Source organism: Hordeum vulgare, chromosome 6H (assembly GCF_904849725.1).
Source record: "Hordeum vulgare subsp. vulgare chromosome 6H, MorexV3_pseudomolecules_assembly, whole genome shotgun sequence".
Classification (NCBI taxonomy): Eukaryota; Viridiplantae; Streptophyta; class Magnoliopsida; order Poales; family Poaceae; genus Hordeum; species Hordeum vulgare.
In genome coordinates, this window is record NC_058523.1 from 163,186,058 (window position 1) to 163,258,146 (window position 72,089).

The window sequence follows — 72,089 nt, forward strand, 5'->3', positions numbered from 1 at the left end:
GTTCTCAAACTGAGGGAAATACTTACTTCTACTATGCTGCATCACCCTTTCCTCTTCAAGGGAAAAAAATCAACGCAATCTCAAGAGGTAGCACTCAGAGAATAGTACTAGGCCTCCCCGGCAACGGCGCCCGAAAATAGTCTTGATAACCCACAAGTATAGGGGATCGCAACAGTTTTCGAGGGTAGAGTATTCAACTCAAATTTGTTGACTCGACAAAAGGGGAAGCAAAAGAATATCCTCGAGTATTAGCAGTTGAGTTGTAAATTCAACCACACCTGAAAGACTTAGTATCTGCAGCAAAGTTTCAGTAGCAAAGTAGTGTGATAGTGTGACAGCCCGGTGCCAATGTTCTAGAAGATTCCCCTTCTATTCCGTTTTCGTCGTGTGGTTATTTTTATTTGTTGCATCATCATCGCATCATGCGCATCATCAGCATTGCATCGGCATCTCCGTTGCCGCCAGTTTTCAAAAGTTGCATCCGTTGTTAGTTCCCGGTTCTCGTCGTTGTCCGTTCTGAGCCCGACCACACACGCACGCACCTGCGGCATCGTCTAAATCCTTGTTTTTAAAATTGTGTATAAAACTTTCTCTGATAGGGTCGAAACTTGGTGTGCGGTCTTATTTTAATATAGGTAGGCCGTATGACAATTTTCATCGCTATCGGAGTTCGACGGTACCCGAACGATCGCGCTGTAGCGGCACCGTATTCGGTTACCGTCGGACGTTTTCGTTGTTTTAAACCCCGATCTCGGGCTGCCCGTTTCCCTCTCATCTCCGCCTGGCCCCTCTGCACAATGCACCGACCTGCGCACGGCCGAGTCCGAAAACCTCTCGGGACCCGAACCAGGCGGTCGTGACCGTTGGATCCGGATCAACCCCGTTTTACCGCAAATCGTCATTGATTTGTCCACTGGACTCCCTAACCTGCCTATTTCCGACCGTCTAATTAAATCGAAGGGTCGTGAGCTAGTTTAATTAGACGGTCGGAAATAGGCAGGTTAGGGAGTCCAGTGGACAAATCAATGACGATTTGCGGTAAAATTTAGGGACAACCGTGCCAACCCTAAAATTTAGGGATAAACTCCCCTGTCCCATCCGCCGCCGCCGCACACCACTTGGTCTCCTCCTCTATCAATTTCCTCAACGAGCCAATACCCTCCATCTCGCATCAGCACCGCGCCGCCACCTGCTGTCCTCTACCTCGGGATCCCCAGATGCAGCCGAGCCATCCTCCATGCCGAGCCATCGGAGCCATGCCCCGCGCCCGGCAGCACCCATGCGCCCGAGCCTCGCTTGAGCCACGATGCTGGATCCCCGCCTTCGCCCGCATCCGGCGAGCTCTGTCGGAGCGCACCGGCCTCCTTCGTCCTCGCCATGGTCGGTTCCAGATCGATCCCTACCCCGCGTACGAGGAGATCCTCCAGCTGCAGCGCCGTCTCAAGCATGGAGGAGGAGCAGCAGCATCCGGCGCCCATGGAAGCCGCACCGCAGGACCATGCCATGCCCGGTCTTCTCCTTCCTCTGTTTATTTCCTCTCTTCTCTCCCTAATCCCTCTCTCTCTAGGGAACTAGCTGCGCTAAGAGCCTCTCCTTCCCCACCGCCGCGGAGGCCTCGCCGGCCTGCCTGCGGGGTCTTCTTCTCGTCGGCTTGCAGCCTGACGCGAGCACCCGCCATGGCCTCGCCAGACCAGGAGGCGACGGGAGGGGTGACGAGGCATCCCCTCCTCCAGGCATTGACCGCAGCCCAGCAGCCCCGCCAGCCTCCCTGGCCGGCCTGGAGTTCGTGCATTTTTTTTCTTCCTAGATCCGTCCTGGAGTTTGCAATATTTAGTAGACCCACAAAGTTCGTTCGTAAACACTCTCTAGTTGAGTTGGTCGTTGCACACGTTGTTAATTTGGGTGGTCTGGGTTCGAATCCCAGCTGCGCCTATTTTCTTTAGCCATATTCCTCTTGTTTCCAGTCAGGTTCGGTCGAGCTGTAGTTTTAGTTAAGTCTGAACTGGTATTTGATCAGATTAGCTTCTTATTCTAATGGTTAGCACGTGTGGGTTGCATCCAAGGGATCTTGGGTTCAAATCCCAGAATTCCCTTTACTAATTTTTTGCACAGCCATGGCTAGCCCCGTTTCAGGTTTAGTGTGTGTGTATGCTCATCTAGTAGAGGAACTTAGTTGTATCACCAGCGCCCCACCTAGCCCAGTTGGTCAACCGAGTGAGCTAGCACGATTAGGTCTCTGGTTCTAATCACATGCACCGCACATTTTGTTTCACTGATTCCTTTTTATTTTTATTTTGCATTCACATCTGCACTACGCCATTTAGCTAGTTCTTCTAAACTGACTGATTTATATTGTCAGTAACACATGTGGTAGCCCAACTGGTCTGTTTGCTTGCTTATCACCTAGACGTTGTGGGCTCGATTCCCAGGCTACCCAATTTCTTTGCCATATTGTTTTTCCTTTTGTTAGGCTCATACACACACTCAACCCCTCCGGTTTGATTTAATTCTGGGCGCTTCACAATGTTGCAATTCAGCCCATGCATATTCATGTCTTATTTTTCCTGTTGTGATTTTTTTCGAGGCATGCTTTGTTGTATGTCTTGCGAGTTGCTCATCTCGTAGATGCCATGCTAGTTGCACATTGCCCTTTTTTCCGTGCCTGACACATGGGAACCCGGTAACCGAGATCACCCCATCATTCTTGGCATGACACGCACACGCTCTCAAATCGTTGGCACCGATACCTCATCGAGTTATCGGGACCGAAACGTTGCCGTGGCATCGTTTCCGTTTTGCCGCCATGGTTCCCTTTTGTTCGCCATGGCAACACATGCTTCATAACCTTCTTGCCAGCGTTTTCATAATTTCATCCATGTTGCATTCATGGCATAATATCTTGTGTCGCACGTATGTTTTAACCGTAGCTCCGTTAGCGATGACCTATATGTGTTAACCGACTGGGATGACATGTAGAATCACCTGCTTCACCTCTTGCCATGTTTAACCACATTTAATATTTCCATGTACCTAATTGAGATAGAACTAAATAATTCATACGTGGAGTTTTGTCAATATGCAACTCGTTGCATATTGAACTTCACTTAATGTGTAGTGTTTGGTTGTTGTGAATTAACATGCTGTGACTTGCATGTGTTTAGCTGCTCATGCATCATATGTGTTGTGCATCGTGTGGTGAATTCTCTATGTTGATTCTTGTTTCCGGTTTGCTTCGTCTCGATAGAGTTCCGCAAGCGTGTCGGATGTGAGGACCCGTTCGACTACGTCGGTTCGTGTGCTTCACGGAGTCATTCTTCTTCCAAGCGGGATCTCAGGCAAGATGACCATTTCCCTAGATACCATTACTATCATTGCCATGCTAGTTATTTCGATGCTATCGATTATGTCTCGTTGCCTACCACATGTTAAATATTAGCCTCTCAACAATGCCATGAAAACCCTCAACCTGCTCAACCTAGCAAACCGCTGATTGGCTATGTTACTGCTTGCTTAACCCTGTTGTTAGAGTTGCTAGTTGCAGGTGCATTGCTTCCATGTGAAAGCATGGGTTCCTTGTTATATCACTATATTAATTGCTATTTAATTTAATGCACCTATATACTTGGTAAAAGGTGGAAGACTCGGCCTTTCTAGCCTGGTGTTTTGTTCCACCTTTGCCCCCTTTGTTTCCGGCTACCGGTGTTATGTTCCATAAATGAGCGCTCCTAACACGATCGGGGTTGTTATGGAGACCCCCTTGATAATTCGTTTTAGACTAAAGCTGGTCTGGCAAGGCCCAACTTTGGAACTACATTTGCCTAATAACCTAATAATAATGCATAGGGACCCGCCGACACCCGCGGACTATTTTAATCAACCCCCGGGCCAGTGCTCCTCATGAGTGTTGGTCCCACCTGAGCGATGTCCGGCGCCCCTCTGGTCACCCGGAGGTTTAGCGATCCCGACGTCTAGCTCATCCGTCGTGTCCTGAGAACGAGGTACGCGACTCCTATCTGGATCGTCGACACGTCGGCCGGCCTTGCTGGATTAGTTTTACCTTTGACGAGATATCTTGTGCATCAGGATTCCAGTGATGCTTTGGCTAATCTCAGAGTTGAGGTTTTCCACTAGGGAATCCGACGAGATCGCGAGCCTCGTGATTGAGGATTTCTATGCGGCTTGTGGTAATTTGTGATGGACTAGTTGGAGCACCCCTGCAGGGTTAAATCTTTCGGAAAGCCGTGCCCGTGGTTATGTGGCAACGTGGAAACTTTGTTTAACACTGGTTCTAGATAACTTGAAGTTAACTTAATTAAAATATGCCAACTGTGTGCGTAACCATGATTGTCTCTTTCGTGAGTTCTTTCTCCGATCGAGGACACGGTGGGGTAATGTCTGACGTAGGTAGGTGTTCAGGATCATTCATTTGATCATCAGTAGTCACGTCCGATATGCGTAGATCTTCCTCCTCTTTAATCTTGTACTCGTAAGTTAGCCACCAAATATATGCTTAGCCGCTGCTGCAACCTCACCACTTAACCATACCTCACCCATTAAGCTTTGCTTGTCTTGATACCTTTGGAAATGAGATTGCTGAGTCCCCTGTGGCTCACAGATTACTACAACACCAGTTGCAGGTACAGGTAAAGGTTACTTGACACGAGCGCGTTGATTGTACATTTGGAGTTGATTTTCCTTCTTCTTCTTCATCGATCTAGGATGGGCTCCAGGCCGGCAGCCTGGGATAGCAAGGATGGACGTCGTTCTTCTTTTCTCGTTTGTTTTCGTCCGTAGTCGGACCCTGCTCTTACTCTTGATGTTTATGTAATGTACTGTTGTGACTCTGATGTAGCTTGTGGCGAGTGTAATCCAACTCTCTATGTATATCTCTTCTTTTCAATACATGTACTTGTAACGATATTCACTCTTGCGACACGACGAGATGTGCTTTTATCCCTGACCAGGCCTTCGTGCCAAATTGAGGATAGGGTCGCATCTTGGGCGTGACAAGTTGGTATCAGAGCAGTACCGACCTAGGAGCCCCCTTGATTGATCGAACTTGGCTGAGTCGAGTCTAGTGAAAAACTGCTTTGAGTCTAGTTATATATCGGAGAGTAGGATTCTTTTTTCTCCTCTTCTATGCTCTGGTGAGGAATCTTGACGTAATAATTTAATTCTACTCCTCTTCTCACTCAAATTTTTTTTAGGATTACGCGGATATTTTTGGAATCTATATGATGCCGATGTGACGGAGTTCTGTCTTGGTGCCTCCTATCTGCTCTAAGTCTCAGGGGAGTTGAGCTGCAGGGGATTCTTGAGCACATCATTATCATTCAGATTTCTTAGTATCTCAGAACGAAGGATGTTCGTAATTGCTTCAATACTAGTAGTGGCGAGATAACCCCGATGTCCCCAGTACTGGTGCAGATTGCTCGGGAGTACTCCCATACTTTGTATCATTGTGATCACGAGGGTCTGTAGTAGATGAAGGTCCGAGATTCTGGTTGTGTGTTGACGGATGTGATACATGTGACGGGTTAGTATAGGAGTTGTGTGATTATTACTCCTTGTATCCGTGTAGCAGATTGCATGACCAGATATTTCGGGAATTCATAGGTGGGAATTCAAGTAGTTGCTTATAGGATAATCTTCCAACAAATTCTTGATGTTAGGTTGGGGTTCGACATCTAGTGGATTCGTTTGTTCACGGTCGACTTACAGCAGTACACGTTGTGTCTTAAAGAGTCCTTGTAGCTTGCTATGACTCGGGGACGCTTCGTATGTCGGGTGCACTGCCTTGCACTTGATGGCTACTGTAAAATCGTGCCCGTGCGATCCTGTCCACGAAAATATCGGACGAAATCTTTCTCATGAGTTTGTTCTGGCTTGATTCATTAGCCTTTCCCTTTGTCTTGTTGATTATGGTAATGCGAGTTACTTCGATGTCAATGGTGACTTCAGATCTTTCCTAATCTGTGCTCTCATATTTTTATGTGAATGCAATTCTTTGCTCAATCAATTGTCATATCAATTTTTGTCAACCGGAGTCGTCATATCAATTCTTTTCCAACCGGTGTGATTCTCTTCACTGAATTCAATCCTCTCCAATTTTGCAAGATCATTCTCTCATTTTATTCCGGAGTTCATCTCATCTAGCCCAAGTTGTCTTTGTTTTTCCCCTCCCTCCCGCCCTTTTCTTCAGTGTTTGGATTTCATCCAAGTGCCTTCTTATTCAGTGATGCTTTCGCTATCTCTTCTTCCTTTTTGTAGCCAGTGATTCATTGTGAAGATTCTCATGAGTCGAGTTCATCATTTCTTCATCTTGTTCCTTTCCGGTGAATTCAGTTCAGTTATCCATGGTCATCATATCCTTTTCAATCATTAAATTTTTTCCGACGTTGGAAATTCTTTCAGCCTATCTTGTTTGTTTAATTCCCCTCTCTTTCTATCCGGAGTGTTAAAGATATTTCAGAAGTTCTGGTTTTCAACCCTTCAGTTATTTCGAGGTGCTAACCTCATCTAGTTTTCTTGTACCGGTGCAATATCTCCCGTTCTAGTAATCTTTTCAATGGTGATTTCTTTGAGTGGGCCCATAACCCACAGGTTTTCCCAGGATCTTTCCTGGCTTTTTTTAATCTTTTCCCGGAGATCATTAATTCTTTTCAACTATGACATAAGTATGAATTTCATCAGTCATATCCCTTCTTCAAGATCAATTTGAATTAATTCTCTTATTTTTCTCAACCTTGCATCCTTCTTTATTCCGGAGTGTCTCATTAATTCTTGGTGGTGTTCTCCTCCTCATTCTCAGCTTGCTATCCGAAGGAGTGTTTCTCTCAATCTTAGTTCATTCTCTTGGAAATTCATCATTTCAACTTGGTGTGGTCATCTTACTTGCTCCAATCATGATTGATCCCTTCTTGCTATCCGGTGCTTCTGTGAGTTGTTTTTATTTCTCGATCCTCCGAAGGCCATCATTTCAGAAGACTTCTTCGTTCTCAGCTTTCAGCTTTCATCCTCAATTCTTCTCCATTGTTGTCTCTTCGTCGTCTCTCGTTTATCCGGTGCCTTGTTCAAGTTTTCTCTCAGGTGGCTTATGATCTCTTCGTTCTCATATATCTACATTCATGCATGATTTCCTCTTTCGTCTCAATTCTTGTTGGTGGTTGTTTCAAGACTTCTTAAGTTTGGCTTTATCTATCTCTCTTTAATCATTTCTAGAAGAATAAGTTGTATGCTAAATTCATTGCTTGTCATCAATATAACTTGATGAAGGATAAGCATAACATAATTCTTATTCTTGTTCGTAGTGATCTTGATTCTTCTTCCGGAGTGGCTCACATTATCAGTTCTTTCCTTTTTTTCTCAAGCGTTCTTATCTTTTCTTTTCCGGAGTTCCAAGTTTTACCAAGTATCTCTTTGTGAAGCTTCATCTAAATCTTGGCAAGGTCATAATCTTATACTTTTCTACCTTCATATCGTTGCATCATTCATTTGTATACGGAGGTCCTTCATGGTACTTCGTCAAGGTTTCAATCCCTTCTCAAAGTGTTCTTCAAGATTCTTATTGGAGAACCTAAAGTTTTTTTCCCTTGCATTTCCAATGCGTTTGTTCTCCTTCATCCTTTGAGATGGTATTATAGCATTCTTGTTAGTGTAGGAGCCTCGAAGAGTTTTTCCTTTCAAGAATGAGATAATTAAATCCACCAATTCTATGATCATGAGATATTTGCAACCCATGATTTCTTCATTGAGCTATCTTGATTTGGATTTCACCTAAAGCTTTTCCTATGGATGGTTGCTATCATGGTGTTTGTCATTAATCCAAGTTCTCAATGTATCCTCTTGGTCTAAGAAGTGTTCATATCTTGTTGCTCCCAATCTATCCTTGTTTCTTTTAGTGGTTGGTGGACACCTCTTAAATGTTGAGATGATCTTCATAAACCCACTTCCACCTTGTTATTTTCGTTCTAGGTTTTACAACTACTACGTCATTTCTATGTCCATGGACTCTTCAATTCTATTGTGATGATAGTTGTCATTCTTTTCTTCATTCTCTTCTTCCGCTTGAGCTAGTTCCTATTCTCTTCTTCCGGAGGCATTGTGATGTTGCTCTTTTGGGTCTATCATCTTGTTCTATCAAGATCATGGTGTTCCCTTGTTCTATTTAGTTGTTGGTTGTGTATATTGTCTATTTCTTCCATCTTATCGAATTTTTTGTCCCATTTTCCTACCGAAGTGCTGCCGAATTGTTTCCTGAATTCTTGCTTCTTTCCCATATCATTCCTCATCTCTTTGAAACTTTCAAGGATCATTGGTTTCACTCGTTTGTCAAAGAAGCGACCAAGTTTTTACCTCTTGTTCTTTCTCTTCCTCTCCCCCTTTTCATTCTTGGATATCGGGGCGAGATCCTCTTGTAGTGTAGGAGAGTTGTGACAGCCCGATGCCGATGTTCCAGAAGATTCCCCTTCTATTCCGTTTTCGTCGTGTGGTTATTTTTATTTGTTGCATCATCATCGCATCATGCGCATCATCAGCATTGCATCGGCATCTCCTTTGCCGCCAGTTTTCAAAAGTTGCATCCGTTGTTAGTTCCCGGTTCTCGTCGTTGTCCGTTCTGAGCCCGACCACACATGCATGCGCCCGCGGCATCGTCTAAATCCTTGTTTTTAAAATTGTGTATAAAACTTTCTCTAATAGGGTTGAAACTTGGTGTGCGGTCTTATTTCAATATAGGTAGGCCGTATGCCAATTTTCATCGCTATCGGAGTTCGACAGTACCCGAACGGTCGCGCCGTAGCGGCACCGTATTCGGTTACCGTCGGACGTTTTCGTTGTTTTAAACCCCGATGTCGGGCTGCCCGTTTCCCCTCTCATCTCCGCCTGGCCCCTCTGCACAATGCACCGACCTGCGCGCGGCCTAGTCCGAAAACCTCTCGGGACCCGAACCGGGCGGTCGTGACCGTTGGATCCGGATCAACCCCATTTTACCGGAAATCGTCATCGATTTGTCCATTGGACTCCCTAACCTGCCTATTTCCGACCGTCTAATTAAATCGAAGGGTCCTGAGCTAGTTTATATATATATATATAGATCAACCGTGCCAACCCTAAAATTTAGGGACAAATTCCCCTGTCCCATCCGCCGCTGCCGCACACCACTTGGTCTCCTCCTCTCTCAATTTCCTAACCGAGCCAATCCCCTCCATCTCGCATCAGCGTCGCGCCGCCACCTGCTGTCTTCTACCTCGAGATCCCCAGATGCAGCCAAGCCATCCTCCATGCAGAGCCATCGGAGCCATGCCCCGCGCCCGGCAGCACCCATGCGCCTGAGCCTCGCTCGAGCCACGATGCTGGAGCCCCGCCTTCGCCCGCATCCGGCGAGCTCTGTCGGAGCGCCCCGGCCTCATTCGTCCTCGCCATGGTCGGTTCCAGATCGAACCCTACCCCGCGTATGAGGAGCTCCTCCAGCTGCAGCGCCGTCTCAAGCATGGAGCAGGAGCAGCAGCATCCGACGCCCATGGAAGCCGCGCCGCAGGACCATGCCATGCCCAGTCTTCCCCTTCCTCTATTTATTTCCTCTCTTCTCTCCCTAATCCCTCTCTCTGCAGGGAACCAGCTGCGCTAACAGCCTCTCCTTCCCCACCGCCGCGGAGGCCTCGCCGGCCTGCCTGCGGGGTCTTCTTCCCGTCGGCCTGCAGCCTGACGCGAGCAGCCACCATGGCCTCGCCAGACCAGGAGGCGACGAGAGGGATGACGAGGCATCCCCTTCTCCAGGCGTTGAACGCGGCCCAGCAGCCCCGCCAGCCTCCCTGGCCGGCCTTCTCCCGTCAGAGCCCTCCTCTGCTTCTTCTCGCCATGGGCGCGACCTGCTATTCCCCTGTGTAAGCAGCCCCTCCGATCTGAAGTTCGTGCATTTTTTTTCTTCCGAGATCCGTCCTGGAGTTTGCAATATTTATAGAGCCATAAAGTTCGTTCGTAAACACTCTCTAGTTGAGCTGGTCGTTGCACACGTTGTTAATCTGGGTGGTCTGGGTTCGAATCCCAGCTGCTCCTATTTTCTTTTGCCATATTCCTCTTGTTTTCAGTCAGGTTCGGTCGAGCTGTAGTTTTAGTTAAGTCTGAACTGGTATTTGATCAGATTAGCTTCTTATTCTAATGGTTAGCACGTGTGGGTTGCATCCAAGGGATCTTGGGTTCAAATCCCAGAATTCCCTTTACTAATTTTTTGCACAGCCATGGCTAGCCCCGTTTTAGGTTTGGCGTGTGTGTATGCTCATCTAGCAGAGGAACTTAGTTGTATCACCAGGGCCCCACCTAGCCCAGTTGGTCAACCGAGTGAGCTAGCACGATTAGGTCTCTGGTTCTAATCACATGCACCGCACGTTTTGTTTCACTGTTTCCTTTTTATTTTTATTTTGCAATCACATCTGCACTACGCCATTTAGCTAGTTCTTCTAAACTGACTGATTTATATTGTCAGTAACACATGTGGTAGCCCAACTGGTCTGTTTTCTTGCTTATCACCTAAACGTTGTGGGCTCGATTCCCAGGCTACCCAATTTCTTTGCCATATTGTTTTTTCCTTTTGTTAGGCTCATACACACACTCAACCCCTCCGGTTTGATTTAATTCTGGGCGCTTCACAATGTTGCAAGTCAGACCATGCATATTCATATCTTATTTTTCCTGTTGTGATTTTTTTTCGAGGCATGCTTTGTTGTATGTCTTGCGATTGCTCATCTCGTAGATGCCATGCTAGTTGCACATTGTCCTTTTTTTCCGTGCCTGACACATGGGAACCCGGTAACCGAGATCACCCCATCATTCTTGGCATGACACGCACACGCTCTCAATTCGTTGACACCGATACCTCATCGAGTTATCGGGACCGAAACGTTGCCGTGGCATCATTTCCGTTTTGCCGCCATGGTTCCCTTTCGTTCGCCATGGCAACACAGGCTTCATAACCTTCTTGCCAGCGTTTTCATAATTGCATGCATGTTGCATTCATGGCATAATATCTTGTGTCGCACGTATGTTTTAACCGTAGCTCCGTTAGCGATGACCTATATGTGTTAATCGACTGGGATGACATGTAGAATCACCTGCTTCACCTCTTGCCATGTTTAACCACATTTAATATTTCCGTGTACCTAATCGAGATAGAACTAAATAATTCGTACGTGGAGTTTCGTCAATATGCAACTCGTTGCATATTGAACTTCACTTAATGTGTAGTGTTTGGTTGTTGTGAATTAACATGTTGTCACTTGCATGTGTTCAGCTGCTCATGCATCATATGTGTTGTCCATCGTGTGGTGAATTCTCTGTGTTGATTCTTGTTTCCGGTTTGCTTCGTCTCGATAGAGTTCCACAAGCGTGTCGGATGTGAGGACCCGTTCGACTATGTCGGTTCGTCTGCTTCATGGAGTCATTCTTCTTCCAAGCGGGATCTCATGCAAGATGACCATTTCCCTAGATACCATTACTATCATTGCCATGCTAGTTATTTCGATGCTATCGATTATGTCTTGTTGCCTACCACGTGTTAAATATTAGCCTCTCAACAATGCCATGAAAACCCTCAACCTGCTCAACCTAGCAAACCACCGATTGGCTATGTTACTGCTTGCTTAACCCTGTTGTTAGCGTTGCTAGTTGCAGGTGCATTGCTTCCATGTGAAAGCATGGGTTCCTTGTTATATCACTATATTAATTGCTATTTAATTTAATGCACCTATATACTTGGTAAAAGGTGGAAGACTCGGCCTTTCTAGCCTGGTGTTTTGTTCCACCTTTGCCCCCTTAGTTTCCGGCTACCGGTGTTATGTTCCATAAATGAGCGCTCCTAACACGATCGGGGTTGTTATGGGGACCCCCTTGATAATTCGTTTTAGATTAAAGCTGGTCTCGCAAGGCCCAACTTTGGAACTACATTTGCCTAATAACCTAATAATAATGCATAGGGACCCGCCGGCACCCGCGGACTATTTTAATCAACCCCCGGGCCAGTGCTCCTCATGAGTGTTGGTCCCACCTGAGCGATGTCCGGCACCCCTCTGGTCACCCGGAGGTTTAGCGATCCCGACGTCTAGCTCATCCGTCGTGTCCTCAGAACGAGGTACGCGACTCCTATCGGGATCATCGACACGTCGGGCGGCCTTGCTGGATTAGTTTTACCTTTGACGAGATATCTTGTGCATCGGGATTCCAGTGATGCTTTGGGTAATCTCAGAGTTGAGGTTTTCCACTAGGGAATCCGACGAGATCGCGAGCCTCGTGATTGAGGATTTCTATGCGGCTTGTGGTAATCCCACAGGTTTTCCCAGGATCTTTCCTGGCTTTTTTTAATCTTTTCCCGGAGACCATTAATTCTTTTCAACTATGACATAAGTATGAATTTCATCAGTCATATCCCTTCTTCAAGATCAATTTTAATTAATTCTCTTATTTTGCTCAACCTTGCATCCTTCTTTATTCCGGAGTGTCTCATTAATTCTTGGTGGTGTTCTCCTCCTCATTCTTAGCTTGCTATCCGAAGGAGTGTTTCTCCGATCGAGGACACGGTGGGGTTATGTCTGACGTAGGTAGGTGTTCGGGATCATTCATTTGATCATCAGTAGTCACGTCCGATATGCGTTGATCTTCCTCCTCTTTAATCTTGTACTCGTAAGTTAGCCACCAAATATATGCTTAGCCGCTGCTGCAACCTCACCACTTAACCATACCTCACCCATTAAGCTTTGCTAGTCTTGATACCTTTGGAAATGAGATTGTTGAGTCCCCTGTGGCTCACATATTACTACAACACCAGTTGGAGGTACATGTACAGGTTACTTGACACGAGCGCGTTGATTGTACATTTGGAGTTGATTTTTCTTCTTCTTCTTCATCGATCTAGGATGGGTTCCAGGCCGGCAGCCTGGGATAGCAAGGATGGACGTCGTTCTTCTTTTCTCGTTTGTTTTCGTCCGTAGTCGGACCCTGCTCTTACTCTTGATGTTTATGTAATGTACTGTTGTGACTCTGATGTAGCTTGTGGCGAGTGTAAGCCAACTCTCTATGTATATCTCTTCTTTTCAGTACATGTACTTGTAACGATATTCACTCTTGCGACACGACGAGATGCGCTTCTATCCCTGACGAGGCCTTCGTGCCAAATTGAGGATAGGGTCGCATCTTGGGCATGACAGATAGCAACAGTAGCAGCGGTAAAAGTAGCAGCAGTGACAACAGTAGCGGTAAGAGTAGCAGCAGGGACAACAGTAGCAGCAAAGTAACATAGCAAGAACCAGTAGGAAAAGACTAGTAGGCATTGGATCGGTGATGGATAATTATGCCGGATGACATTCATCATGTAACAATTATAACATGGAGAGATATGTAACTAGCTCGAGTTCGTCAATGTAATGTAGGCATGTATTCCGTATATAGTCATACGTGCTTATGAAAATAACTTGCATGACATCTATTGCCCATCCCTCCCGTGGTAGCGGGGTCCTAATGGAAACTACGGGATATTAAGGTTCTCCTTTTAATAGAGATCTGAAAAAAAGCATTAGCACTTAGTGAATACATGAACTCCTCATACTATGGTCATCTCATCAAGAACACACATATATTGACGAGAACATAATAGGTTCAGATCTGAAATCATGGCACCCGGGCCCTAGTGACAAGCATTAAGCATGGCAAAGTAGTAGCAACATCAATCTCAGAACATAGTGGATACTAGGGATTAGTCCCCATCAAAACTAACTCGATTAAATGATAGATCTCATCCAACCCATCACCGTCCAGCAAGCCTACGATGATATTACTCACAAACGGTGAAGAGCATCATGGAATTGGCGATGAAGGAAGGTTGGTGATGACGATGGCGACGATCTCCCCTCTCCGGAGCCCAGAACGGACTCCAGATCTGCCCTCTAGAGGAAGAACAGGTGGTGGCGGCGCCTCCGTATCGTAAAACGCAATGAACTCTTCTCCTTTATTTTTCCGGATAAAAGGGACTAGATAGAGCTGGAGTTGGAGGCGGAGGAACCCAGAGGGCCTCAGAAGCCTGCTAGGCGCGACGAGGGGGGCCTTCGCCTCCTGGGCTTGTGGGCTCCTCGCTCCACGTCTCCTGTTGATTCTTGTGCCAGTATTTTTTAGATATTCCACAAAATATCCTCGTAAATTTCCACGTCATTCCGAGAACTTTTATTTCTGTGCAAAAACAACACCATGGCAATTCTGCTGAAAACAGCGTTAGTCCGGGTTAGTTCCATTCAAATCATGCAAATTAGAGTGCAAAACAAGGGAAAAAGAGTTTGGAAAAGTAGATACGATGGCGACGTATCAGACCCCCACAACAACAATCGGCATTCTTCTTCTCTCATATATTGTGGACACTCCCTCACCTAATTTTTCGACCGTTGATGATCGTCGCTATTCCTTCTTCCCCTAGTGCATAACAAATATCTAGCACAAGGAAAAGAAGGAAGAGCGACCCCCACAACAACACTCGGCATTCTTCTTCTCTCATATATGGTGGACACTCCCTCACTTGATTTTTTGACCATTGATGATGGTCGCTACTCCTTTCCCTAGTGTATAACAAATATCTAGCACAAGGAGAAGAAGGAGAAGCGACCCCCACAACAACAGTCGACATTCTTCTTCTCTCATATATGGTGGACACTCCCTCACCTCATTTTTCGACTGTCGATGATGGTCGCTACTCCTACTTCCCCTAGTGCATAACAAATATCTAGCAGAAGGAGAAGGAGAAGCGACCCCCACAACAATAGTCGGCATTCTTCTTCTCTCATATATGGTGGATACTCCCTCACCTGATTTTTCGACCGTCGATGATGGTCTCTATTCCTTCTTCCCCTAGTGCATAACAAATATCTAGCACAAGGAGAAGAAGGAAGAGCGACTCCCACAACAACAGTCGGCATTCTTTATCTTTCATATATGGTGGACACTCCCTCACCTAATTTTTTGACTGTCGATCATGATCGCTACTCCTTCTTACCCTAGTGCATAACAAATATCTAGCACAAGGAGAAGAAGGAGAAGCGACCCCCACAACAACAGTCGGCATTCTTTTTCTCTCATATATGGTGGACACCCCCTCACCTGATTTTTCGACCGTCGATGATGGTCGCTACTCCTACTTCCCCTAGTGCATAACAAATATCTAGCAGAAGGAGAAGAAGGATAAGCGACCCCCACAACAACAGTCAGCATTCTTCTTCTCTCATATATGGTGGAGACTCCCTCCCCTAATGTTTCGACCGTCGATGATGGTCGCTACTCCAACTTCCCCTAGTGCATAACAAATATCTAGCACAAGCAGAAGAAGGAAAAGCGACCCCCACAACAACAGTTGGCATTCTTCTTCTCTCATATATGGTGACACTCCCTCACCTGATTTTTCGACCGTCAATGATGGTCGCTACTCACTACTGGAATTCAGTTATTTGCCGTCAGCTTCTTCTTTGCAGTCTGCTGGCTGATGGCAAAGACCCTATTTGCCGTCAGTCACCAAAAAACGGACGGCAAAGAGCACACTGATGGCAAAGATCCTTTTTGCCATCAGTCGGCTCTTTGCCGTCTGCTGGCGCACGACAAAGAGCAGGAGGGCAGATGGCAAAGAGCGCGGGGCGGCCCACCACACACCCCTTCCACCCCATAACGAGCGCTCTCTTTGTCGTCTGCCCTCCTGCTCTTTGCCGTTGGGGGCGAACGATAAAGAGAGGGCCCCCCTAACAGATGTCTCCCCCACCCCACGTTCCCGTGTCTCCGACAGGCCGGCCGGTTCCTTGCCCCCTCTCTCTATCTCTCTCACCCCCTCTCTCTGCCACCCCCCGCCCACCTAGCGTCGCCTCCCTTCATCTCGCCCCAGCACCGTTGCCACCCCTCCTCCCCGCCCCCTCCGCCTGCCCCAACGTCGCCTCCCCTCCGCTCGCCCCAGCGCCGCCTACCCTCCGCCCGCCCCAGCGCCGCCTCCCCTAGTCCGCCCGAGCACCGTCGCCACCCCTCCTCCCCACCCCAGTGCTGCCTCCCCTCTGCCCGCCCCTCCTCCGGCTTCCCCTCCTCCCCGCGCCCCTCCTCCGGCATCCCACCGCCCCGGCCCCTCCACCGGCCTCCCCTCCTCCCCTCCCCCTCCTCCGGCTTACCCTCCTCCCCATCCCTCCTCCGGCCTCCCCTCCTCCAGCTTCCCCTCCTCCCCGACTGCCCACCGCCCCGGCTGCCCCTCCTCCCCGGTTGCCCCTCCTCCCCGGCTGCCCAGTACCCTCCTATACTAGAGGTGAGTTTGTTTTTTGTTTTTTGTTATTTGATTAGATTTAGTTAGTTGAGTTAGTTGATTGATTTAGTTGATTAGCTAGGTTATTTGTTATTTGTTAATTTACAGGTAGATTCTATTTTCTTAATTAGTGCTAGGTAGAATAAAAGAAGAAGTAGATAAGGGAAGAAGAATAAGGAGAAGAGGAGGAGGAGGAGGATAAAAAGAAGAAGAAGAAGAAGAATAAGAGGAGAGAGGAGAAGAAGAAAGAAGACGAAAAAGGAAAACAAGGAAGAAGAAGAAGAAGAAAAGGAAGGAAGAAGAAGAAGAACAAGAAGAAGAAAATGAAGAGGGGGGGAAAGAAGATGAAGAAGAAGAAAATGACACCCCGACACCCCGACACGATGCTCGAAACCCCGACACGACATTCTAACGACACCCTGGCAGAAAACTCCGCACATCTGTCAATACGCTGCCCCCGACGCCACTGACCCCCAACCCCCGACCTCCGACACCTCTTCGGCCTCTTATTGACGGAAAAGTCCCCGACCACCGACCCCTGACGGCACTAACCCTGGACCCCGACGACATTGACCCCCGACCACCGAGGCCACTAACCCCCGAACTCCAATGTCACCGACACCCGACACCACCGACCCTCGACGACACCGACTCCCGACGCAACTAACCCCCGACCCCCGACAACTCTTCTTACTCCGGTTGAACGAGAAGGTGCTTTTCGGCCTTACACAACCGACGGGGGTCATAGTTTTGTAAATTATGAGTTAGGCCACATATTTTCCGATTATGTTAATTATAAAAACATCATATTTGTGTTGATCGTGTGAATTTCAATGTGCAGTTGTTCGACGACCTCCACGTGCATTGGACGAGCTACGCCCCTGCATTTGTTGGTGAGCACAAATGACTTCTCCTCCTACCCCCTTAATTTGCTCTCTTCCGGTCTTCGTGCCGATGAAACTTGTTAGATATAGGTTTCTTCAATCATGAGTATGCGTGACCAGTATGCGTCTCCCATTCGAAAGGGCGACATCTATAAATATGCATGTCTTTGCATATTTATAACCGCCATCCTTTCGAATTGTCCAACGTTATCCATGGAGAGCCTGAGTATGTGTACATTGGGTTCGTTTTCCCGTATGTGTGCTCCGGATTCGATGTGGAATTTTGTCAATGCCTCCCTATTGTTCTCCGGGTACACATCCTCTCTGCTTATTGCTGAGGCGTGTATCAGAAGAACAGCGGGGAGGTGCTGCCGAAATTCTGCATTGCATCTGGAGTAGAGCATGGGAAAACGAACCCAATCTACACATACTCGGGTGGGATTAGGACCTATCTTTACCTATTAGCGTGTTGGTTGCATGGACATAATAAAACTGACAAACTTGATTAGCGGATGAATATAGATGATGAATTATATATTTATTTCTTGTGCGCCCATAGGTAGCTAGGCAACATGAGTGATCGTGCTTGGATGTACATTGGTCACCCTAGTCAGAAAGACATGACCAATGAATGGTTAACAAAAACCAGGGGTTTGTGAGAGCCGCATTTGCAAATGGCCAGCAAAAAACATGGTGCCCCTGTCCCAACTGCAAGAACTGGAAAAAGCAGACAGAGTTTGAAATGGGTAAACATCTGCAGAAGTGGGGTTTTACGCCTAATTATACGGTGTGGACTTTTCATGGTGAGTCTGACCAACGTGCCAGAGCTGAGGTGATTCATCGTCGCACCGACGAGCATGGTACCGGGATCGAAGACATGGTGCAAGACTTTGATGATCCCCGGGATTCGGACGATGAGATGGAGGAATCTGCAAAGGCCTTCTATGAAATGTTGGAGTCTTCAAAACGTCCTCTCCACGAGCAGACCAAGCTTTGTCAGCTGGATGCCATCGCGCAGGTAATGGCTCTGAAGACTCAATTCAACCTAGGCACAGAATGCTAGGACGCGATGATGACGATATTTGGACGCTTTCTACCCAAAGGCCATGTACTGCCTGCAAACATGTACCAGTCAGAGAAAATCCTCCGTGTACTTAAGATGCCCTATGAGAAGATACATGCCTGTGAGAATGGATGTGCCTTATTTAGGCTTGAGTATTCGGCCTTGAACTATTGCCCCATTTGCAATTCTTCCAGGTATATTGTGGTAGACAATGGTATGGGTGAAAAGAATCAGACCAAAATACCCGTTAGTGTTCTTCGGTATCTGCCAATCGTACCAAGACTTCAACGTCCTTTCATGGTCGAAGAGATGGCCTACATTACATAAGGATAAATCGGAAGATCCTGGTACACACTTCAGATGGTTTTGCGTGGAGGCACTTCGATGCATTACATAAGGATAAATCGGAAGATCCAAGGCATCCTAGAGTTGCCATCAGCACGGATGGGTTCAATGTGTATGGTATGACGGCAGCACAATATAGTCGTTGGCATGTATTTGTCATTCCACTCAATTTTCCATCCGGAGAGATTATGAAAAGAAAGAACATTTTCCTGACGATGATAATTCCAGGGCCCAACTATCCGGGGAAGAATATGAATGTGTACATGCAACCGCTTAAGGATGAGTTGCAAGAAGCCTGGGATAATGGGATCAAGACCTACGACGCGGCTACCAAAACAAATTTCAAAATGCATGTGTGGTACATGTACTGGACGCATGATTATCCGGCTTTTGCGCTATTCGCTGGCTGGTGTGTGCATGGAAGGTTCCCGTGCACCACATGCAAGGCAACTCTTCAGTTCCGTTGGCTGCAGGTTGGTCTCAAGTTTTCTTGCTTCGACATGCATAGACAATTCTTGGTTCCTGACCATAAGTTAAGAAAAGACAAGAAGAATTTCATCAAAGGTATAGTTGTCAAAAACACTTCACCAGCTGCGTTGATAGGCCAACAGACCCTTGATCAGTTAAACGCTCTTGAGCCTGATCCTTTGCGTCCAGGATACTTCAAAGGGTATAATACGGAACACGCCTTGACTCACAAGTCATGCTTATGGGATCTGCCTTACTTCAAAGACCTCCTTTGCCCACACAACATCGACGTGATGCACAATGAAAAGAACATTGATGAGGACATTTTTGGTACATTATTTGGCATAGAGGGGAAATCAAAAGATAATCCTAAGGCTAGAATCGACCTGGAGGCTCTATGTGATAGACCGTTGCAAAACTTGCGACAACGGAAAGGAAAGCAAAGCATAGCGAAGCCAAAGGCATGGTTCAATCTTGAAAGGCCAGCTATGAGGGAAATGCTATTGTGGGTGAAAATGCGGTTGATGTTCCCCGATGGGTATGCTGTGAATCTAAAGAGGGGAGCGAGTCTTGAGAAATTGAAAATGTTTGGTCTCAAGAGTCATGATTGGCACATATGGATTGAGAGGGTAATGCCGGTGATGTTGCGTGGCTTTATCCCTGAGGATGAATGGCTAGTACTGGCAGAGCTGAGCTATTTCTTCCATTCTCTTTGTGTGAAAGAACTATCGCCTGGCATGCTAGATGAAATGGAAGAGCTGGCGGCGGAGTTGATCTGCAAATTAGAAAAGATCTTTCCACCGGGCTTCTTTAATCTAATGCAGCATTTGATTTTGCATCTCCCGACCGAGGCAAGAATGGGGGGGTGTTCAAAATCGATGGTGCTACTCAACTAAGAGGATGCAGAAGATGCTTCGAGCTAAGTGTAAAAATAAACATAGAATTGAAGCATCAATGGCCGAGGCATTCATTACTGAGGAGGCGACAAACTTCATGACAGTACACTACGAAGCCAAAAATCATCATTTGCATAACCCGAAGCCTCGGTACAACGATGGCGATCCAAAAAAAGTTCGATCCAACCTCAGCCTATTCAAAGGTAAGCTCGCGCCATCCGGTGCTTCGAAAGGGAAATCGTTGGATGTCGAAGAATGGCGGACCATTTCATTGTATATCTTCACCAACCTAACAGAAGTGCGGCTGTACATCGAGTAAGTTCTCGGTAAATTATTGTTCCACAACTTCTAATTCCTTTGAACTACTCTTATTCCCGGATATTTGATATAGTCGATATGTCGCCGAATTCTCAGATGGAGCGGTCATCGAAAATGATTCCGTCGAAGAGTATGAGCTTCTCGCAAAGCATGGAGGCGACTATCCCGGTTTCATCTCTTGGTTCAAACAAAGGGTAATTAATTACCATTAAGGGCCCATTTGATTTCTTGGTCTAATTTGCGGCTAATGCATCCATTCTTTCGTATTAAACTTGTAGGCTGATGCAGAGTCTATGGACGCCGAGTTGAGACAAGTCGCTAATGGTTTTGACTATAAGGTCCGTTCATTTGACAAATACAACATCAATGGGTATCACTTTCGTACCTTTGGCAAAGAGCTATCTATTCCCGACCTAAAGACTACAAATTGTTCTGTCTCTGCTATCGGCGAAGGAGGCATCGAGTATATGGAAGAGTTGAAGCAATTTATGAACTTCTATACTATGGTGAAAACCCACCGACCGTCGTAGTCTTCAAATGTTATTGGTTTGAGCCGACTGAGACTAGAAGGACTCATGAACATATAGGACTAGTCAAAATCAACCTAAACACCCACTTAGATGTTCCCGATGTCTATATTACGGCTCAACAGGCAACACAAGTTTTCTATCTATCGTGGGCTTGCCAAACTGATCCAAATCTCAAAGGTTGGGGTGTCGTTTATGAAGTGCCACCACATTTTAGACCACCTTACGAACCTCGCATTAACCCAGACACATATGAAGGAGAATTCTTCCAAGAAACACGTATATCCAAGAAACGTTTGAAGAACCGCTCTACTTCACCCGAGAACATTGAAGTAGACAATGAAAGTGAATCCGTCTTAACCCCTGAGCCCGAACAGGAAGAGCTGGAAGAAGAAGAGGTTACTGTTGCGGATGACCTGTCACTTCTTGACTGATTACATAATGGTGGCCTTCCACATGTTCTTCCTGATAGTGATGATGACGATGCATTTATTGATGATAGTGACGATCATGATGCATTTATTGACCCCAAAGCTTATACAGACGAGCACGATTGTTATTAGTTCATGTCAGGTATTCAGCTATTACTATATACAAATTTTGAGTTCATGTTAGGTATCCAATTTTTATTAGTCATGTTGGTATTTATGATGATGATACACTTAAATTATATACATTTTATTGCTCATGTTGGTATTTATGTTGTACTAATTTCATTTACTCTTTGTCATGACAGGTGTCGAAAGATGGTGGGAAAGGGTCGAAAGCACTCCACGACTCCTTCTTCGTCGGCGGGTGGTGGGATGGGTACTTCCATTCCTACCTCGCCTCTTCGGAGAGCGTTGCTCTCTACTCTGCAAGGAGCGCCCCCCGTGAGAGGAGGTCGACCCCCCGCGAAGCCGAGAGGTACTAAAGGTACACGTTGTATTCATGTTGGTATTTATGTTGTACTCATGTTGTATGCATATTGGTATTTATATACATTTTATTACTCATGTTGGTATTTATGTTGTACTAAAGGTACACGTGGCCGCGGGAGAGGTAGGGCGGTGGCTGCCACGCCTTCTGAGGTGGAGGCTACACGGTCTCCGCCACCACCCCAAGCTGATTCACCTCAGCACAGGACTTCTAGGGTGGATTCGTCTGAGGTGGAGGCTACACGGTGTCCGGTTCACGAGCCTCGGGTCGACGAGCCTTCGACGCACAAGAGTCGTGTCCCAGAGGCTTCGTTCCAGGCGACTCCGAAGCAAAGCAGGGATGAGGGTACGTCCCCAGAGACCCAGTGGGATACCTGGACTGAGCCAAGTGGCCATGCTGATAGCGACGAGGAGCTGGGTGAGGGGGCTACCGTCTACCAGCGTGGTAGTTCGGGGCTCCCGCTCGTGCCGGCGACCCACGAGCAGAGGTGGTCGATAAGCCAAATGGGGACAAGTAAGTTAATTTACTCTTATTTAACCTTTTTCCTTCACATTTTCTCAAATATCTAATGTTTTGGCTTTAATTTGTCATACCGCAGGGGTTGGATTGTTGCCAAGGGTGTCCGCAAGCCCAACAGCGTCCTTGGTGTGCTTTGCCGTCAAAAGTTCTGAGGGTTTGTTACGTTGCGTGGTCGGAAGCGAGAGGTAGGAATGACTTGGGAGCACTACTTGGGTGCCCGAGCCCCGCCGGAGGTGGAGATCAACGGTATTTTGTGCCACACGAGGGCCGACATGGTGATCCGACAGTTCTGGGTAATTTCTCCTTCACACAATTATAAATCAACCATAGCTAGTTATTGTACTAATCGGTGTTGTATTGTTTGTAGACCTACTACAGGTGTGAGGAGGGATACGAGGAGGACGCGGCAAAGGTTATCGAAACCGAATGTCGCCGCCTACTTCAAAACTTTCGGCATGAGGCTCGGGTGCAGGCTGTTCGAGACTACTATGCCTCGCGGCGTATTAGGAAGGACAAGGCGAAGTGCCGTGATTCTAAGATGGAGAAGGAGCATTACATGAAGGTAATTACATATTATTAAGGCTTTGTAGTTAGTTTCCTTGATTTGGTTCTTACGCGCTCAAATTTCTCTTTATTAACTTAGGTGCCCCCGAGATGGTGTGTGGATAAGATGGATTGTTGGGAGGCCTTGGTGGATCAGTGTTACTCCGAAACGTGGGAGGCCAGCCACAACAACGCCAAGGGGAGGCGTGGCAAAATGGTTGGTGTGCCACGCCATCAAGGGAGCGTCAACTTAATCCAATTTGGCGAGAACTAGGTATGTGGTTTGCTTCATGCCTCATGCAATTCATTCTTAATGCTATCTTGAGCCCTTTACTAATATAATTTTCCTCTCTCTCTCTTTTAGGCGCGTCACAATAAGACATAGGTGCCACAAATGTATGACCTGTATGCGATGGCCCATACTGCCTCGTACAAGAAGGTCAAGGCATTCTGTGAGTGTGACCTCGAGCATCCAGAAAACTTCACCAACATCTCCTCCCACCACAAGCTCGTGAAGTACAGAGATCATGGGAAGGCGAGGAAAGGGGAGGACTTTAACCCGAGCGAGGGGCCTATTGATCCAGAGCTGGTGATGATAGCTGGCAACGGGAGGCCCCATGGCTCGATCGCCATTGGAGACGGCCTTATACGTTGTCCTAGCACTCTCCGGTAGATAAAGGCACCCCAAACAAGCTCCTGTCATGAGATAACACCTCGTCCACGGCGAGTCGAGCTCGCCATCGAGGTTAGTTTAATGGATTGAACTATCTTTCCGCATTATGTTGTGCGTTGGAACCAATATGATTACAATGCTAACAATGAGTTGTGTTGCAGGCTGCTATTTTGAAAGAGAGAGAGGCAATGTAGGCGGTTATGGCGGAGAAGGATAAGGAGATGAGGGAGCTGGAGGAGAGGACGACTGCATTGGTGGAGGCGGAGAGGGCACGAAATGATGCGTCTAACAGGGCAATATACGAGCTCTTCGTGGTAAGTTTCTTCTTCATATTATTTAAAATCTTGCATTTTAATGTCCGTTTCATTAATAACTAAAAAGTTTGACTTGTCGAAACCAAATGTACAGACTATGTGCGAGAAGACCGGCCAAGTCCCTCCGGTGATGCTAGTCATTAACATGGTGGGGACGGTGAGTTTCATTTCAGTGCAGTGATCTTAAGAGTGTCCTCATGCCAACGACACATTGCAAACGATGTTTGGTACAGAATATCTCCCGAAACGTATCGCACGACCCGTCTGCAGTGGAGCCTTCTATAGGGCAGCTTTCTCTAGGTAAAACAAGCCAGAGCCACCGTGCTTCACCCCCGTGATGACGATAATGGTATGTTATTTCTAGTGTTTTGCTGAACAACCACATAATGGTCCAATATGGCTTAATAAGCACAGTTAGCTTCAAAATGACATATTTAACCCAAGTTAGCTCCAAAACGACATATAGTTAGCTTGGCTTCCACCTAAATGACATAATTACCTTAGTTAGCTCCAAAATGACCTATTTACTAAAAAATGACCTATAGTTAGCTAAGTTCTCTCCTAAATGACATAATAAGGCTTACGTAGCTCCAAGATGATCTATTCCCCCTAAATTAGGTAATAAATGGCCTATAATTAGCTTACCTAGATCCAAAAATGGCTTAATAAGCATAGTTCGCTCCGGAATGACATATTTTACCCAAGTTAGCTCCAAAATGACCTATAGTTAGCTAGGCTTCCACCTAAATGACATAATTAGCTTAGTTAGCTCCAAAATGGTCTATTTAATAAAAATGGCATATACTTAGCTAATTACCCTCCAAAATGACATATTTAACCCAAGTTAGCTCCAAAACGACATATAGTTAGCTTCGCTTCCACCTAAATGACATAATTAGCTTAGTTAGCTCCAAAATGACCTATTTAATAAAAATGACCTATACTTAGCTAAGTTATCTCCTAAATGACATAATAAGGCTAACTTAGCTCCAAGATGACATATTCCCCCTAACTTAGGTATTAAATGGCCTATAATTAGCTTAGCTAGATCCAAAATGGTTTAATAAGCATAGTTTGCTCCGGAATGACATATTTTACCCAAGTTAGCTCCGAAATGACCTGTAGTTAGCTAGGCTTCCACCTAAATGACATAATTAGCTTAGTTAGGTCAAAAATGGTCTATTTAATAAAACATGACCTATACTTAGCTAATTATCCTCAAAATGACATAATTAGCTCCAAAAAGGCATAATTAGCTAATTTAGCCCGAAGAAGGGGACAAGAGGAGAAGAAAGAGGAAAATTGAAAAGAAGGAAGAAGAAGAAGAAGAAGAAGAGAAGAAGAAGAGAAGAAGAAGGAGAAGGAGAAGGAGGAAGAAGAAGGAGAAGGAGGAGAGAAGCTCCTTCTCCTTCTTCTCCTTCTTTTTCTCCTTCTTGTTTTCTTCTTCTTCTCCTCTTCCTTCTCCTTCTCCTCCTCCTCCTCCTTCTTTTAGTTCTCCTTCATCTTCTCTTCTTGATTCTTCTCTTTCTCTTCTTCTACGTAGCTTAGACTCATCCAACAAAGACTAAATTGGCTAATTATCCTAGAAAATGACATATTTAGCTTAGTTAGGTGAAAACATCATAAGAACCTTGGTTAGCTCATTAAAATGGCCAATTTAGCTCAAAAAATGAAATAATAAGCTCAAAATGGCATAAGAACCTTGGTTAGCTCATGAATACTATATACTTAGCTTGGCTTCCACCTAAATGATATAATTAGTGAATTTAGCTCCAATATGGCTTAATAAGCATAGTTAGCTCCAAAATGACATATTTAACCCAAGTTAGCTCCAAAACGACATATAGTTAGCTTAGCTTCCACCTAAATGACATAATTAGTTTAGTTAGCTCCAAAATGACCTATTTAATAAAAAATGACCTATACTTAGCTAAGTTCTCTCCTAAATGACATAATAAGGCTAACTTAGCTACAAGATGACCTATTCCCCCTAACTTAGGTATTAAATGACCTATATTTAGCATAGCTAGATCCAAAATGGCTTAATAAGCATAGTTTGCTCCGGAATGACATATTTTACCCAAGTTAGCTCCGAATGACACATCGTTAGCTAGGCTTCCACCTAAATGACATAATTAGCTTAGTTAGCTCCAAAATGGTCTATTTAATAAAAATGACATATACTTAGCTAATTATCCTCCAAAATGACATATTTAACCCATGTTAGCTCCAAAACGACATATAGTTAGCTTGGCTTCCACCTAAATGACATAATTAGCTTAGTTAGCTCCAAAATGACCTATTTAATAAAAATGACCTATACTTAGCTAAGTTATCTCCTAAATGACATAATAAGGCTAACTTAGCTCCAAGATGACCTATTCCCCCTAACTTAGGTATTAAATGGCCTATAATTAGCTTAGCTAGATCCGAAATGGCTTAATAAGCATAGTTTGCTCCGGAATGACATATTTTACCCAAGTTAGCTCCGAAATGACCTATAGTTAGCTAGGCTTCCACCTAAATGACATAATTAGCTTAGTTAGGTCCGAAATGGTCTATTTAATAAAACATGACCTATACTTAGCTAATTATCCTCAGAATGACATAATTAGCTCCAAAAAGGCATAATTAGCTAATTTAGCCCGAAGAAGGGGACACGAGGAGAAGAAAGAGAAAAATGAAAAGAAGGAAGAAGAAGAAGAAGAGAAGAAGAAGAGAAGAAGAAGGAGAAGGAGAAGAAGGAGAAGGAGCCCTCCTCCTTCTTCTCTCCTCCTTCTTTTCTTTCTTCTTTTCTTCTTCTTCTCCTCTTCCTTCTCCTTCTCCTTCTCCTCCTCCTCCTTCTTCTTCTTCTTTTTCTTCTCCTCTTCTTCTCTTTCTTCTTCTACGTAGCTTATTTGCCCCAACATAGACATACTTAACTAATTATCCTCCAAAATGGCATAATTAGCTTAGTTAGGTAAAAACATCATAAGAACCTTGGTTAGCTCATGAAAATGACTAATTTAGCTCCAAAATGACATAATAAGGTCATAATGGCATAAGAACCTTGGTTAGCTCATGAATATTATATACTTAGCTTGTTTTCCTCTAAAATGACATAATTATCCCATTTAGCTCCAAAAAAGACATACTTAGATAATTTAGCTCCAAGAAGAGGAGAAGAGGAGTAATTAAAAGAAGGAAGAAGAAGAAGAAGTAGAGAAGAAGAAGAGAAGGAGAAGGAGAAGGAGAAGGAGGAGCCTTCTTCTCCTTCTTCTCCTCCTTATTCTCCTCCTCCTCCTCCTTCTTCTTCTTCCTTCTTTTCATTTCTCCTCTTATCCTCTTCTTGGAGATAAATTATCTAAGTATGTCTTTTTGCAGCTAAATGGATATGAAACTTACTTATTTCTTCTCCTCATTATCTAGTCTTTTTCTTCTAACTTACTTATTTCCCATTTTGCAGATTACATTCAATTCACGGAAGCTTGAATTATATTGATGGAGTGCTTCAATATGGTTTCTTCTAAAATGGCTTCACAGAAGCTTGGATTGAAACTATTGTAGTAAATGGATATGAAACTTTGTATGTATGGATGAAACTAGTGTAATATATGGTTTGGTACGGATGAAATTTGCATAATATGTATGTATTACGGATGAAACTTATTTTAATATGGTTATGAGTATGGGTAGTTTGTGTGAAATATATTATGTCATTTGGAGCCTTTGTGTGAAATATATTATGTCATTTGGGGTAGTTTGTGTGAAATATATTCCTGATTTGTGTGAAAATTACTGGATATTATTAAAAATAAAATAAACAGTGGCAGTTTGGAGCCTTTGCCGTGTGCCCACCGACGGCAAAGGAGCTACAGCAGATGACAAAGGGCCCAAACTGGCATGTTGAATCAAATTGGGTGCCCCCTTTGCCGTCTGTCGTGCTGGTGGGCAGACGACAAAGGTTAAAAGGGCAGACGACAATGGTTAAAAGGGCACACGGCAAAGGGGCAAGTGAGAGGGGCTTTGCTGGTACCTTTGCCGTCAGCCCACGAGCACGGCAGACGGCAAAGGGGCAAAGGGCATACGACAAAGGGGCAAATGATAGGAGCTTTGGTTGTGCCTTTGCCGTCAGTCCACCAGCACGACAGACGGCAGAGGGGAAAAGGGTGGACGGCAAACTATCGGTGGGCCCAGCAGGCCGCCAATAACACTTGACGGAGGTGACCGCAGATGTGTCGTCCCATATTGTTTGGTGTCAGCCCCCTCACGGCAAAGATCCTTTGCCGTCAGCTGTCCCAATGCAGACGGCAAAGAGGCCCTTCACTGGATTTTTGTTTGCCGTCCAGTTAGCCGTCTGCTGACGGACGGCAAGGGCCTTTGCCGTTCGGGGTGGCCCCCTTTGCCGTCCTCCATGGCACACGACAAAGTCTCAGATTCCTCTAGTGACTCCTACTTCACCTAGTGCATAACAAATATCTAGCACAAGGAGAAGAAGGAGAAGAGACCCGCACAACAGTCGACATTCTTCTTCTCTCATATATGGTGGACACTCCCTCACCTGATTTTTCGACCGTCGATGATTGTCGCTACTCCTACTTCCCCTAGTGCATAACAAATATCTAGCACAAGGAGAAGAAGGAAAAGCGACCCCCACAACAATAGTCGGCATTCTTCTTTTGTCATATATGGTGGGCACTCCCTCACCTGATTTTTCGACCGTCGATGATGGTCGCTACTCCTTCTTCCCCTAATGCATAACAAATATCTAGCACAAGGAGAAGAAGGAGAAGCGACCCCCACAACAACAGTCGACATTCTTATTCTCTCATATATGGTGGACACTCCCTCACCTGATTTTTCGACCGTCGATGATGGTTGCTATTCCTTCTTACACTAGTGCATAACAAATATCTAGCACAAGGAGAAGAAGGAAGAGCGACCCCCACAACAATAGTCGGCATTCTTCTTCTCTCATATATGGTGGACACTCCCTCACCTGATTTTTTGACCGTCGATGATGGTCGCTACTCCTTCTTCCCCTAGTGCATAACAAATATCTAGCACAAGGAGAAGAAGGAGAAGCGACCCCCACAACAACAGTCGACATTCTTCTTCTCTCATATATGGTGGACACTCCCTCACCTGATTTTTCGACCGTCGATGATGGTCGCTATTCCTTATTCCCCTAGTGCATAACAAATATCTAGCACAAGGAGAAGAAGGAAGAGCGACCCCCACAACAACAGTCGACATTCTTATTCTTTCATATATGGTGGACACACCCTCACCTGATTTTTCGACCATCGATGATGGTCGCTACTCCTTCTTCCCCTAGTGCATAACAAATATCTAGCACAAGTAGAAGAAGGAGAAGCGACCCTCACAACAACAGTCGACATTCTTCTTCTCTCATATATGGTGGACACTCCCTCACCTGATTTTTCGACCATCGATGATGGTCGCTACTCCTTCTTCCCCTAGTGCATAACAAATATCTAGCACAAGGAGAAGAAGGAGAAGCGACCCCCACAACAACAGTCAACATTCTTATTCTCTCATATATGGTGGACACTCCCTCACCTGATTTTTCGACCGTCGATGATGGTTGCTATTCCTTCTTCCACTAGTGCATAACAAATATCTAGCACAAGGAGAAGAAGGAAGAGCGACCCCCACAACAATAGTCGGCATTCTTCTTCTCTCATATATGGTGGACACTCCCTCACCTGATTTTTTGACCGTCGATGATGGTCGCTACTCCTTCTTCCCCTAGTGCATAACAAATATCTAGCACAAGGAGAAGAAGGAGAAGCGACCCCCACAACAACAGTCGACATTCTTCTTCTCTCATATATGGTGGACACTCCCTCACCTGATTTTTCGACCGTCGATGATGGTCGCTATTCCTTATTCCCCTAGTGCATAACAAATATCTAGCACAAGGAGAAGAAGGAAGAGCGACCCCCACAACAACAGTCGACATTCTTATTCTTTCATATATGGTGGACACACCCTCACCTGATTTTTCGACCATCGATGATGGTCGCTACTCCTTCTTCCCCTAGTGCATAACAAATATCTAGCACAAGTAGAAGAAGGAGAAGCGACCCTCACAAAAACAGTCGACATTCTTCTTCTCTCATATATGGTGGACACTCCCTCACCTGATTTTTCGACCGTCGATGATGGCCGCTACTCCTACTTCCCCTAGTGCATAACAAATATCTAGCACAAGGAGAAGAAGGAGAAGCGACCGCCACAACAACTGTCGACATTCTTCTTCTCTCATATATGGTGGATACTCCCTCACGTGTTTTTTCGACCGTCGATGATGGTTGCTACTCCTACTTCCCCTAGTGCATAACAAATATCTAGCACAAGGAGAATAAGGAGAAGCGACCCCCACAACAGTCAACATTCTTCTTCTCTCATATATGGTAGATACTCCCTCACAAATCACTCTACTTGTAGAGCATTTGAAATGAGCTAAACTAGCAGTGACAGATGAAAGGATGAAGTAGCTAATCTTTTAAAACACTTGTGCAGTTGGTGCACGGCCAAACCTAGACAAATATTGAGGAAAATGGAGCTTGAAAGTCGAGCTTGGAGAGGACAAAGCTTAAGTAGTGTGGCTCGGGCATTTCATCGAACACCTCATGTGCATGAACTAAAGTGGCAATAGCATGGCATGCATGGTCACACCTCAACACCCAAAAATAGAGGAGAGGGTGGGCAGGGGCGTGGGTTTATATTGGCAACCCTTTAGTCCCGGTTCGTGCCACAAACCGGGACTAATGATCCGCGGCACGCCACGTGGGAGTCGCTGGATCTTTAGTCCCGGGTTTTTCCCCGAACCGGGACTAATGAGGTGAACCGGACCGGGACCAATGCCTTGGCAAACCGAACCGGGACCAATGCGTGGCCTTGGTCCCGTTTTTGATATGAACCGTGACTAATGGTCTTTCGGCCCTCGGCCGAAAGACCCTTTTTCTACTAGTGTTCATTGCATGTACAACATTGAAAGTACTTCGCTCCTGGACGGTTCCAGGCGATTTGCAGGTGCGTTTCTGCCCCTTTCTCCATTGCCGAGGCTGCGGGTCCTCCCCTCCTCCGTTTGCCTCTCCAGCGACGGATGGGGGTGGGGACCCCGACTATTCTACTGCCGCTGTTGGAAGGGTTGGTCATGTTTGTCCGTGGGGTGTCGTTTTGGTGGTGAGGACGGCGCCGCGTCCTTGGAATAAAGTTCTTCTATTCTTCTCCCACATCGACGACTCATTCACTGGCGGCATCGAGGAGCAGGTAGCTAGGTCTTCTCGGTGGTCTTCGGATCTAGTGAGTGTAAGTGTTGTTGGTTGGTGCTCGATGTCCTCTTCGACGGTCGCGAGCTCGGCCTGTTTAGTTGTGTTTGGTGTCTTGCATTGGGATTTGTGGGTGGTGGCAGACGGCGACATTTCGCTTCTTCAACCGTGTTGGATGAAGTTGATGGCGCCGAGCTATAATGGACATGGGATGAACCCGGCCGACGTGTAACAAATCCTCGGTCTCGTCGTTTGCGGCGGTCCGGTTAATCGGCTCGAAAAGCATCCTTGTATGGGAAAGTGCTCCCTTAGATTTTCATATGATGGATGTTTTCCTTTTTCTCTCGCGTTGCCATGGCGACGGTGGTAGACAAAGGTGGACAACAATTCAGCAAGGCACAAGGTTCTCTAGCAAAATCTTATTTTCACTTGTTGTAGAATTCTTGATGCAAAAATGTAAGACTCCTGTGTATGCGATGACCACACATGTAATCTATGTAATATGTTTTTTTAACGAAATATATGTGGTTATTTAAACAAACATTAAAAGTAAATAGAAAGCACATGATATTAGCTATGATATTTTTCAGTAAACCGATCTAACCTGAAATAGCTCCTATTTCACGTTGGCCTCCAATTGTGGTGTGTGGCCTTGCTGTAGCATCGTATCCATGTTCACCTTGCCGCGACAGCCTCTCAACTCGCTCGGGGTGTGGTATGAGAGGAGGTTCGTAAGCCAATGATCGAAATTCCCTTTGTTAGGTGGGAATCAGATGATCCCGGTTCCAAGTTCCCGCTATTATATGATGTGTTTGCACTAAATGAGTCAGCCAGAAACAGTTAATTGTTATTTTCCTATTTACATTTACAAAATAATGACCCACCAACATTAAGCGGCACACTCACACTCATCGCACAAAATGGACCCGCCTAATGACGACCCAATAAGTCGCTAAAAATCAGCCCGAAACGTCGCGAAAGGTACCGAGGGCACTGCCCGCGGGGAGGGGTGCTCATGACAGTGTACCGTCACAAAAAACAAACTTTGGCGATGTTTTATGTTTTGTCGCCACGGTTTTTGTCACTGAATAGAGAAAATTTTATAGTAAACGATGCATTGGTTCCATATCAGTTGTTCATAGTATATGCCTAGCCCTTCGTGCACACCATGATGGTAGCGTTATTCCGAGCCCCGCATCAACTACTCAACACCCAAACCCCACTAAACTTTGTGTGGCACGACACCACGACCACCTCGCTAAGACCCCATTGTAGTCTACCTACTTGTGCATATTATCACAACTCACTCGGGTGAAGCAAACCTCCCCATGGAAAATATAGCCGACGGGTAAAGGGAACGAACAAACACCCGACCCAAGTGTAGAACAAGGACATGTGTGGAGAGGGAGGGAATCACATGGTATTACCCGACGGGTTTCTTCCCTTTACCATTCCGACACCACCTCATGCTAACATTATCGGTTCATCACATTTCATTGCTAAATTCACAAAATGGTTTACATCATAAAAATTGGTTTGATTCACAATTCATCTTCACCACGGAGTTCATCTCGACGAGGCTTCAAAACGAGATCTCATGTTAGTAGAGTCGAATGATTTTTTCGTCGCCACTAGGTGAAAAATTATGCCAACATAGTTGCCATATTAACATTGAGTAGCTGGCATGATGATTGTATAAAGTTACCAGGTAATAATTTCGTATGTTTTTAGACATTCTACAATGTCACACAGAGGTAGAGAGTGAGTATTCAAGTGTTAAAAATAGTTCAAAGTGGCATCAAATTATATCGCTACCACGAAGAAAGTTAGACGTTGATGTAGATCGATGTTTAGTAACCGGCTACCAAGTTAATTTTATGTGGCAACTATGTGTTTGATAATTTGTAAGTAAGTGGCAGTAATATGCCATGTTTCGACCATTTGTTTGTCAAAACACACAGATTGAATCTAGTTTTGAAGATCTCACTGCGAGCAAGCAACATTAGAGGTAAATTGTCGCGTGGATTAATCGTTTGAGAGATGATTTTGTTTTTTAATTTAGGGAAGCTTTGTTGATGTTATGTTATTATATGTGTGCATGAGTGAGAGTAGGGAGGATATAAAGCAGTGAAAGACATCTGGGCGGTGCCACTATGTACAGTGGCACAGCGTGAATCCAATATTATGGGGGCAATGAATGAATGTGACATAAAAAGGCTAGGACAATCAGAAAGGCCAAAGAATTAGTAGAGAGATTAGCTAAAGGACATGCTTAGTTGGCAAAATTTCTTCTAGGAAGGGGGGCAAGGCCCCTAATTGTCCCCAAGACGCTCCGCCACTAAGTATGTAGTGTCCTAATTTAAATTCACGAAAAAGTGAAGGTGTCCATTGTTGGATGGTGTGAACCTATAAATTGTAGAACGTTTGAGGGTTATGCATAAAAGGGGCATCGAAACTTTGTGGTGATGCCACAAACATAATTAGGGTTCACTACAGAAATCAGACACTTTGTCGTCTGCCATAACAGACGGCAAAGGTCTTTGCCGTCTGCCTCCTGTCGGCAAAGTTCCCACAACAACTTTCGACGGCAAAGTACCTTCTTTGTCTTCTGTCTGCCCTAAGTGGATGACAAAGCCTTTGTCGTCAGCCTATGATACAGAGCAGACGACAAACATCTTTATACGACAGCCGACACGCAACACCTCCGTTAGGGGCTAACGCAGGCTCTTTGCCGTCTACCCCGCTCATCATCTTTGCCGCCTGCCTCGCTCAACATCTTTGCCATCTGCCTATATGGGCCAGCCCTCAGTTTGCCGAGCTGACTGCTCATATTCTTTGCCACCTTCCTCCCTCAGGCTCTGTGCCGTCTGCTAGTGCGGGGTAGCTGACGATAAAGAGCCTATATGGGCGAGCTGCTGCTGCCCCAGGTTGCACAGCTGGGTGCCATGTGGCACCTTTGTCGTCTGCTCCGTGATGGCAAAGTCCTTTGCCATCAGCTGGCAGACGACAAAGAGCCCATGTTGTCATAGTTTTGTTTATTTTATGTTATTTCACAACACACATATATATATAATTCATAGCACATATATGATATATATGTCACAACATATATATATATATATATATATAATTCATAGCACATATATGATATATAGGTCACAACACATATATGATATACATATAAAGTTCATCAATGCCATTTGTTCATCAATGTACATCCCATATATCGAAAGAACCAACATATACAAAGTTTCATCCATATATACATATAGATATAGTTCCACATATACTGTCCATCCATATATACATATACATATAGTTCCACATTGTTCATCAACTCAAATGAAAACTAGAACTAAAGCACTCCATCAATGCCAACTTCCATGCATGTAGTACATCCAATCTGCAAAATGGGAATAAGAAAATCAGAAGAAGAACAACAACATATGACGTTTTTGAGCTTATTATGTCATTGTAGAGGAAAATAAGCTAAGTATATGACCTTTTTGAGCTAACCAAGTTTATTATGTCATTTTTGACCTAACTAAGCTAATTATGTCAATTTGGATGGAAATAAGCTAACTATATGACTTTACGTGGTAACAAAGGTTCTTATGCCATTTTTGACCTAACTAAGCTAATTATGTCATTTTAGAGGAAAACAAGCTAAGTATATAATATTCATGAGCTAACCAAGGTTCTTATGCCATTTTGAGCTTATTATGTCATTTTGGAGCTAAATTAGCTAAGTTATGATCTAACCAAGGTTCTTATGATGTTTTTACCTAACTAAACTAATTATGTCATTTTGGAGGATAATTAGCTAAGTATGTCTTTGTTGGGGAAAATAAGCTGCGTAGAAGAAGAAAGAGAAGAAGAAAGAAGAGAAGAAGAAGCAGAAGAAAAAGAATAAGAAGGAGAAGAAGGAGGAGGAGGAGGAGTAGGATAAGGAGAAGGAGGAGGAGGAGAAGAAGAAGAAAAGAAGAGGAGAAGAAGAAGGAGAAGAAGAACGAGAAGAAGAAGGAGAGAAAAGGAGAAGAAGAATGAGAAGAAGGAGGGCTCCTTCTCCTTCTTCTCCCCCTTCTCCTTCTTCTTCTCCTATTCTTCTCTTCTTCTTCTTCTTCTTCTTCCTTCTTTTCATTTTTCCTTTTTCTTCTCCTCTTGTCCTCTTCTTGGAGCTAAATTAGCCAAGTATGTCTTTTTGGAGCTAAATTGGCTAATTATGTCATTGTTGGGGAAAATAAGGTAAGGAGAATATGAAAGAGGAGAAGAAAGAGGAGGAGAAGAAGAAGAAGAAAATAAGAAGAAGGAGAAGAAGAAGGAGAAGGAGGAGAAGAAGTAGGACTCCTTCTCCTTCTTCTCCTCCTTCTCCTTCTTCTTCTCCTTCTTCTTCTCTTCTTCCTCTTCTTCCTTCTTTTCATTTTTACTATTTCTTCTCCTCTTCTCCTCTTCTTGGAGCTAAATTATCTAAGTATGTCTTTTTGGAGCTAAATGGGCTAATTATGTCATTTTAGAGGAAAACAAGCTAAGTGTATAATATTCATGAGCTAACCAAGGTTCTTGTGCCATTTTGAGCTTATTATATCATTATGGAGTTAAATTAGCTAAGTTATGAGCTAACCAAGGTTCTTATGTTGTTTTTACCTAACTAAGCTAATTATGTCATTTTGGAGGATAATTAGCTAAGTATGTCTTTGTGAGGGAAAATATGCTACGTAGAAGAAGAAAGAGAAGAAGAAAGAAGAGAAGAAGAAGGAGAAGAAAAAGAAGAAGAAGAAGAAGAAGAAGAAGAAGAAGAAGAAGAAGAAGAAGAAGAAGAAGAAGAAGAAGAAGAAAAAGGAGGGGGAGGAGGAGCAGGAGAAGGAGAAGGAGCAGAAGAAGAAAGAAGAATAGAAGAAGAAGGAGAAGAAGGAGGAGATAAGAAGAAGGAGAAAAAGGAGGGCTCCTTCTCCTTCTTCTTCTCTTTTTCTTCTCTTCTTCTCTTCTTCTTCTTCTTCTTCCTTATTTTCATTTTTCCTCTTTCTTCTCCTCTTGTCCTCTTCTTGGAGATAAATTAGCTAATTATGTCATTTTGGAGCTAAATGGGCTAATTATGTCATTGTTGGGGAAAATAAGATAAGGAGAAGATGAAATAGGAGAAGAAGAAGAAGAAAAGAAGAATAGAAGAAGTAGGACTCCTTCTCCTTCTCCTTCTCTTCTTTTTATATTCTTCTTCTATCCTTCTTCTTCTTCCTTCTTTTCATTTTCCCTATTTATTCTCCTCTTCTCCTCTTCTTGGAGGTAAATTAGATAGGTATGTATTTTTGGAGGTAAACTAGCTACGTATGTGTTTTTGGAGCTAAACTAGCTAATTATGTCATTTTGGAGCTAAATGGGCTAATTATGTCATTGTTGGGGAAAAATCTAAGGAGAAGATGAAAGAGGAGAAGAAAGAGGAGGAGAAGAAGAAAAGAAGAAGATAAGAAGAAGAGAAGAAGTAGGACTCCTTCTCCTTCTTCTTCTCCCTCTTCTTCTCTTCTTCTTCTTTTCTTCTTCTTCCTTCTTTTAATTTTTCCTATTTCTTCTCCTCTTCTCCTCTTCTTGGAGCTAAATTAGCTAAGTATGTCTTTTTGGAGCTAAATGGGCTAATTATGTCATTTGGGAGCTAAATGAGCTAAGTATGCCTTTTTGGAGCTAAACTAGGTAAGTATGTCATAAATTAACTAGAGTAAACTTACCGTTGTGGTCATCAAGGAGGAGAAGCACGAGGGTTGCTCGTGACGGCTTCGTTTGGAGACGGTTTCCCTGGAGAAGGGTCATGCGATGCCGCTCGGGAGTTATTCTGCAGAAAAGATATTTTGCAATGTCTCAGTTAGCATATAACACTCAATTGTTAATACTAGTTTATAATGACCATTGAAATAAAACTCACTGTGCCAATCGCAGAGAAGACGGGCATCGTCGGAGGGGCTTGACCGGTCTTCTCGCACATAGACTGAACATTTGGTTTTGAAGAGTCAGTCGTATTTGTTTGTAATGAAACAAACATTACACACATGATTTGGCTAATGTAAAAAAAGAAACTTACCACAATAAGCTCGTACAGGGCGAGGTGACCCGCCTCGTTCCGGGCCCTCTCCTCCTCAATCAACCGAGCTGTGGTCCGGTCCCTCTCCTCAAGAGCAGCCTGGCTTGCCAATCTCTCTTTCTCAAGAGCAGACTTGTTTTCCGCTCTCTCTTTTTGAAGAGCAACCTGCAACACCATTCCACGTTACCACAGTAATGATCGATGGCCACACACACAATGAAATGGATAAAAGTTTTCAGAGTTCGTACAACTAACCTCGATGGCAAGGTCGACTGGCCTTGGACGAGGCGTTATCTTAGGACACGAGCTCGACTGGCGCGCCTTGATCTCCGGGAGAGTGAGTGGACAACGTATTATCCCATCTCCAATGGCTATCGAGCCATGGGGCCTCCCGCCACCATATATCATCACCAGCTCTGGATCCAAAGGTTCCTGGCTCGGGTTACAGTCCTCCCCTTTCCAAGCCTTCCACGCGTCCCTGTATTTCACGAGCTTATGGCAGGATGAGATGTTGGTGAAGTTCTTTGGATCATCTAGGTCAGACTCCAAGAATGCCTTCGCCTTCTTGTAGGAGGCAGTATGGGCCATGCCATAAAGGTCGTACAACTCTGGCATCTCCGTCTTATTGTGATGCACCTAAAAGAGAGGAACAAAGTATTAGTAAGGGGCTCAAGCTAGCATGAATAATGAATTGCATGAATCATGAAGCAAACCACATACCCAGTTTCGTCCGAACTGAAGTAAGTCGGCACTGCATTGATGGTGTGTCACACCAACCATTTGGCTACGCCGATCCTTCGCATTGTCGTGGATGGCTCGCCAGTTGCCTGTGCACCACTCATCCACCAACCCCTCCCAACAATCAATCTTATCCGCACACCATCTCCGAGACACCTATAAGTTATTAAAAAGAATTTTGAGCACTACGGCTATGAATCAAATCAAGAAAACTACGTACAAGGCCTTAAGAATAGGTAATTACCTTCATGTACTCCTCCTTCTTTAGACACTTCCCGCGACACTCCTTCTTCTGCTTCTTAATACCACACATGGCGTAGTAGTCTCGAATAGTCCACGGCCGAGCCTCGTGGCGTAAGTTCTGTAATAACCGCCTACACTCGGCCTCGAGAACCTTGGCCGCCGCCTCCTCATATCCCTCCTCACACCTATAGAAGGTTTGCAATCAAACGCGACAACACCGATTAGTACAATAATTATCTATATTGTTAATTTTAGATTGTGTAAAAGGATAATTTACCCAAAAGCCGTTGATCACCATCTCAGCCCTAGTGTGGCACAAGACACCATCTATAATCTCCTCCGGCGGGGCCTGCGCAGCCTGGTAGTGCTCTGAGGTAAATCCTAGTGTAGGAACCTGACCCTCACTAGGCAACGTGACAAACCCCGGGAAATTTGTCCGGCAAAGCACACCATGGACGGTGTTCGGCTTGCGGACTCCAACATGGTGTTTCCATCCCCTACAGTATGATAAGGTAAACGCATTAGATATTTGAAGAAACTCGAAGGCAAAAGCTAAAAAAAGAGTAAATGTATTTACCTATCCCCTTCAGGCTTAATCACCGGCCTCTGCTCACGGGTAGCCGACACGACTGGGAGACGTGTACTACCACGCTTGTACACGGTGGCCCCATCCACTTGGACGCCGCCCTCACTATCCGTAGACTTATCCCCGCCACCAACAGAATAGCCACCCGGACCCTTAGTCCAATCCGGCACCTCAGTCTGATACGACCAGGCACCCATCCGGTCGTCTCCACGTCGGCTGAAGCCTGTGTGGTAGGAGTCTCCTCGGACGCAGCCTCACGAACCGGAGTCTCGTGGGCCAAACGCCCGTCGACCCGAGGCTGATCCTGGACCGGAGTCTCATGGGCTGAATGCCCGTCCACCCGAGGCTCCTGGACTGGAGTCCCTATAGCCTCCTGTGCAAACAGGTCCACCCTAGTAGTCCTTTGCTCGGGTGAATGAGCTGGTGGTGGTGGCGAGGAGGGCATAGCCTTCCGCCTACATCTTCTGTGGCCACCACCTCTCCCTATACCATTCCCCTTCTTCCCTACCCGACCACCACCTCTCCCAGTGGGCAATGCTGCCAACGAAGAAGCACAGGCGGATGGTGTCGTCAGACTGTCTGCGAAGGCTCTACGAAGAGATAGGTGTGGAATGGAAGTACCACCCCTCGTGCGGGCCGCCAAAGAAGAACCCGTCGAGCGATCTGGACACGCGCCCACCATCTTTCAACACCTGCTGACCTGCCATGATAAAGAGTAAAATAAATTAGTACAACATAAAAAAATTGAACAACTGACATGAATAATAATATGTACATATATAATTTAAGTTGGGATGCATACAAACTAATAATCATTAATAAATGCATCATCATCATCACTATCACGCATGTCTTCAAGAATGACGTGCTCATCAGGTTCAACGGCATGAAGTTGTGGAAGGCCTTTATGTAATCGGTCAAGCATTGACATGTCATCCGCATGAGTAACCTCTTCTAGTTCCAGCTCTGCTGGTTCCGACTCAGGGGTGAGTTCTGATTCATTGTCACTGTCTATTTCCATGTTTTGGGGTGAAGCACGGCGGTTCTTGAAACGTTTCTTGGAAAGACGTGTTTCTTGGAAGAATTCTCCATCATACGTGTCTGGGTTAATGTGAGGTTCATAATCATGTTCATCTGGGGGAGGTGGTCTAACACGTGGCGGCACTTCATAAACAACATACCAACCTTCCGGATTCTAACCAGTTTGGCATGCCCACGGTGGATAGAAAACTTGGGTCGCCTGTTGAGCCGTAATATAGACATCGGGAACATCTAAATGGGTGTTTGGATTGATTTCGACTAGTCCTATATGTTCATGAGTCCTTCTAGTCTCCTTCGGCTGGAACCAATAACATTTGAAGACTACGACGTTCGGTGGGTTTTCACCATAGAATTGAAGTTCATAAATTGCTTCAACTCTTCCGTAATACTCGATACCACCTTCGCCAATAGCAGATACACAACAATTTGTAGATTTCCGGTCGGGCACAGATAGCTCTTTGCCAAATGTACGAAAGAGATACCCGTTGATGTTGTATTTCTCAAATGAACGGACCTTATAGTCAAAACCATGAGCGGCTTGTCTCAATTCCGCGTCCATAGATACTGAATTAGCCTACAAGTTTAATACAAAATGATTGTTGCATTATCCGCAAGTTAGACCAAGAAATGAAATGGTCCATTATTGATAATTACCGTTTGTTTGAACCAAGAGATGAAACCGGGATAGCCGCCTCCATGCTTTGCCACAAGCTCATACTCTTCGACGGAATCATTTTGGATCACCGCTCCATCCAAGAATTTGGCGACGAATCGGCTGTATGAAATATACGGCAATAAGAGAAGTTCAACGGAATTAGAAGTTACGGAAAAATGTGTCGAGAACTTACTCGATGTACGGCCGCACTTCTGTTAGGTTGTTGAAGATATACAACGAAATGTTCCGCCATTCTTCCACATCCAAAGTTATTGGTTTCGAAGCACCGGTTGGTGCGATCTTCCCTTTGAATAGGCTGAGGTTGGGTCCACCTTTTTTAGGGTCTGCATCATTGTACCGAGGCTTCGGATTATGGGAATGATGATTTTTGGCTTCGTAGTGTGCTGTCACATAGTTTGCCACCTCCTCACTAATGAATGCCTTAGCCATCGATGCTTCAATTATACGCTTATTTTTACATTTAGCTCAAAGTGTCTTCCGCATCCTCTCAATTGCATAGCACCAAAGATTTTGCACGGGCCCACCCATTCTTGCCTCGGTCGGTAGATGTAAAATCAAATGCTCCATTGGATTAAAGAAGCCCGGCGGAAAGATCTTCTCTAACTTGCAGAGCAACTCCGGTGCAAACTCCTCCATGTCATCTACCAAGCGAGGAGACAATTCTTTCGCACAAAGAACACGAAAGAAATAGCTCAGCTCCGCCAGTACTAGCCATTCATCCTCAGGAATAAAGCCACGTAAGATCACCGGCATTACCCGCTCAAGCCATATGTGCTAATCATGACTCTTGAGACCAAAGATTTTCAATTTTACCAGACTCGCTCCCCTCTTTAGATTCACTGCATACCCATCGGGGAACATCAAGTGCATTTTGACCCAGAAGATAATTTCCCTCATAGCTCGCCTTCCAAGATTGAACCACACCTTTGGCTTCGACCACTTCTGCTTTCCTTTTCCTTCTCGCATGTTTTGTAATGGTCTATGACATAGTGTATGTTGATCGACTCTAGCCTTAATATTATCCTTTGTCTTCCCATCTATGTCGAACAATGTACCAAAAATAGCCTCTCCGATATTCTTTTCAGTGTGCATCATGTTGATATTGTGTGAAAGAAGGAGGTCTTTGAAGTAAGGCAGATCCCACAAGCATGGCTTGTGAGTCCAGGCGTGTTTTGAATTATACCCCTTGAAATACCCTGGATGCTCTGGATCAGGCTCGAGGGCGTTTAACGAATCCATGATCTGTTGGCCTATCAACGCAGGTGGTGCCAAGTTTTTGACAACTTTACCTTTGGTAAAGTTCTTCTTGTCTTTTCTGAACTGATGGTCGGGATCTAGGAACTGTCTATGCAAGTCAAAGCAAGAATACTTCCTACCCGCCTGCAACCAATGAAACTGAAGAGTTGCCTTGCATATGGGGCACGGGAACCTTCCATGCACACACCATCCATAGAATAGCGCGAACGCCGGCAAGTCATGCACCGAGTACATGTACCACACATGCATTTTGAAGTTTTCTTTGTTAGTGCCATCGTATGCCTTAACCCCATTATTCCAAGATTCTTGCAATTCATCCTTAAGCGGCTGCATGTACACATTCATATTCTTCCCCAGATAATTGGGCCCTGGAATTATCAACATCATAAAGATGTTTTTTCTTTGCATAATCTGCCCCGGGGGGGATTGAGTGGATTGACAAATACAAGCCAACAACTGTATTGGGTTGCCGTCATGCCGAAGGGATTAATACCATCCGTGGTGACACAGACTCGAGGATTCCTTGGATCTGCCGCTTTATCCTGATGTAATCTATCAAACTGTGTTCATGCTTCCCCATATAATGTGTGTATCACCATCTTATTCCCATCCGCATCTAGTTCCGTTCTTTTGCACAATTTGTGCCATGTCATTTTTGTCTCGCTGTCTCTTCTACCATGAAAATACATTGAAGCCTTGGTACGATTGGCATATACCAAAGAACACTAACTGCAATATTGGTCTGCCTCTTCTCCCCCATACTGTTGTCTACCACAAGATACTTGCAAGACTCACAATTGGGACAATAGTCCAAGTGTGCATACTCCTTCCTAAATAAGACACATCCTTTCTCATAGGCATCTATCTTCTAATAGGGCATCTTAAGTACACGAAGTATTTTTGTCCGACTGGTATAGGTTTGCAGGCATGACATGGCCTTTGGGTAGAAAGCGTCCAAATAGTGTCATCATCGCGTCGTAACATTCTCTTCCCAAGTTGAACTGAGCCTTCAGAGCCATTAGTTGTGCAATGGCATCCAGTTGACAAAGCTTAGTGTGCTCATGGAGATGACGTTTTGAAGACTCCAACATTTCATAGAAGTACTTTGCAGATTTGTCACACCCCAAAATTTTAAAAATATTTTTCTGAAATAAAATTTTGCCTAGAATAAAATTTGTTAGAAAACAATTTGCTTCATGGATCTTTTCAAAGCCTCTTTCCAAAAAAATTCATTTCAAGTGGCCTTTCAAATTTTCTTTACATGCATGAGCCCTTATTTGAGACCATCTGAACTATTTATTTAATTAGAGGGAAATATTATTTTGGCTATGTCCATTTGATATTTGAATTTCTGGATTTTTGGATAATGTTTGAAACACTCCTTTCCCTTCCTAAAGAGATATTTTCCCTAGGTAGATATTTTTGATAATTTATGGTGGAACCTGATTACTTCCATAAAAGCATTTCCTTCTTCTGGTAAATTCTTGGGATTTTTTTTATATTTTAACCACGAATTCTTTTATTCATAAACAGATTTATAGTTCTTTTTAGGGCTGGTTTGCACTGCAACCTTGTGATAAATTTTTCTAAAAATTCTATAAAAAAATTTAGGTGACCAGTGATGTTTCCAGGTCGCATTTATGGAAAACCCTACTCAAGTATCTTGAATATTTTAAGCACAATAACTTTTTTCTAATCTGGTCCAGAATTGAGTTTGTACTACAACCCCTAGAAATATTCTTTCATAAATTCCATCAAAATTTGGGGATGTCAAGTATAGCATAAGATTCCATATTATGCAAAAATCCCACTATGTGCTATGTAAAATTTCAGCAGTACAACCATTTTTCTGTTCTGGTCCAGATTGATGCTTTGCACTACAACCCTATTTTTCCTTGATCTGATTGCTTTGAATTTTTTCATGCTTGTTTGCAACCCTACCAAAACCTTAACTCCAGGATTTTAGCCCAATGGATGAAAATAGAGGCATGTGATAAAATCCCCAAGTTTCTGTCCAGTATTGTGTTTTTCAAAATATTACATTAGCTAGTTTGTAGTTTTGCCAAAACAACCCCACCACCATGACTAACACTTAGAGAGACCCTGGTCTGGAAAGTTTGGTGGCTATCAAAGACCATTTGAAGCCCCTGGCATTTCATCAAACACTTGGGAGCCTAAACAGATTTGGCATAACTTTGAAACTTCATTATGGAATTAATGATCTGGCCCAACCAGCATGTCCAATAGCTTTAACTTAGCCCCTAGCCTACCCTGTTAAGTTAGAGGAGCTGTGGAGTCCAGTGGTGATGCTTTGCATTTCGTCGAGCAGGCGCCGTGCGTGCACTGGGCGTGGCCAGAGCGCAAGTTTTGGACGCGCGCATGCCGAGCCGCCGCGTCCCCGTGCCCTCGCCCTTTTGACCTGTGCGGAGCCGCGTCAACCCCCCTCTCCCTCGACTGTTGGTCGTCGCTCCTGTGCGTGCCAGCCGTGGCGGCTAGCCGGCGTCAACACTGCCGTAGGAGTGAACGGCGCTGCCCGAGCCCCTCCAGCGCACCAGGTGTCGTGGTCCTTCCCCCTGCATCAGCGGCTCACTGCCCCGCTGCCCTGACGCCCTGCTGCCGCCGCTGCGCTCCTGAAGCTTTGTCCCCGACATTCTTATCCGGAGGCCGCCGCAGAACCGACGTACTCCGGCTATTTAAGCAGCCCCCGAGCCCTTTGAGCATCGCAACGACCTCTCAAGACCAGCAGCTTCCCTCCCCATCGCCTAATTTAGCCCAAGCCATCTCCTCTGTGCCTCTCTGTCAGTAGCGTCCCTATCGGCGTCCGGCTAAATTCCAGCAGCCCCGAACCCCTTCCGCCTTCCCTTGTCCATTTATAGCCTCCCCTCGAGCCCCTGAACCCATTTTCTCCTTCTTCCCTGCCCGAGAGCCACGGCATGCACAGCCCAAACCATGCCTGACCCCCTCTCCGCCATGGCCGAAGGTGAGCTCAACCCGAAGCTCCCCAGCTGCCCTAGAGCCATCCAGAGGATGGGGCTCTCCCTCGAGAGCCTGCCGGTGTTCTCAGCACCGCGAATGGTGCCCCCAAGCGTCGGTGAGCCCCGTCGGAGTGCCGCTGGACCCTGTCCAGAGCGCGCGCGGGAGGTGGGAGAAGAACCCAATAGGCGAGCCCCACCAGTCGGTGAGCCAGCCACAGCCCCGAGTCACGCAGACCCCCTGGTACGTTTTCTAGTTAAGCAAACAGTATTTCCTCACGGCTGTTGCTATGATTTCGCTTTCTCTGTTAGAAAGCGTAGATAGCCCGAAGCCTTTTCTTTATATTGATTTAAAAAAAAACAGATTTGACCAACAAGTTTTACTGGCTATAAATTTTAATAGGAAACTCCAAATAATTTGATTCTTTTTCCTACTGGTTTAGAATTTCATCTAGTGTATTTTAAGATCTATTTTAAAAATTGTCAAACAACTTTTATGTATTGTTTTGGAATTGTGTGTTGAATTGCATTATTTTCAAATAGGAGATGTAAAGAGAAGTAAACTTTCAAAAGTTTTGGAGTGCAAATCTACATCTCTTCACACTTGAGGCAAGCATCTTGAATCCATATTTTCATAAGTTGTGTGATGATTGTGGTCGTGCTTATATTACATGATTAATGTTATGTGGATAATAATCTCATACGAAATAATGCCTTGCATTCTTCATACTTGCTACTCATATTATAAATGGTGAAATATGGTGGTGGCATGTGCTAGTTATGAGAGGTCGTGGAATAACCTAGTCACGCAGAACGTGATAGGTTATGGCCTAGTCATGACCTGAGCACGATGATGCCGGTGAAATTTGGTAAACTCCAGTATCGACCTAGATCGAGTCTTGTCCAATTCATACTTCTTATCGTGCTACCACGATTTCCTGGATAATGGATTTGGTAAAGTTAGTTGTAGACCTATTATCAGTCACACACCAAGTAGAGGGGACGGTATGAAGGTATCCATGGCCCTGGAATAAATCCAGTCATCCGGTCAGGGGGCACGGGTGTTTCCGGTCTGGGATCGGAAGGGAATGGCCCTTCCCAGTGAGCACGCGGTATAAATTTTTGATCCCATGCTAGTCGAGGTAGGAGCCTCCCCGTCTTATGGTTTTTCCTTGGCAGCGTAGTCCGGGTGAAACTGGGCTTCGCGGAGGAAAATCGGTGTGTGCTGATTCTTAGTGTCCGCTTCTAAAATGCCATACGCGGGATTAGTCTTATCCACTATCGGAAACCGTGAGCTGTGGGTATAAAGTACACCCTCTGCAGAGTCAAAATTATTCGAGTAGCCGAGTCCCCGGTCAAGGACGTTGTTTGAGGAGTCAAGTGTCGGTCCTAAAGTTGGTCTTTGGAGTATAAGTGGTGATAAAAATAATGGTCGTAGTAAATCATATGATAATGTGGTGGATGATCATATTATGATTATTACTCTGGACTAACCCCTATGATTATGTTATTGGATATCCGTGGGACGGTTCTACCTCCTGGATATTCAATATTTAATATTGTTTCATATAAGCCCTTTATGTGGTGTCTCTCAGATGCCCGACTGTGGCATGTTTATTGTTTCATATAAGCCCTTTATGTGGTGTCACTCAGACGTCCGACTGTGGCATGTTTATTGTTTCATATAAGCCTTTATGTGGTGTCGCTGAGATGCCCGACTGTGGCAAGCGTATTACTCATTATTACCGTCTTTTGCTTGTTTATAAAGCATTGGTGGAAACATTGCATATCTTCATAAAAGCATCCATGAAGTAAACTCTGATGGCATGATATTATTGTTAGTGGAAAAATTGCATGCATCTCACCTGCTTTAACGTGTTTGTTTTCTTGATATTTGCGAGTACATTCAAAGTACTCACTGGCTTGTCCTTGGCTGTTGTCTTGGCCAGATTGCGTTTGGAGAGGAGCATGATGCCGTCAACCCCGGAACCTAGAAGTCAAGAATAGCTGCCTTGTGGGATAGGAATTTATCCAGGTCAGTTGTTCATGTGGGAATAGAGTCCCTTTGGCACTAGAGATTCCTCGAGTCGCTTCCGCCATCAACCTCAGAATTTTGTTCAACCCGGTAGATATTCGTGGTCTTGTAACCCAAATTTTGTAATTTTTCTTGGATATACTGTATAAAGTAAGTGTCTACCAGCTAACATAAATCCCGGGGCTGGTATACACACAGACATGTTTTCTAGAAATTATTTTCTGAAAAACACATCGCTACAACCTTGGTATCACAACGAGGCTGACCATTGGCTAAACCTATCTTAGCCAGGTCGCTATCCCTAAACCTGATATTTATATATCCACACCCATGCCTAGCCAGCCCAATAGCCAACCACAGTGGCCATCGAACACCTTTTTGGCAGTCGGTGCCTAACCTGTCATCTCAGCCCTTAAGCTATGTGTCTACGACCGACACCGGAGTTGTCGCATCCCCTAGTGTGCGATGAAAGTCTCCTTAGCCTATATAGTAAGGCCTTGCCTCAACCCAGCACCCCACAACCTTGAGACCACTACCCTAGTAAAAACCCCTTGACCTGCAAGATGCCTGGCCGCATTCCTTGCAACGAGACCCCCTTGTCCGAGCCTGGAGACTTCATAGTCATCCTCGCCGACCTCAGCCGCCAAGTTTTTGGCATAGAAGAACCTCGAGTGTATGTTGTGCATGAGGAGCCTATGAGTGATGCTATTTGTTACTTTTGGGCCTCTGTGCACATCTATGGAGGAATTCCCTCGTTCGAATGCCCTCACCATTTCATTGGTAGAGCAGCCACCAACGAAGCCCAAGCTCGTCAGCTTGCAGCCCGAGAAGCTATAGTCCAGCTGGGACATCTGTCGCCATGGATGAATAGCCGACCATTCTGCTACTATCCTAGTCATGAAGGCTATGGTACTCTGACCCGAGTTGGCAGCGAAGACCTTGAGGCAGACCCCGCCCTGGTGCAGGTTGTGTGCTATTTGAGAGCGCAGGAGGCACTCATCGATCAGATCACCTCTGTCTTGTTCATGAGCCGCAGGCCAACTGCTCGCCAGACCCTGGCAAGCTATGAGGCCGCAACTGCCTCCAACAACCATCACATTTTTATTGGAAGACCTGTTGGACCCTTAAGGTTTGCCCCGCCAGCCATGACCGCAGCAGAGCTTCACCGCAGTTTGGATGCCTTCTGCAATGAAGCTGTGCCAAGAGCGCGTCGTCCGAGACGTCGTCGCCACCGCAACCCTGCAGCCCTACTCCATGACCCGGTTGACTCAGGAGCCTCGGCAAGTGGAGGAACCTTAATGGCTAGTGAGTCCGGCAGCTCAGAGGCCAATGAAGGTAGAGCGAGTCCATCAGAGTAGCTGTCAAGCCCTAGTAACCGCGTTACCATATAACGTTGTATTCGCGTGTTTCTAATAGAATGATTTTAATAAAATTGCAGGATGTGTGCACCCCTTGTTTTTTTATAAGTAAGATTTGTGTAGACTAGCCAGCGTGGCCTTAGAGTAAAATTTTGGGCATGACCACCTAGCCACCAAGTCAGCTACCCGAGTGAGGTATCACTTGAGAGTTGATACCCGAGTTTTCACCCCGGTGAACCAAGCCACCCCAGTATCATACCGTGTGTGTCCCTAAGCCAGATACCATTTTTTGACCACCCATGACCGCTCCTAGCATTTCTCACCAAGTGCACTGCCCCGAGCCAGACCCCAGGAGTAACCGTTGGGGCTCATCCGGAAATTCTGGATGCAACCCCACATAGGTAACTGTGTTGCCTCACAGTCCATTATAGAATACCTCTGGTTTGCCCTTCCCTTGCCCTTCAGGTCATCACCAACGGTGTTTACCCATCAGTGGGTGGAATAATTCCACACGCAGGCTAATGGAAAATTTTCTGATTTTCCTTTGGTAGTTTATTGTTGTCAGACCAAAGGGGACATGTTATCCAAGACTCCTTATAGGAGAAGTGATATATGTTTTCCCCAACTGAGAGTATACGTTAGTTCAGTGGTACGTTTTCCTGATACCATAGGGGTCAATCATTTGATTGCATCGTCTGCACTTGCATATGAGTAATTGTGTGCCATGTGATTTTTTTGTTTGCCCGTGCATTTGGCTGACCATACTCCGTGTTTCCTTGAGTGAATGATTTTCTTTCCCTAAGCAAATCTCGGAAACGAGATTTATTTTTAAGGGGGGTAGTTATGTCACACCCCAAAATTTTAAAAATATTTTTCTGAAATAAATATTTCCCTAGAATAAAAATTGTTAGAAAACAATTAGCTTCATGGATCTTTTCAAAGCCTCTTTCCAAAAAAATACATATCAAGTGGCCTTTCAAATTTTGTTTTCATGCTTGAGCCCTTATTTGAGACCATCTGAATTATTTATTTAATTAGAGGGGAGATTATTTTGGCTATGTCCATTTGATATTTGAATTTCTGGATTTCTGGATAATGTTTGAAACACTCCTTTCCCTTCCTAAAGAGATATTTTCCCTAGGTAGATATTTTTGATAATTTATGGTGGAACCTGATTACTTGCATAAAAGCATTTCCTTCTTTTGGTAAATTCTTGGGATATTTTATTTTTTATATCTTAGCCAAGAATTCTTTTATTCATAAACCGATTTATAGTTCCTTTTAGGGCTGATTTGCACTGCAACCTTGTGATAAATTCTTCTAAAAATTCTATAAAAATTGTAGGTGACCAGTGACGTTTCTTGGTCACATTTATGCAAAAACCTACTCAAGTATCTTGAATATTTTAAGCACAATAACTGCTTTTCTTATCTGGTCCAAAATTGAGTTTGTACTAGAACCCCTAGAAATATTCTTTCATAAATTCCATAAAAAATTGGGGATGTGAAGTATAGCATAAGATTAATTTTTATGGAAAAATCCCACTATGTGTTATGTAAAATTTTAGCAGTACAACCATTTGTATCTTCTGGTCCAGATTGATGCTGTGCACTAAAACCCTATTTTTCCTTACTCTGATTGCTTTGAAATTTTGCATGCTTGTTTGAAACCCTACCAAAACCTTAACTCCAGGATTTTAGCCCCATTGAATGAAAATAGAGGCATGTTATAAAAGCCCCAAGTTTCTGTCCAGTATTGTGTTTTTCAAAATATTGCATTAGCTAGTTTGGAGTTTTACCAAACCAACCCCACCACCACGACTAACACTTAGAGACACCCTGATCTGGAAAGTTTGGTGGGCATCAAAGACCATTTGGAGCCCCTGGCATTTCATGAAACACTTGGGAGCATAAACACATTTGGCGTGACTTTGAAACTTCATTATGGAATTAATGATCTGGCCCAACCAGCATGTCCAATAGCTTTAACTTAGCCCCTAGACTAACCGTGTTAAGTTAGAGCAGGTGTGGAGTCCAGTGGTGCTGCTTGGCATTTCGTCGAGTAGGCGTCGTGCGTGCACTGGGCATGGCCAGACCGCACGCTTTGCACGCGCGTGTGCTTAGCCGTCGCGTCCCCATGCCCTCGCCCTTTTTACCTGGCGTGGAGCCGCGTCAACCCCCTCTCCCCCGACCGTTGGTCGTCGCTCCTGTGCGCGCGCAGAGCCGCAGTAGCGTGCCAGCCGTGGCGGCTAGCCGGCGTCAACACTGCCGTAGCAGTGAACGGCGCCGCCCGAGCCCCTCCAGCGCGCCAGGTGTCGCGGTCCTTCCCCGTGCATCAGCTGCTCGCTGCCCCGTTGCCCGGAGGCCCTGTCGCCGCCGTTGTGCTCCAGAAGCTTTGTACCAGACATTCTTATCCAGAGGCCGCCGCGGAACCGACGTACTCCGGCTATTTAAGGAGCCCCCGAGCCCTTGGAGCATCGCAGCGACCTCCCAAGACCAGCAGCTTCCCTCCCCATCGCCTAATTTAGCCCGAGCCGTCTCCTGTGCGCCTCTTTTTCAGTAGCGTCGCCGTCGGCCTCCAGCTATATTCCAGCACCCCGAACCCCTTCCACCTTCCCTTGGCCATTGCTAGCCTCCCCTCGACCTGTCCGAGAGCCACGACATGCGCAACCCGAACCATGCCCGACCCCCTCTCCGCCATGGCCGAAGGTGAGCTCAACCCGAAGCTCCCCAGCTGCCCTACTCCCTCCCGAGCCCGCCGGTGTGCTTAGCACCACGAATGGTGCCCCCAAGCGCCGGTGAGCCCCGTCAGAGTGCCGCTGTTCCGTGTCCAGAGCGCGCGCGGGAGGTCGGAGAAGAACCCAACAGGCGGGCCCCGCCTGTCAGTGAGCCAGCCACAGCCCCGAGTGGCGCAGATCCCCTGGTATATTTTCTAGTTAAGCAAAGCGTATTTCCTCACGGCTGTTGTTGTGATTGCGATTTCTGTGTTAGAAAGCGTAGATAGCCCGAAGCGTTTTCTTTATATTGATTTAAAAAAAATAGATTTGACCAGCAAATTTGACTAGTTATAACTTTTAATAGGAAACTCCAAATCATTTGATTCTTTTTCCTACTGGTTTAGAATTTCATCTAGTTTATTTTAATATTTGTTTTGAAAATTGTCAAACAACTTTTATGTATTGTTTTGGAATTGCGTGTTGAATTGCATTATTTTCAAATAGGAGATGGAAAGAGAAGTAAACTTTCAAAAGTTTTGGAGTGCAAATCTACATCTCTTCACACTTGAGGCAAGCATCTTGAATCCATATTTGCATAAGTTGTGTGATGATTGTGGTGGTGCTTATATTACATGATTAAAGTTATGTGGATAAGAATCTCACATGAAATAATGCCTTGCATTCTTTACACTTGCTACTCATATTATAAATGGTGAAATATGGTGGTGGCATGTGCTTGTTATGAGAGGTCGTGGAATAACCTAGTCACGCGGAACGTGATAGGTTATGGCCTGGTCATGACCTGAGCACGATGATGCCGACGAAATTTGGTAAACTCCAGTATCGACATAGATTGAGTCTTGTCCATGTCATACTTCTTATCGTGCTACCACAGTTTCCTAGATAATGGATTCGGTAAAGTCAGGTGTAGACCTATTATCAGTCACACACCAAGTAGAGGGGCCGATATGAAGGTATCCATGGCCTTGGAATAAATCCAGTCATCCGGTCAGGGGGCATGGGTGTTTCCAGTTTGGGACCTGAAGGGAATGGCCCTTCCCAGTGAGCGCGCGGTATAAATTTTTGATCCCATGCTAGTCGAGGTTGGAGCCTCCCCGTCTTATGGTTTTTCCTTGGTAGCGTAGTCCGGGTGAAGCCAGGATTCACGGAGAAAAATTGGTGTGTGCTGATTCTTAGTGTCCGCTTCTAAAATGCCGTACGCAGGATTAGTCTTATCGACTATCGGAAACAGTGAGCTATGGGTAAAGAGTACACCCTCTGCAGAGTTAAAATTATTCGAGTAGCCGTGTCCCCAGTCAAGGACGTTGTTTGACGATTCAAGTGTTAGTCCTAAAGTCGGTCTTTGGAGTATAAGTGGTGATAAAAATAATGGTCATGGTAAATCATATGATAATGTGGTGGATGATCGTATTATGATTATTACTCTACACTAACCCCTATGATTATGTTGTTGGATATCCATGGGACGGTTCTACCTCCTGGATATGCAATATTTAATATTGTTTCATATAATCCCTTTATGTGATGTCGCTCAGACGCCCGACTGTGGCATGTTTATTGTTTCATATAGGCCCTTTATGTGGTGTCACTCAGGCGCCCAACTGTGGCATGTTTATTGTTTCATATAAGCCCTTTATGTGGTGTCGCTGAGACGCCCGACTGTGGCAAGCATATTACTCATTATTATTGTCTTTTGCTTGTTTATAAAGCATTGGTGGAAACATTGCATATCTTCATAAAAGGATCCATGAATTAAGCTCTGGTGGCATGATATTATTGTTAGTGGAAAAATTGCATGCATCTCACCTGCTTTCACGTGTTTGTTTTCTTGATATTTGCAAGTACATTCAAAGTACTCACTGGCTTGTCCTTGGCTGTTGTCTTGGCCAGATTGCGTTTGGAGAGGAGCATGATGCCGTCAACCCCGGAACCTAGAAGTCAAGAATAGCTGCCTTGTGGGATAGGAATTTATCCAGGTCAGTTGTTCATGTGGGAATAGAGTCCCTTGGGCACTTGAGATTCCTCGAGTCGCTTCCACCATCAACCTCAGACTTTTGTTCAACCCAGTTGATCTTCGTGGTCTTGTAACCTAGATTTTGTAATTTTGCTTGGATATTCTGTATCAAGTAAGTGTCTACTAGCTAACAGAAAACCTGGGGCTGGTATAAACAAAGACATGTTTTCGGGAAATTATTTTCTAAAAAACACGTCGCTACAAGATTCCTCCATCTCATCTTCCGAATCCCGAGCATCATCAAAGTCTTGCACCATGTCTTGGATCCCGGTACCATGCTCGTCGGTGCGACGACGAACCACCTCGGCTCTGGTGCATTGTATAGAGTCACCATGAAATGTCCACAGCGTATAATTAGGCTTAAAGCTCCTCCTCTTCAGGTGTTTAATCACTACAACTTCTTTCCTCTTTTTATAGTTGTCACATCCAGGACAAGGGCACGAGTTTGTTTCCTGGCCATTTGCAAATGCGGCTTTCACAAACTCCTTGGTTTTTAGAAACCATTCTTTCGTCATCTCTTTCTGGCTTGGGTGACCGGTGTACATTCACGCACGATCACTCATCTTGCCTAGCTACTAAACACACAAGAAATATATTTATATATAATTCAACATAAATATTCATCAGTTAATCTAGTTCGCCAGTTTTATTACGTCCATGCAACCTAGACGCTAATAGGTAAAGATAGATCCTAATCCCACCCGAGTATGTATAGATTGGGTTCGTTTTCCAATGCTCTGCTCTGAATCCAACGCAAAATTTTAGCAGCACCTCCCCAATGTTCTCCTGATACACGTCTCCACAATAAACATGGAGGATGTGTATCTAGAGAATAACATGGAGGCACTGACGAAATTATGCATCGGATCCGGAACAAAGCATGTGGAAAACGAACCCAATCTACACATACTCGGGCTGTCCATGGATAACGTTGGACAATTCAGAAGAATCACGGTTATAAATATATGCAAGTGTATGCATATTTATAACTCTAACCCTTTCGAACGGGGAGACGCATACTGATAAATTAATTTAATTACCTATATCTAGCAAGTTTCATCCGAAGACCGACCCACAACAAATGAAGGGGCGAGGAGGATATGACATTTGTACTCACCCACAAATGCACGGGCGGAGCTCGTAGAACGCACGGGGAGGTCTTCGCACAGCAGACCTCACAACGACGAGACAACTGTCACATGTAAATCCACCCGATCAACACAAATATTTTGTGTTCATTAATATAATCAAAAAATATATGACCTAACACAAATATATGACCTATATAGATGTCATCTAGGGTTCCATAAAAAATATATTTCGTGCCGGGGTGTCGTCGAGATGTCGTGTCGGGGTTTCGGGGCATCGTGTCGGGTGTTGTGGTGTCAGGGTTTCGTTTTCTTCTTCATCATCTTTTTTTCCTCTTCTTCCTTTTCTTCTTCTTCTTCTTCTTCTTCCTTCCTTTTCTTCTTCTTCTTCTACTTCTTCTTCTTCTTCTTCTTCTTCCTTCTTTTCCTTTTTCCTCTTCTTCTTCTTCTTCTTCTTCTTCCTTCTTTCCCTTTTTCCATTTTTTTATTCTTCTCCTCTCTCCTCTTTTTCTTCTTCTTCTTTTTCTCCTCCTCCTCCTCCTCCTCATCATCTTCTTCTTATTCTTCTTCCCTTATCTACTTAACCTACTCCCTCCATCCACATATATAGGGCCTAATACGATTTTCAAGCATGCCTTTGACCATTGATAAGATAAACAATACATGAGATGTACGATCTAAAAATTATATCATTAGAAACTCCTTTGACATACGAATCTAATGATATGCTTTGTGTAACACACATGTCATATATTATTGATCTAACCTGTGGTCAAAAGAAACCTTGAAAAATGTATTAGGCCCTATATACATGGATGGAGGGAGTAGCACTAAACCTATCGCTAAACCTATATAGCACTAAACAACAACAAAATAACAAAAACAGAATCTACCACTAAGTAACTAAAAAAGAATCTAGCTACCACTAATTAACAAAACATAATCTACCTCTAATTAACAAATAAGCTAGCATTAATTAACTAAACCTAGCACTAAATCTACTATTTAACTAAATCAACTAACTAAACAACCACTAAATCTACTAATTAACTAGCCTAGCTACCAACTAAACTATATATACCACTAAATCTATTAATTATCAAAAAAGAAAAAATCACGTTGCACGGGTAGTGGGCAGCTGGGGCGGTGGGTGACCTAGCCGGTGCTGGTGGAGGAGGGGGTCCGCGGGGAGGAGAGGGCAGTGGCAGACGAGGGATGGCGCAATGGTGGAGGAGAGGTCGTCGCAGGGAGAAGGGCACCAGGGTGATGGTGTTGGAATTATGCCCTAGAGGCAATAATAAATATAGTTATTATTATAATTCCTGTATCAAGATAATCGTTTATTATCCATGCTATAATTGTATTGAATGAAGACTCATTTACATGTGTGGATACATAGACAAAACACCGTCCCTAGCAAGCCTCTAGTTGGCTAGCCAGTTGATCAAAGATAGTCAGTGTCTTCTGATTATGAACAAGGTGTTGTTGCTTGATAACTGGATCACGTCATTAGGAGAATCACGTGATGGACTAGACCCAAACTAATAGACGTAGCATGTTGATCGTGTCATTTTGTTGCTACTGTTTTCTGCGTGTCAAGTATTTATTCCTATGACCATGAGATCATATAACTCACTGACACCGGAGGAATGCTTTGTGTGTATCAAACGTCGCAACGTAACTGGGTGACTATAAAGATGCTCTATAGGTATCTCCGAAGGTGTTAGTTGAGTTAGTATGGATCGAGACTGGGATTTGTCACTCCGTGTGACGGAGAGGTATCTCGGGGCCCACTCGGTAATACAACATCACACACAAGCCTTGCAAGCAATGTAACTTAGTGTAAGTTGCGGGATCTTGTATTACGGAACGAGTAAAGAGACTTGCCGGTAAACGAGATTGAAATAGGTATACGGATACTGACGATCGAATCTCGGGCAAGTAACATACCGAAGGACAAAGGGAATGACATACGGGATTATATGAATCCTTGGCACTGAGGTTCAAACGATAAGATCTTCGTAGAATATGTAGGATCCAATATGGGCATCCAGGTCCCGCTATTGGATATTGACCGAGGAGTCTCTCGGGTCATGTCTACATAGTTCTCGAACCCGCAGGGTCTGCACACTTAAGGTTCGACGTTGTTTTATGCGTATTTGAGTTATATGGTTGGTTACCGAATGTTGTTCGGAGTCCCGGATGAGATCACGGACGTCACGAGGGTTTTCGGAATGGTCCGGAAACGAAGATTGATATATAGGATGACCTCATTTGATTACCGGAAGGTTTTCGGAGTTACCGGGAATGACGAATGGGTTCTGGGAGTTCACCGGGGGGGGGGGGGGCAACCCACCCCGGGGAAGCCCATAGGCCTTGAGGGTGGCACCCAGCCCTTAGTGGGCTGGTGGGACAGCCCAAAAGGGCCCTATGCGCCAAGAAGAAAAAATCAAGAGAAAAAAAAAGGAGGAGGTGGGAAGGAAGGGGGACTCCCTCCCACCAAACCAAGTCCAACTCGGTTTGGGGGGGGGGGAGTCCTCCCCCCTTGGACTCGGCCGACCCCCTTGGGGCTCCTTGAGCCCCAAGGCAAGGTCCCCTCCCTTCCACCTATATATACGGAGGTTTTAGGGCTGATTTGAGACGACTTTTCCACGGCAGCCCGACCACATACCTCCACGGTTTTTCCTCTAGATCGCGTTTCTGCGGAGCTCGGGCGGAGCCCTGCTGAGACAAGGTCATCACCAACCTCCGGAGCGCCGTCACGCTGCCGGAGAACTCTTCTACCTCTCCGTCTCTCTTGCTGGATCAAGAAGGCCGAGATCATCGTCGAGCTGTACGTGTGCTGAACACGGAGGTGCCGTCCGTTCGGTACTAGATCGTGGGATTGTTCGCGGGGCGGATCGAGGGACGTGAGGACGTTCCACTACATCAACCGCGTTCACTAACGCTTCTGCTGTACGATCTACAAGGGTACGTAGATCACTCATCCCCTCTCGTAGATGGACATCACCATGATAGGTCTTCGTGCGCGTAGGAAATTTTTTGTTTCCCATGCGACGTTCCCCAACAGTGGCATCATGAGCTAGGTTCATGCGTAGATGTCTTCTCGAGTAGAACACAAAAGTTTTTGTGGGCGGTGATGTGCGTTTTGCTGCCCTCCTTAGTCTTTTCTTGATTCCGCGGTATTGTTGGATTGAAGCGGCTAGGACCGACATTACTCGTACGCTTACGAGAGACTGGTTTCATCGTTACGAGTAACTCCGTTGCTCAAAGATGACTGGCAAGTGTCGGTTTCTCCAACTTTAGTTGAATCGGATTTGACCGAGGAGGTCCTTGGATGAGGTTAAATAGCAACTCATATATCTCCGTTGTGGTGTTTGCGTAAGTAAGATGCGATCCTACTAGATACCCATGGTCACCACGTAAAACATGCAACAACAAAATTAGAGGACGTCTAACTTGTTTTTGCAGGGTATGCTTGTGATGTGATATGGCCAATGATGTGATGGTATATATTGGATGTATGAGATGATCATGTTGTAATAGAAATATCGACTTGCACGTCGATGGTACGGCAACCGGTAGGAGCCATAGGGTTGTCTTTATACTAACGTGTGTGCTTGCAGATGCGTTTACTATTTTGCTAGGATGTAGCTTTAGTAGTAATAGCATGAGTAGCATGACAACCCCGATTTGCCACGTTGATGGAGATCATGGTGTGGCGCCGGTGACAAGAAGATCGTGCCGGTGCTTTGGTGATGGAGATCAAGAAGCACGTGATGATGGCCATATCATGTCACTTATGAATTGCATGTGATGTTAATCCTTTTATGCACCTTATTTTGCTTAGAACGACGGTAGCATTATGAGGTGATCTCTCACTAAAATTTCAAGACGAAATTGTGTTCTCCCCGACTGTGCACCGTTGCTACAGTTCGTCGTTTCGAGACACCACGTGATGATCGGGTGTGATAGACTCAACGTTCACATACAACGGGTGCAAAACAGTTGCGCACGCGGAACACTCGGGTTAAGCTTGACGAGCCTAGCATGTGCAGACATGGCCTCGGAACACATGAGACCGAAAGGTCGATCATGAATCATATAGATGATATGATTAGCATAGGGATGCTTACCACTGAAACTATACTCAACTCACGTGATGATCGGACTTGAGCTAGTGTAAGTGGATCATGAACCACTCAAATGACTAGACAGATGTACTTTTTGAGTGGGAGTTTAGCGAATAATTTGATTAAGTTAAACTCTAATTATCTTGAACATAGTCTAAGTCCACTTTGAATATATTTGTGTTGTAGATCATGGCTCACGCGACAGTCATCCTGAATTTTAATACGTTCCTAGAGAAAGCTAAGTTGAAAGATGATGGAAGCAACTTTGTAGACTGGGCTCGTAATCTTAAGCTAATCTTACAAGCTGGGAAGAAGGATTATGTCCTTAATGCTGCGTTAGGAGATGAACCACCCGCTACGGCTGATCAGGATGTTAAGAACGCTTGGTTAGCACGTAAGGAGGACTACTCAATAGTTCAATGTGCAGTCTTGTATGGCTTAGAACCGGGACTTCAACGTCGCTTTGAGCGTCATGGAGCATTTGAGATGTTCCAGGAGTTGGAGTTTATCTTTCAGAAGAACGCCCGAATCGAGAGGTATGAGACCTCCGATAAATTCTATGCTTGCAAGATGGAGGATAACTCATCTGTCAGTGAACATGTGCTCAAAATGTCTGGGTACTCAAACCGTCTAGCTGAGCTGGGGATTGAACTCTCGCAAGAAGCTATCACTGACAGAATCCTTCAATCACTGCCGCCAAGCTATAAAGGCTTTGTGTTGAACTACAACATGCAAGGGATGAACAAGTCTCCCGGTGAGTTGTTTGCGATGCTGAAAGTCGCAGAGTCTGAACTCCGTAAAGAGCATCAAGTGTTGATGGTGAATAAGACCACTAGTTTCAAGAGAAATGGCAAAGGCAAGAAGGGCAATTCGAAGAAGAGCGGCAAGCCTGTTGCCAATCCGACGAAGAAACCCAAAGCTGGACCTAAGCCGGAAACGGAGTGTTACTATTGCAAGGGTATGGGTCACTGGAAGCGCAATTGCCCCAAGTATCTGGCAGATAAGAAGGCGGGCAAAGAAAAATCAGGTATATTTGATATACATGTTATTGATGTGTACTTAACCGGCTCTCGTAGTAGTGCCTGGGTATTCGATACCGGTTCTGTTGCTCATATTTGCAACTCAAAACAGGAACTGCGGAATAGGCGAAGGTTGGCGAAAGATGAAGTGACGATGCGCGTAGGAAATGGTTCCAAGGTTGATGCAATCGCCGTCGGCACAGTGTCACTTCAGTTACCGTCAGGATTAGTGATGAACTTAAATCATTGTTATTTAGTGCCTGCGTTGAGCATGAACATTATATCTAGATCTTGTTTATTGCGAGACGGTTACTCTTTTAGGTCAGAGAATAATGGTTGTTCTATTTCTATGAGTAACATCTTTTATGGTCATGCACCGAATGTGAGAGGATTGTTCATATTGAATCTTGATAGCGATACGCATATACATAACATTGAGACCAAAAGAGTTAGAGTTAACAATGGTAGCGCCATATTTTTGTGGCACTGCCGCTTAGGTCATATTGGTGTAAAGCGCATGAAGAAACTCCATGCTGATGGACTTTTGGAGTCACTTGACTTTGATTCACTTGACACGTGCGAACCATGCCTCATGGGCAAGATGACTAAGACTCCGTTCTCAGGAACAATGGAGCGTGCAAGTGACTTGTTGGAAATCATACATACCGATGTGTGTGGTCCGATGAGCGTGGAGGCACGCGGCGGATATCATTATTTTCTCACCTTCACTGACGATTTAAGTAGATATGGTTATGTCTACTTGATGAAGCACAAGTCTAAAACATTTGAAAAGTTCAAGCAATTTCAGAGTGAAGTGGAAAATCATCGTAATAAGAAGATCAAGTTCCTGCGGTCTGATCGTGGGGGTGAATATCTGAGTTTCGAGTTTGGTGCTCACTTAAGACAATGTGGAATTGTTTCACAGTTAACACCGCCTGGAACACCACAGCGTAATGGTGTGTCCGAACGTCGTAATCGTACTCTATTAGAGATGGTGCGATCTATGATGTCTCTTACTGATTTGCCGTTATCATTTTGGGGCTATGCATTAGAAACAGCTGCATTCACTTTAAATAGGGCACCATCAAAATCCGTTGAGACGACACCATACGAACTGTGGTATGGCAAAAGACCAAAGTTGTCGTTTCTTAAAGTTTGGGGATGTGATGCTTATGTCAAAAAGCTTCAGCCTGAAAAGCTGGAACCCAAAGCGGAAAAGTGCGTCTTCATAGGTTACCCAAAAGATACAGTTGGGTACACCTTCTATCTCAAATCCGAGGGCAAAGTGTTTGTTGCTAAAAACGGCGCTTTTCTCGAGAAGAAGTTTCTCTCGAGAGAATTGAGTGGGAGGAAGATAGAACTTGACGAGGTTGTCGAACCGCTCATCCCTCTGGATGGTGGCGCAGGGCAAGGGGAAACCTCTGTCATTGCAACGCCGGTTGAGGAGGAAGTTAATGATGATGATCATGAAACTTCAGTTCAAGTTTCTGTTGAACCACGCAGGTCGACGAGACCACGTGCTGCTCCAGAGTGGTACGGTAATCCCGTCTTATCAATCATGTTGTTAGACAACAATGAACCTGCGAATTATGAAGAAGCAATGGTGGGCCCAGATTCCAACAAATGGCTGGAAGCCATGAAGTCCGAGACAGGATCCATGTATGAGAACAAAGTGTGGACTTTGGAGGTACTGCCTGAGGGCCGCAAGGCCATTCGGAACAAATGGATCTTTAAGAGGAAGACGGACGCTGACGGTAATGTGATCGTTTATAAAGCTCGACTTGTGGGAAAGGGTTTTTCACAAGTTCAAGGAGTTGACTACGATGAGACTTTCTCACCCGTAGCGATGCTTAAGTCCGTCAGAATCATGTTAGCAATAGCTGCATTTTTCGATTATGAAATCTGGCAGATGGATGTCAAAACGGCGTTCCTTAACGGTTTCCTTAAGGAAGAGTTGTATATGATAAAACCCGAAGGTTTTGTCGATCCTAAGAATGCTAACAAGGTGTGCAAGCTCCAGCGATCCATTTATGGACTGGTGCAAGCATCTCGGAGTTGGAACAAACGCTTTGATGAGGTGATCAAAGCATTTGGGTTTATACAAGTGGTTGGAGAATCTTGTATTTACAAGAAAGTGAGTGGGAGCTCTGTGGCGTTTCTAATATTATATGTGGATGATATATTACTGATTGGAAACAACGTAGAGTTTTTAGAGAGCATAAAGGATTACTTGAATAAAAGTTTCTCTATGAAGGACCTAGGAGAAGCTGCTTACATTCTAGGCATTAAGATCTATAGGGATAGATCAAAACGCCTGATAGGACTTTCACAAAGCACATACCTTGATAAAGTTTTGAAGAGGTTCAAAATGGAACAGTCCAAGAAAGGGTTCTTGCCAGTTCTACAAGGTACGAGATTGAGTAAGACTCAGTGCCCAGCAACTGATGAAGATAGAGAGCATATGCGCTCCGTCCCCTATGCTTCAGCCATAGGTTCTATCATGTATGCGATGCTGTGCACTAGACCGGATGTTAGCCTGGCCATAAGTATGGCAGGTAGGTTCCAGAGTAATCCAGGAGTGGATCACTGGACAGCGGTCAAGAATATCCTGAAGTACCTGAAAAGGACTAAGGAGATGTTTCTCGTGTATGGAGGTGACGAAGAGCTCGCCGTAAAAGGTTACGTCGATGCAAGCTTTGACACAGATCCGGACGACTCTAAGTCGCAAACCGGATACGTATTTATTCTTAATGGGGGTGCAGTAAGCTGGTGCAGTTCCAAGCAAAGCGTCGTAGCAGATTCTACATGTGAAGCGGAGTACATGGCTGCCTCGGAGGCGGCTAAGGAGGGTGTCTGGATGAAGCAGTTCATGACGGGTCTTGGAGTGGTGCCAAGCGCACTGAATCCAATAACCTTGTTCTGTGACAACACTGGTGCCATTGCCTTAGCAAAGGAACCGCGGTTTCACAAGAAGACCAGACACATCAAACGACGCTTCAACCTCATCCGCGACTACTTCGAGGGAGAGGACGTGAATATATGCAAAGTGCACATGGATCTGAATGTAGCAGACCCGCTGACTAAACCTCTTCCACGGCCAAAACATGATCAACACCAGAACTGTATGGGTGTTAGATTTATTACAATGTAATTCACATGGTGATGTGAGGGCTAGATTATTGACTCTAGTGCAAGTGGGAGACTGTTGGAATTATGCCCTAGAGGCAATAATAAATATAGTTATTATTATAATTCCTGTATCAAGATAATCGTTTATTATCCATGCTATAATTGTATTGAATGAAGACTCATTTACATGTGTGGATACATAGACAAAACACCGTCCCTAGCAAGCCTCTAGTTGGCTAGCCAGTTGATCAAAGATAGTCAGTGTCTTCTGATTATGAACAAGGTGTTGTTGCTTGATAACTGGATCACGTCATTAGGAGAATCACGTGATGGACTAGACCCAAACTAATAGACGTAGCATGTTGATCGTGTCATTTTGTTGCTACTGTTTTCTGCGTGTCAAGTATTTATTCCTATGACCATGAGATCATATAACTCACTGACACCGGAGGAATGCTTTGTGTGTATCAAACGTCGCAACGTAACTGGGTGACTATAAAGATGCTCTATAGGTATCTCCGAAGGTGTTAGTTGAGTTAGTATGGATCGAGACTGGGATTTGTCACTCCGTGTGACGGAGAGGTATCTCGGGGCCCACTCGGTAATACAACATCACACACAAGCCTTGCAAGCAATGTAACTTAGTGTAAGTTGCGGGATCTTGTATTACGGAACGAGTAAAGAGACTTGCCGGTAAACGAGATTGAAATAGGTATACGGATACTGACGATCGAATCTCGGGCAAGTAACATACCGAAGGACAAAGGGAATGACATACGGGATTATATGAATCCTTGGCACTGAGGTTCAAACGATAAGATCTTCGTAGAATATGTAGGATCCAATATGGGCATCCAGGTCCCGCTATTGGATATTGACCGAGGAGTCTCTCGGGTCATGTCTACATAGTTCTCGAACCCGCAGGGTCTGCACACTTAAGGTTCGACGTTGTTTTATGCGTATTTGAGTTATATGGTTGGTTACCGAATGTTGTTCGGAGTCCCGGATGAGATCACGGACGTCACGAGGGTTTTCGGAATGGTCCGGAAACGAAGATTGATATATAGGATGACCTCATTTGATTACCGGAAGGTTTTCGGAGTTACCGGGAATGTACCGGGAATGACGAATGGGTTCCGGGAGTTCACCGGGGGGGGGGGGGGCAACCCACCCCGGGGAAGCCCATAGGCCTTGAGGGTGGCACACCAGCCCTTAGTGGGCTGGTGGGACATCCCAAAAGGGCCCTATGCGCCAAGAAGAAAAAATCAAGAGAAAAGAAAAAAAGGAGGAGGTGGGAAGGAAGGGGGACTCCCTCCCACCAAACCAAGTCCAACTCGGTTTGGGGGGGAGTCCTCCCCCCTTGGACTCGGCCGACCCCCTTGGGGCTCCTTGAGCCCCAAGGCAAGGTCCCCTCCCTCCCACCTATATATACGGAGGTTTTAGGGCTGATCTGAGACGACTTTTCCACGGCAGCCCGACCACATACCTCCACGGTTTTTCCTCTAGATCGCGTTTCTGCGGAGCTCGGGCGGAGCCCTGCTGAGACAAGGTCATCACCAACCTCCGGAGCGCCGTCACGCTGCCGGAGAACTCTTCTACCTCTCTGTCTCTCTTGCTGGATCAAGAAGGCCGAGATCATCGTCGAGCTGTACGTGTGCTGAACGCGGAGGTGCCGTCCGTTCGGTACTAGATCGTGGGATTGATCGCGGGATTGTTCGCGGGGCGGATCGAGGGACGTGAGGACGTTCCACTACATCAACCGTGTTCACTAACGCTTCTGCTGTACGATCTACAAGGGTACGTAGATCACTCATACCCTCTCGTAGATGGACATCACCATGATAGGTCTACGTGCGCGTAGGAAAATTTTTGTTTCCCATGCGACGTTCCCCAACAGATGGTGGAGGAGGGGCACAGAGAGGAGGGTCGGTGGTGGAGGAGGGGCACGATGGTGGAAGAGGGGTTCATAGGGAGGAGGAGGGCAAGCTCCGACGGCTGGTTGCGGGGAGGGGGAGGGCGAGCTCCGGCGGCACAGTGGGTTGCAGGGAGAGAGAAGGGGCGGTGGTGGAGGAGGGGCATGATGGTGGAGGAGGGGGTCGCAGGGAGGAGGAGGGGGCGAGCTCCGGCGGCGGGTCGCGGGGAGGAGGGAGGGCGAGCTCCGGCGGCGCGGTGGATTGCGGGGAGAGAGAAGGGGGCGACGGTGGAACCATTATGGGGGAGAGAGTGGGTGTGGTTGGGGGTTGACAACGTTAGGGCTATTTGCCTCTTTGCCGTCTGCCCCCCGCCACGGTAAAGAGGTATAGGGCAGACAACAAAGATTTGGACGTTATGGGGAGAGAGCGGGGTGTGGGGTGGGTCGCCCCGTGCTCTTTGTCGTGTGCCAGCATGTTCTTTGCCATCAGCTGGCAGACGGCAAAGAGCGGTCAGTTCTTTGCCGTCTGCCACATCTTTGCCGCCAGCTGGCTCACAACAAAAAACATGCTGATGGCAAAGTGTAAAGAGTATCTTTGCCATCAGTCTGCTCTTTGCCGTCTAGTTGTTGGTAGCTGATGGCAAAAAGGGTCTTTGCCATCAGCCAGCAGACGACAAAGAAGCAGAAGATGGCAAATTCTCCGATTCCAGTAGTGGTTATGGCAAACTAATAAAAACAAAGATTATGCAAGTTCATTTCATTTAATTTAAGTTCAAGAGATTGCACATCAAGTCATTTTTTCACTCACAATAGGGATAAATATGGTTACGAAATTATGCAAATTCAAAGCTCATGAAATTACTGAAAGGACATCTGTCCCTAATGAGGGTTTTGGTGTTAATGGGAATAATGATTAGATGACTAACTGTATTTCAAGTATGTTTGAGTTTACACATCTATGAAATTGAAACGTATTGTTGGTTTATGACCCCAAGCTAAAAGGACAAAAGAAGGCGACACATCAAAGTTGCATCGACAATTTGTTGTTTTTCAGTCATAGGTACATCATACTATAAAAGAGGGGATGGACCTTGGGTCAAGTGTGGGAATCACGAAATACACCCACATCCTATGAGAAAAAGAGCATGAATATTTACCCTTAGTTTCCAACAGTTTTTACTATCAGGATCTATTTTGGACTATTCAACATATCATACTGTATTACATAGTGTGCGACCATGGGTTTGACTTTATCGAGTGCTGTGACTTTTCTGGACTATGTGCATAACAACGAGATATTTATGGCTATTATAGAAATCATCGTGATACGTCCAAAATGCATCACTATTTTGTATCATAATTTGTCTCTATTCATTGATATATTTCACAATATGATGATGTTCTTATAGTGTTTTGTCTTATTTTACACAGTTTACAACTTTCCGGTGCTGAAATAGCACACACATGATTCAGCGGAGAAAAGAGCATGAAGAGTTGTCATATCAAAACATCTCCAAATAAGCTGAAATTTAAGGGGAATAAGTTTCCGAAGAAATCACGAAGACATGCGGAAGAAGTGCTCGAGGGGGGCCACCAGGCACCCAGGCGCCCTCGTGGCGCGGGGCGCCCTAGGCCACGCCAGGTGGCCGCCTGGACAGTGGGTCCCAACTCCGGTGCCCCCCTTGGCCTATATGACCTTCGTGACCTAAAAACCTCAAGAAAAGGAGTTTCCAGAGTTTCGCCACCGCTCCGCGGCGGAAACCTACATAGAAGAAAAGACCTATCTGGCGGGCAGATCCTACCGCGGAAAACTCCTCCCGGAGGGGGAGATCGTCCTCATCGTCATCACCATCATCACGGGCATCATCGAGATCATCATCACCATCATCCTCATCACCAGCAGCATCTCCATCTTCACCCCATCTCACTTTACCATTGCAATATGAGTTGTACCTTGCATTATTCATCCCCTTTACTCTACCGGTGTTGATTACTCTTTTGTTGTGAAAGCTATTGAGTTTTGTTGGAGAATTATTTTTACGACTAGATTGTTCATCATATTTTCATACCCTCTGATCATGATCTCTTTTATGTGTTGGGAGTAGTTCCTTTAGTTCTTGAGGACATGGGAGAAGTCTAGTTGATAGTAGTCATATGATGTTGAAGTAATATGTGTTGATTGATATTTAAGTTGTGGTGTTATTCTCCTAGTGGTGTCATGTGAACATCGACTACATAACACTTCGCCTTTTTAAGGGCCTAGGGGAATGCATCGTGTATAAAGAATGCTTATGGTTGGTTGCCGGAGTGACAGAAACCTGAACCCCAGTTCGCATACTTTTGCACGAGGGAGTGTTGGATCCTAAAGTTTATTGCTATGGTTAGGCTTTGACTTAATTTCTCTCTTGTATTTGCGGATGCTTGGAAGGGATTTAACCATAAGAGTGTACTTTTCTTAGCCTAGACGGTGCACTAGAAAAGATCAACCCACATAACACTTATCAACACAAAACATAGTACTAGACGGAATATGGCGAATGCACTTGACTATCTCTCCCGTGTGTCCTCACGAACGCCTTAGTATTTATAAGTTTAGTCCCCCAGCTTATCCTTTGTGTTCAAAAGGATTGGGCCATTTGCTGCACCTCAACACCCCTTACTTTCCCTGCATTTATTTCCTTGTTGCTTATACCAGAAAAGCCATAAAAAGTTACCTTTCAGTGCTTGCAGTCATTCCTTGCTCAAGATCGCTTGTCAGTAACATCTGCTCCTCGTTGGGTTCGACACTCTTACTTATCGAAAAGGCTACGATAGATCCCCTACACTTGTGGATCATCAAGACCATTTTCTGGCACCGTTGCGGGGGAGTGTGGCGCTATTGTTAAGTGAAATTGCTAAGGAAACCTTTACGTTGTACGTGCTGTTTTTATTTTGCTGTTTCCGCTTTTTGTCCGTATGGACAACTCTGCTCTTGGTTTGTTGCTTGTGGGGAACCGCCCCACTGCTATTGTGGTGGATATGCTCGCCCCACCAATGGAAATTGTACCCTTTAAAATACCAACCGATATTATTGATTGTGTCTTGGCTAATTGATATGCAGGAGATAGACATCCAGGCGAACACTTGTTATATCTTTCACAACTATGCTCCTTATTTAAGCTTGCAGGTATATTGATGGATTTTGTTATGAGAAAGCTATTCTATTTATCATTAAAAGATAAGGCTTTGGATTGGTATAGGCTTCTTGATAACTCTTATTTGCTAAATTGGCAAGATCTTATGCCTCTCTTTTATGCAAAGTTTTATCCTCTTCATGAAATATATCGAGACAGGAACTATATTTATAACTTTTGATCTCGTGACGGAGAAAGCATCGCTCAAGCTTGGGGGAGATTGAAGTCCCTAATGCTCAAATGTCCCAATCATGAGCTCCCCAAGGAAATCATTCTTACAAACTTTGATGCAAGGCTTTCTCGTCAAGATAAAGAGATGCTTGATGCCTCCTCTAGTGTGGTATTCTCCAACAAAAGAACTCAAGCTAGGTGGGATCGTATTGAAAGGATCCAGAAGAACACTGAAGATTCGGAGATTGATAAAGGTATTGAACCCGTCATAAATTATGAGCATGATTACATTGAGAGCTATGTGAAAACTGATTACTTCAATACCTTTTGTGCTAAGATTGGTCTTGATTCCCAACTTCTAATTGATTTTTGTGAAAACTTTGCCTCTCATATTGATTCCTCTAAGAAGAAGGAGGATCGGCACCATAAACCTTTTAAGGAATTACCTGTTGATATCAATATTGCTGACCCTATCTTGCCTGTAGTTTTATATGAAAACCCCCTTTTCCCACAAGGATGAGGGAGCATTCTTTTGTCACAAGCATGCTGAATAAAACTGAAAGAACGGCTGATGAGCATGGGGACCTGATTAAGGTCAATCCTCAAGTTGCATTAGTCAAGGATCTTGTTACTAGTAATATTGAGGATTCCAATATAATTTTTTGTGCTGTTTCTTCTAACCTTGTTACAGCCAAGAATAAAGGCCCAATTTCAGGTACTCCAGTTGTATCTGTTAAAATAGGAGATCATAATTATTACGGGCTATGTGATTTGGGATCCATTACTAGTGCTATTCCTTTTTCACTTTATCAAGAGATCATGAATGAGATTCTACCATGTTATATGCAATACGTTGATGTTACTATTCATCTTGCAAACAAAGAAACTATCTCTCCTATTGGAATTGTGCGAGATGGTGAAGTCCTATGTGGAAAGGTAAAATATCCTACCAACTTTCTAGTACTCGGTTCAGTGCAAGATATTTTTTGCCCTATTATCTTTGGTAGGCCTTTTCTCAAAACTTGTGGAGCTATTATAGATTACAGGAAAGGAAAGGTATATGTTGAATTTAATGGTGAGCCATATGAATTTAACTTTTCTAAATTCTGGAAGCAAACTTGTGGTACTGATTTGCCTAGTAATGATAAAATTATTTAAGAGATTGCTTCTATTGCTATTCCTCCTAACGATCCTTTGTAGCAATTTATGGAGGACCACGAGAATGATATGCATATGCAGGAAAGGAATGAGCTAGATGACATATTCTTGAGACAACCTGCTATCCTGAAGCACAACCTTTCGGTTGAGCCTTTGGGAAATCTATCGAAACCAAAAGAAGACCCGGTGTTTGATCTTAAACCTCTTCCCAATACGCTCAAGTATGCTTATTTAGATGAAAAGAAAGTATATCCTGTTACTATCAATGCTAACCTTTCAGGATATGAAGAAGAGCGATTATTGGAAGTCCTTCATAAACATCGAGGTGCTATTGGCTATACCCTTGATGAACTTAAGGGGATTAGTCCATCTATTTGTCAACATACTATCAATCTTGAGCCTGATGCTAAACCGGTTGTTGATCATCAACGACAGTTGAACCCGAAGATGAAGGATGTTGTGAGGATCGAAATCCTCAAGCTTCTAGCCGCAAGTATTATCTACCCTATAACTGATAGTAAGTGGGTAAGTCCGGTACATTGTGTTCCCAAGAAAGAAGGTACGACCGTGGTTCCTAATGATAAGAATGAACTAATACATCAAAGAATTATTATTGGATATAGAATGTGTATTGATTACATGAAGGTGAAGAAAGCAACCACGAAGGACCACTACCCGCTGCCGCTCATCGACCAAATGCTTGAAATGTTATCCAAAAACACTCACTTTGGCTATCTTGATGGGTATACTAGCTTCTCTCAGATTCATGTTAACACTACCGATCAAGAGAAGACCACTTTTACTTGTCCCTATGGTACTTATGCTTATAGACGTATGGCTTTTGGTTTATGCAATGCTCCTGCTACTTTTCAAAGGCGTATGTCTGCTATTTTTCATGGTTTTTGTGACGAAATTGTGGAGGTTTTCATGGATGATTTCTCCGTCTATGGAACCTCTTTTGACAATTCTATCCACAACCTTAATAAAGTTTTGCACAGATGTGAAGAGACGAACTTGGTACTCAACTAGGAGAAGTGCCACTTCATTGTCAATGAGGGAATTGTTCTTGGCTACAAGATTTCTGAAAGGGGAATTGAGGTGGACAGGGCAAAGGTCGAAGCAATCGAGAGGATGCCTTATCCAAAGGACATTAGAGGTACTCGTAGTTTCCTCGGTCATTCTGGTTTCTATAGAAGATTTATTAAAGACTTTTCTAAGACTTCGAGACCCCTCACTAATCTTCTCCGGAAGGATATGTTGGCAATATGCCCTAGAGGCAATAATAAAATGGTTATTATCATATTTCCTTGTTCATGATAATTGTCTATTGTTCATGCTATAATTGTATTAACAAGAAACAATAATACATGTGTGAATAAATAGATCACAATGTGTCCCTAGCAAGCCTCTAGTTGGCTAGCTCGTTAGTCAATAGATGATCATGGTTTTTTGGCCATGGGCATTAGATGTCATAGATAACGGGATCACATCATTGGGAGAATGATGTGATGGTCCTAAGCATAGCACAAGATCGTATTGTTCGTATGCTAAAGATTTTCAAATGTCAAGTGTCTTTTCCTTCGACCGTGAGATTTTGCAACTCCCGGATATCGTAGGAGTGCTTTGGGTGTATCAAACGTCACAACGTAACAGGGTGACTATAAAGGTGCACTACGGGTACCTCTGAAAGTCTCTGTTGGGTTGGTACGAATCGAGATCGGGATTTGTCACTCCGCGTGACGGAGAGGTATCTCTGGGCCCACTCGGTAGAACATCATCATGAGCTCAATGTGACTAAGAAGTTAGTCACACGATGATGTGCTATGGAAGGAGTAAAGAGACGTACCGGTAATGAGATTGAACAAGGTATAGGTATACCGACGATCGAATCTCGGGCAAGTTCTATACCGACAAACAAAGGGAAATGTATACGGGATTGATTGAATCCTTGACATCATGGTTCATCCGATGAGATCATCGTGGAGCAAGTGGGAGCCACCATGGGTATCCAGACCCCGCTGATGGTTATTGGCCGGAGAGGTGTCTCGGTCATGTCTGCCTGTTTCCCGAACCCGTAGTGTCTACACACTTAAGGTTCGATGACGCTAGGGTATAGGGAATTGTTATACGAGGTTACCAAAAGTTGTTCGGAATCCTGGATGAGATCCCGGACGTCACAAGGAGCTCCGGAATGGTCCGGAGGTAAAGATTGATATATAGGATGGATGGTTTTGGACATCGGAAATGTTTCGGGCGTCACCGGTAATGTACCGGGACCACCGGAAATGGTCCCGGGGGTCCACCGGGAGGGGCCACCAGCCCCAAGAGGTAGCATGGGCCAAAAGAGGGAGGTCAACCAGCCCAAAGTGGGCTGGTGCGCCTCTCACAAGGAGGCCCAAGGCGCACGAGGTGGAGAGGGGGGGGGGAACCCTAGCCGCTGGTGGGCCTAAGGCCCACCTAGGGGTGCGCCACCCCTCCCCCTGCCCTGGCCGCCGCACCTCCCATATTGGGGGGGGGGGCTGCCGCACCACCTAGGGTGGGAACCCTAGGGGTGGCAACCCCTCCCCTCCTCCTATATATAGTGGGGGTTTTGGGGCTGTTTTGCACACAGTTTTCCCTCTCCCTCGGCATAGCCCTGCCCCCCTTCTTCCTCCTCTACCACGGTGCTTGGCGAAGCCGTGCCGGGAGACCTCGTCTCTCCATCGACACCACGCCGTCGTGCTGCCGGAGATCTTCCCCAACTCTCCCTCCTCCTTGCTGGATCAAGGTGCGGGAGACGTCACCGGGCTGCACGTGTGTTGAACGCGGAGGTGTCGTGGTTCGGCACTAGATCGGAATCACACCGCGATCTGAATGGCCGCGAGTATGACTCCTATCTGAATGGCTTAGTGGTCTTCAAATGTATGAAGATGCACTCACCCATCTCTTGTTGCTGGTCTCTCCATAGGAAGATCTAAATAAGGCGTAGGAAAATTTTGAATTTATGCTACGTTACCCAACAGTGGCATCCGAGCCAGGTTTTCTATGCGTAGATTCTATGCACGAATAGAACAGAAAAGGTTGTGGGCAATGACTTTTCAATTGCTTGCCGCTACTATTGTTATTCTTTTGCGGCGGTATTGTGGGATGAATCGGCCCGGACCGACATTACACGTACGCTTACGTGAGACTGGTTCCACCGACACACATGCACACCGTGCATAAAGGTGGCTAGCGGGTGTTTGTCTCTCCTACTCTTGTCGGATTGGATTTGATGAAAGGGGTCCTTATAAAGGGTAAATAGCTTTGGCATATCATCGTTGTGGCTGTCACGTTGGTAAGAAAGTATTCTTGCTAGAAACCCAAATCAGCCACGTAAAACTTGCAACAACAATTAGAGGACGTCTAACTTGTTTTTGCAGGGTTTGGCATGTGATGTGATGTTGCATGTATGATGTATGAGATGATCATGTTATTGTAATAGGTTTCATGACTTGCATGTCGATGAGTATGAAAATCGGCAGGAGCCATAGGAGTTGTCTTAATTTATTGTAT